General features: G+C 46.4%; 1 protein-coding gene across 22 annotated transcripts; it reads left to right on the top strand.

Annotated features, from left to right (window-relative positions):
- The first annotated feature begins 28544 nt into the window (after positions 1-28544).
- TPM1 (tropomyosin 1) lies at positions 28545-56146 on the top strand. 22 transcript variants are annotated; one of them, XM_027569428.1, is made up of 10 exons: positions 28545-28809; positions 29867-29992; positions 41774-41907; positions 44197-44314; positions 45609-45679; positions 45936-46011; positions 46987-47049; positions 47340-47409; positions 48829-48907; positions 50342-50537. In XM_027569428.1, the coding sequence occupies exons 1-10, from the start codon at positions 28696-28698 to the stop codon at positions 50343-50345; spliced, it is 855 nt and encodes a 284-aa protein (XP_027425229.1). In that variant the 5' UTR covers positions 28545-28695; the 3' UTR covers positions 50346-50537. The 22 variants fall into 22 exon arrangements, with proteins under 22 accessions (XP_027425229.1, XP_027425233.1, XP_027425224.1 ...); XM_027569425.1 differs by lacking the exon at positions 45936-46011 and adding an exon at positions 46441-46516 and having other exon boundaries at positions 28568-28809; XM_027569443.2 differs by lacking the exons at positions 45936-46011; positions 48829-48907; positions 50342-50537 and adding exons at positions 29537-29662; positions 46441-46516; positions 55260-56146 and having other exon boundaries at positions 28593-28809.
- The last annotated feature ends 15307 nt before the right edge of the window (positions 56147-71453 follow it).

The following is a 71453-nucleotide window of genomic DNA, read 5'->3' on the forward strand; positions in this document are numbered from 1 at the left end:
GTGATTTTACTGTCAGAGGCTGGTTAGAAGTCTCTGAGGGCTATGTTGGGAAACCTGGTGGTGTCTTTGATGTGCAGAGTGCTGCAGAGACCTCAGCCCCCTGAGCCCCAACAAGGAAAGAAATAGGATTTGCAGAGGGCTGGGAAGCCGGAGGAATGCTGTGTCAGACAGTGTGCTTCACCAATGGCATCTGGTTTTGCATTTCGCAACCAGCTCACCTCTGCAAGGCAGCCTATGAGAAAGGCTTTCTCAGCCTCTAAGGGGCCTGTGAGAGCACCACAGTCCTGCTCTGGACCACCTTCCCTGCCCCCATCATCATGAAGGAACAATCTCCCCTCTGTTGGGGTGCCCTGCCCACACTCACACCCCTATCACCAGGTATCCAAATCCCAACCCATTCCAGAAGGGCTGCCTTCAAGAGGTGAGGTGGACTTGAGGCCAGGAGGCCCAGGTTTGAGGCTCAGCTTTGGGCAACTCTGGAAAAGCCACTTCACCTCTCTAGGCTTAGTACCTCATCTGTACAACAAAAATACGAATACCTGCCCTGCACCACATATGACCACCCAAATGTCCAAATGAAATCATGTAGCTTCCAGAGCTCTACAAACTATGAAGAGCCTTGTACTAAGGCCAAGCATCATGGTGAGTTGGGTAAAGTGCCAAGAAGGGCTGGAGCAGCGAAGGAGCTGGAGGTGTGTGCAAGGGGGTGATTCCAGTGAAGGACTGTGGAATCTAGGACAGAAAGAAAAGGAAATGAAGCCAGGAGGACACTGATGGGTAGAGAAAGAACTGGGTCCAGTAGGTCTGGGTTCACGATGAGGACAAAGAATTGTTGTAGGAAGGCCAGAGGAAGCTGGAAGGACAGGAAATGATGGCCAGAGAGTGAGATGCTGAGTCTGGGATTTGGGAGGTTATGGTGTTGGGAAGGGAGTGGGCAGCTGAGCTATGAAAGTGTTCTTGGCAACAAGGTCCAGATTGGGATCCTAGAAAAAATCATCCTCAGGGATGATGAAGGCCCAGGAATGATGAGAGAGTTGGGGTGGAAGGGGCGTCTAGGAGTCCAGGAGCCAAGGTGGTTGGTTATTGGGTAGGTTGACCAGGAGAACTGGAGAACATCAGGGAAGGGGAGGAAGCTGAATGGTGTGAGTCTAAAGGAGCAGGGGCTTTCGCAAGATGAAGGGGAGCATAGGAGTGGCTTGGGGAATCAGGAAGATTTCAGACTGACACCCCGACTCTGAGGAAGGTGTAGGGTAATAGCAGCCCCCACCTGAGAGGACAACAGGCTGAGAGAAGGGAATGTTCCAGAAAAAAAGGCAAGGGGTACAGAGGATTTCCTGTCATGGAGCAATGAGAAGATGAGGGGGAACAAGCCAGGGACCCAGGCCAGTGAGATGAATAGAGTGGTGTGGGGATGGAGTCTGGGGGCCAGTGGGTACAGGAAGAGGCCTAGGCTCCTGGCTGAGGCTGAGGGGAATGGGGTTGGATAGGATGGATGTGATCCCTATGGTCACAGGGCGGGGCGGGCGGGCGGTGAGGACCTGAAGCTGAGGGCTTCCCACAGTGGCTTGGCCACAGCACGGGTCTGGGCAGACCAGCCTTGACTGAGCAGTTACCCAAGGGCACGTCCATGGACCTCGCATGGTGGGTGTGGGGTCTTCAGACAACTGCTCCAGTGGTTTGACGATGGCCCCACAGCCTGGAGGGGTGGCCCGACCGGGGACTAGGTGAGTTCTGAGGTTCAGCCCGCCTCTGCCACTCGGTGACTCATGCTTCATGAGTTGTCCCAAGGACGGGCCCCAACTCTGGACTTGAGACTGTTGTCATTGCTCAGTTTCTAATTTCAGCTAGTGCAAGTGCCTTGACCCCAAAATGCTGAGAAAGGAAGTGGGTATCCCGGCCTTCCCCAGAGGACTGAGCATAGCCGCCCAAAGCCCATCCCACAGGGAATCAGGAGGGGTCTGGACTGATGGAGAGGAGGGAACATACAGAAGCCCCTCGTTCACAGGGCTCACAGGGGACTGTGGAATCAGAGATCTTAAAGCTAACGGTGATAATGCTATTTCTGCTGCAAATAATGGCCACTACTACTTATTGGGCACCTTCTGTATGCTAGGCATATTACATGGCCTGGCTCATTTATTCCTCATCCCAGCTTAGGGAGGTGGTATTCTCATCCTTGCTCTTACAGATGAGAAAATGGAGGTCCACAGAGATGTGGCACTGGCTAAGTGGTGGGGACTTAACCCCCACACCACATTGACCTGACTGCAAAAGACTTTCTTATCCAGGGATGAGAAAATTGCAGCTCCATCATGGGACACGTGGCCCATCCTAGGACACTCAGAAGGCCAGGGGCAGAGCAGGACTGACACTCAGGTCTCCTGACTGCCATTCCACAGTTCTCTCCATCCCACCGTGCAGAGACCACTTAGAGTATCCATCTTTTTCCCTTGCCAAAGGACATTTTCCACCATGCACAAGTACTCTTATGTGAGGTGAGATGTGTGGTATCCAGCCTCCAAGAGAGCTCACAATGAATCTCGCCTTTAGGTATTCACCCTGTGTGTAGTCCCTCCCTGCCTACTGGGTAGCTAATAGGATGTTATAGAAATGACCGTGTGCTTTCTCTCAGGGAAGCCAGCCACCATGTTGTGGGGACGCTCAAGCAACCTACGGAAAGGCCCATGTGGGGTAGAAGTGAAGGCACGTGTCAACAACCAGCCCTGACTTGGTAGCCATGTGAGTGAGCCACCTTGAAACCACATCATCATCCAGACCCAGCCAAGCCTTCAGGTACTGCAGCCCCAACATCTTGACCTCATGGAAGACCCTAAGCCAGAACCCATGTCTGGTATTTTCACCGTAAGCATCTTCACTGCAAGCATGTTTGCCGCATAACTAATTAGCCGTAAGGCAATTTTAACATAAAAGATAAAAACACAAAAAACAAGCGAGGGACATTCATTAAAAAGGACATAATGAAACATGAAAAGTGAATGACAAGATTTTTAAAACTTCAGTGTGAAATGTAAAATATTTGAATACATCTAAAATGTGTATAGATTCACAGCAATTCTGTACCCAAAAAAAAAGGTTTTATATTGTGGATTTTATCTAAGCACTTGTCTTCATTGTCTTTCATTAAAAGAGATATTATACATCTTGTTTTCTTGTTGATTCATCTCCTTGTTCAGCACACACTCTTTTTTTTTTTTTTTTTGCTAAAATTTCTGTCTTCATTAAGAGAGGTATCAGTTTCCAAATACTAGGATGTATATTTGTCACTGAGCTTTGAGTTGCTTCGTGAAAGCCTCCCACTCTGGTGAGCTTGTCTGTTCACGTCTGTCACATGTTTATTGACAGACATCCTAAAGTTCCATGGGAAATGTAGGTTCAAAGTTCTGGGCCACTGTATAAACCATGATGAGGGCTGAGATTTACATAATATAAAAACAGGACTACTGTCGTCATTGGGGAAATGAAACCAACTGTCCACCAGTGATGAAACCAACAAACTGTCAAAACAAACTGTCAACCAGTTTTTTTTTTCTTCTACAGCAAAGTTGCCTTACCACCAACGAGCTGGAAGGCGAAAATGCTTGTGGCTTACAGAGAAATTGCCTAGAACTGCCCGAACAACCACGCTAAGCCATTCCTAGATTCCTGCCCTACAGAAACTGTGAGAGATAATAATTGTTTACTGCTTTGAGGCATCACACTTTGGGGTAATTGTTAAACAGCAACAGGTAACTAACACAGGCGGGCAGACCTTTATTGGCTCACGTGTCAGGATTTGGTGAGATTCTCCTTGACATTTCTACTCTCTGTGTTGCAAAGTCCTTCATCTTGAGAGAGGTAGACAGAAGCCCTGGTGCCTCCCTGTCCTCTGTAGAGCTGGGAACAGAGACTGGACAACCATGTCTGCCTCTCTGGCTCTCAGCTGTGCTAGCCAACAATGCTTTGACCATTTCTACCAGGGGTCAGCAAAGCGTTCCTTAAAAGGCCAGAGAGAAAGTATTTTAGGGCTTGCAGGCCACACAGGATATTTGCTACAACTGCTCAACTCTGCCATTGTAGCACAAAAACAGCAGTCAACAATATACACAAGCAATTGGGTATTTTCTAATAAAGCTTTATTTATAAAAACTGGTGAGTGATCCATGGGCCATGGTGTGCCAATCCCTAGTTTACACAGAGGGAACAATACACGAAGGTCTTTGGTCAGGCAGGCTTATGGGGCTGGAAGGACACTACCCACAGAGGGAAGGCCATTCCTCAACTGCCTTACCCTGGGCCCCACGAATGCCTTACCCTTGTCCCAGGAGGCCACGTACATTTGGCATCTCTTACAAACACAACTACCTATGAAAAACACGGGAGCTCTCGGTTTGCTGAGAATCTGGGAACTTGTCACGGCTATTACTGAGTAAGTGTCCATACCTGCTGGTAGGTCCATTTCAGCCCCGATAAAGATTGGTTATTGCTTTCATACATATCACCTTCTTTCTTTCTCCCCTCTAATTATTGTTGTGTAGCAAATTACCCCCAACTCAATGGCTCACTCATGTAGCTAGCATGAGGCCGCTTGAATGTCCTCACAACATGGCAACTGGCTCACTCCACAGCCACCTATGCTAGAGACCAAGGAAGAAGCTGTAGTACCTCCATGACCACGCTCTGGAAGTCACATCTTGTCATATCTACTGATTCTATTGCTCCCACAGGTCAGCCCTGATTCAATGGGGGAAGAACTATAAAAGAGTAAGAATACCAGGAGGCAAGGATCGTCGGGGGCCATCTTGGAGGCTGGGTAGAGTAAGTGGGTCCTGAGGTTAACGCCACACTGGGGGTGGTCACTACAAAAGCTCACCCACTTAAGTTTGGTTGTCGCGTGACGGGGGGCAGATAGAAGGGACATGATCACCTGTTGAAATATGTATAAGTGACTTGTATTTTTAGGCCCTGTCTTGAGGCACCAAGTTTCAGGTACCAGTGGTTGTGGGTTTTAGCTACATTTGACCACACATTTTCCTTGGGGTTCCAATACCACCATCCTTGATGATCTGCCATTTCTAGGAATCTGCAGTAAATGTTTATCTTTCTGTTTTGGCTTCCCAGCATCCAAATACTTTCCTAGAGAAATTTCCCATGTGGGAGTCTTCGTAGGGTCAGGTTCCTGCCTGGCTCTTCAGCCTTTCTGTCGGTACCTGATTTACCCTATGACTCTCCACTAAACCTCTTTGCTGTTTGTTTGTTTATTTATTTTTTATTATGTTATGTTAGTCACCATACAGTACATCATTAGTTTTTGATGTAGTGTTCCATGATTCATTGTTTGCATATAACACCCAGTGCTCCGTGCAGTACGTGCCCTACTTAGTACCCATCACCGGGCTCACCCATCCCCCCACCCCCACCTCTCTTAAACCCATAGTCTCTCGTGGTTCGTCTCCCCCTCTGACTTCTCCCCCTTCATTTTTCCCTTCCTTCTCCTAATGTCCTCCATGCTATTCTTTACGATCCACAAATAAGTGAAACCATATGATAATTGTCTTTCTCTGCTTGACTTATTTCACTTAGCGTAATCTCCTCCAGTTCCATCCATGTTGATGTGAGTGTTGGGTATTCATCCTTTCTGATGGCTGAGTAATATTCCATTGTATATATGGACCACATCTTCTTTATCCATTCGTCTGTTGAAGGGCATCTCGGCTCCTTCCACAGTTTGGCCATTGTAGACATTGCTGCTATGAACATTGGGGTGCGTGTGCCCCTTCTTTTCACTACATCTGTATCTTTGCGGTAAATACCCAGGAGTGAAATTGCTGGGTCATAGGGTAGCTCTATTTTTAACTTTTTGAGGAACCTCCACACTGTTTTCCAGAGTGGCTGTACCAACTTGCATTCCCACCAACAGAGTAAGAGGGTTCCCCTTCCTCCACATCCTCTCCAACATTTGTTGTTTCTTGCCTTGTCAATTTTTGCCATTCTAACTGGTGTAAGGTGGTATCTCAATGTGGTTTTGATTTGAATTTCCCTGATGGCTAATGATGTTGAGCATTTTTTCATATGTCTGTTAGCCATTCACATGTCTTCTTTGGAGAAGTGTCTGTTCATGTCTTCTGCCCATTTTTTTGACTTGATTATTTGTTTTTTGGGTGTTGAGTTTGAACTACACTCAGAGGAAGTTCACTTGGGGCCAAAGCCACTACATCTCTGCTGCTGTTGTGGAAACAGTTGCCAAGGTAGAACATCCACTTCAGAGTCGGACAGACCTAGGTTCCAGCCCCAGCCCTGCCGCTTTCTGCAGTAAGTTAATTTCCAACAAATTATTTAACATCTCCGAACTGGAGTTGCTTCTCCTGTAAGATGAAGAAGTTAACTTTTATCTTGCAAGACTGCTATGAGGATCAGCACATAGCACTGTGCCTGACACCTAGCTGGTACTTAATGACTGCTCTTATATGACAAATGGCAATGCTAATGATGACGACAATGGTGGACATGGGTGGTGGTTCCTCCTTATGTGGCCCCTTTCAGGGTTTTGTGAAGTGGCAAAGTTACTCCCATCTGATGACAGGTTTTTCAGGTGACCTTGAACGGCTTGGTCTCTCAGTAATAATTGCTCTTTAGAACTCTCAAAGCTGGCCCTACTTGTGAAGTTGAATAGACTCGTCTAACAAGGAACTTGCTAAAGCACTCCACCCACCCACCCAGAGATTAATCCAGAGCATGATCAAGAGACAACCTCCCCCAACCCCCAATCTGCAATGCTTTGCAAATGGGGCTCTTTGTGGCCTGCCCTGAGATCCTAGAGCATCCAAGATGGGCTACTTCACACTCTATTGTGGTCTTTACAGTGTGGTCCTAGGTCAACCAGAACTTTGGCCTGGGCCCCCGACCAGCTGTATAACCTTGTGGCTGCTAGAGATGCATATTAGATAGAAAGCCACATTCTGAGATGCTCTGCATCTTTGAGCGAAGGGGAGTCACCTTTCCCAAGGATTATCCCAAGCCTAGGGTGTTCATGAGAAGCGATTTGCAGGTCTCATCCCAGGCCACTCTAAAAATTAACAATCTCATAGCAGTCTGAGCAAGAATCTGACACCTCTCCTCTGCCTCTACCCCAAGTCCTGGTGATTGGGTGGTGCCACCTACGCTGGCTATGTGGGCACCAAAGCTAAGTGGGCAACTGTAAGGTCAGGGAATCATCCTAACATGGCAAGAAACCTCACTTGTCCTCAGACTCCCTCCTAGAACATCCCAGTCAACTCTATGGGGCCCCTCCTTTGCCCTCCAAAGCATTAATTGGACACTTAGGACATACATTTACTACATTAACAGCTGACTAGTACCCCATTTTCTTTCCCCAGAGTATAAGTTGCTGGGAACAGAGAGCCTTCTTACACTCTTCCTGTCCCCTGCACACCCGGCATAGCACCTGGAGATGAATCAGAGCTTAGAAATATTTCAGTGGCTGCTCCATTGAGGGCATAGAGCTCAGGCTGCAGACCCTGCCGCCCACGGCCCCAAAGGGTAAATACTGTGGTGAGTGGAATGATGGGAAGCCAAGACCTCTCTCAGGGCAAGTCAGCTGACGGGAATACGCCAGCCCACCGTGGCCTGTGCGTTTTTCCAGGTTTCAGAGACAGGACGTATCCTGTGCCTGACCAGCAGGACATGACCATCCCTGAAACAGCTGAGCCCCAACAAGTGTGCTGCTCCAAAAGTTGGTGCTAGCCCGCCTGCGATGTCAGGCCTGCCGGAGCAAGGTCTCAGGTTACACCCCCTCTCCAGCTCCTCAGCTTTGGATGGGAGCTGCCTTAGGACAGGGCCATCATCACCACCCCATTAGTGCAGGAAATATTTGCCAGAGAGCGTCACCGTCCAGGAGGAGAAAGACAACTGAAGATCTACATTTCATTTGTTCCAGTACTGTTTTAGCTTAGATAGATTCCTTAATCCTCCCTCCTTCCCAGTCGGCTCAAAGACCTGCAGACTTTCCACACACTCCATGTCCCTTTTAAGATTAGAAATTGACCCAATAATGTCTCCTTGCAATATCCTTGCAAACGCGTGCCCCAGTATGCACTGCCTGGTGTGTTTGCAGGTCAGCACTGGGAGGCAGGACAAGGAGATGGTTTGGTTTGGATTAAGAGTGGGAATAGCTGCAACAGCTAACATTGTACTAAATATTTGACAAATACTGTAGCCTTAGAACCGCCATAGGAGGTGGGAATGCCACTTAGCCCCATTTTTAGATGACTAAACAGCAGCTTAGGGGCATTAAGAAACTTCTGAAGTCACCCAACTGGGAAGTGGTGAGACCAGAATTCAGATTCAAGTATGTCTGGCACCAAAGCACAAGCCCTTGACACTCACAGTCCACTTCAGTCCACATGCCTATGATATACGGGTGGCTACGCCACACGCAGGAAACATGGGGACGATCAAGATACCAACTTGATCCCCACATTTTCAACCTAGCCAGGAAAACAAATTTTAACATATTTTTAAATTCTTTATTACAATGTGATATTTGTAATAATACACAAATACATATAGGAGTGGTTCAAAGGCTGGTAATTCATCCTGTCTATAAGGGAAGAGGAGAGATTAGGGAAAGCTTCACCAAAGGACACTCCAAAAAGTGGAACTTTCTTTATCTATGGTTCAGCTTCCTTTCTACTTTGAACGTGTAATCTTTAGCCAGCATTCGTCCACACCGGCATCCCTCAACTGCACCATCCATCATCTGGGCAAGACCCAGGCAAAAGGGGCCCCTTCTCTGAGCCCTTGCTTTCCTGGGTCTCATATATCACTGATGCAGGATATGTTCATGTCTGAAAGAACACAAGAGTGCTTCTGTCACTCAGGGTCCCGAGCTCTGCATGGCCATGGCACAGCCCATAACCTAAAACATCCACTCTCATGAGTAACGCCATTCAAGCCTCAGGGAAACACTTCTCCACATCTTTTGCCTTGGGTCTAAGAATCAAAAGGAAAATGTGCCCAAATGCCAGGGTTTGTGACTTGTGCTGAGGCCAGCATTGGAGATGGACTCCTCCCTTCAGAGGGTGGGCAAGGTTTGAGCAGTGGATGCATAGATAAGAGTAAAGGCAAATTAATTATTATATTCTTCCTCTCTGATATGAACACAACAGATTCGTGCACAGTGAAATATCTTTTCCTAGTAGTGCTATTTCTTCTATATTCTAATGTGTGGTTCTAAAGACACTCAAAAGTTAATGGAGTATTCACAACAGTTACGCATGATAGCTGGAGAGAATTTTGCATTAGTGAACAAATCATACTTCAAATTTGTATATTTGCAGACCCACCCATAATATACTGGAAGCCTGATACTAATTCTTTATGTTGACCACAGGCAGACACTGAAAGCTAAAATTATAAATAGTTTTATTTTTACAAAAGTACTTTTAAAGATTTAACTATGTTTTCAAAAGGTTATATAACAATTTTTATCTAAATGTTGATTTTTCTAAGTTGATATGAATTTATTATCAGTTATACTTTGTCTTTTAATTTCAATAGATTGTTTTGCATATTTATTTGCATAAATATTTAGTCACTTGAAAACATCAGATGGGTTCACTCCCCATTCCAGGCGCACTGTCTTATCTCCCATGGAATCCTTCCCGGGCCAGCAAAGAGTGAGTTGGCCAGTGTGGTCTCATCATCAGCCCTGGTTCAGCAGGAAGCATGTAAAAGGTTCCCTGGCTAAGGCAGGAGAGGTTTCAGTTGCAAGCTTAGTTTGGTTGCTGCTATATATACTACTCAGTTTCTCACTCTGTCTTGCTTTGACCTTGAACTTCTAACTGTCTCCTGGTACCTAATTATTCACCTGGCTTCCTGGTCTACCTCTACTGATAGCTTCAGCCACTGTCCTCCTGAGCTAGGTCCTCATCAATCTGCTTTGGTGATCACAATCCCTGCTCCCTTCCCAGCAAGTACCCCCTGACATCCATTGGCCTGACCTGATGCAGTTCACTGATACTAACACATCCTTTAAAGATAAGGTCTCTTTTTCTCCCCCAAGAATATTCGGAGAATGGGCTTCTTCATCACTCATTTCATGTAAATCATTTTACAAACTATCCTGATTCTTGTCTCACCTTGCCCCCCTTTCAGGGTGAGTCATATAAATCACTGAACCTAGAAAGGAGAGCAGCCCATTCATCACACTCTTTTTATAATTGGGGAAACTGAGGTACAAAGACAGGAAATGACTTGCCCATGATCACACATCAAGAAACTGAGACTAGCAGTTCTCCAGTCTCCTTGCCTGGCATCCATTCTCTTGTTCCACGCCACATTTTTGGGTAAGTGTGTGGCATTCCAACAGCACCCCCACCCCACCCCAGTAAGTCTCCCTGTGACATCCCAAAGGATAGTTATTGTGAATTGTGGGAGCCAGGAATTTGATGGTGAGTGCGTGAAGGAAAAGCAAGAGAGGTCATTTCGTAAATGACATAATGGCAGTCTCCAAAGTTGAGCTGCAGGTATTCTGCCACCCTGAGAGTCTGCATGCCTGCCTGGAGACTAAACATTTTCACAGTTCCTTTGGCCCAAGGGTTATTTTCTTGTTGGAAAAAAATGGAAAATCCTCCTTACAGATGGCAAGAAAAATAACTTCAGCTGAACTAATCCAGAGACAAAGATTCTTCTGAAACTGGAGAAGGATAGGGGAGTGAGGAGGAGCAAATATTTACTTTAACTACATACAGAATGTTTCCTCTGGGTTTCTTTTTATTTGCTCAGGCCCAGGAACCCCCAACTAGCTCATTAGAAAGAAGATGGGTCGCATAGGTCATAGGAAGAGCTGGGTGGTTCTAAGCCTGCAGGAGCCCAGGCTCACAGGGGTTCCTTGTCTGGCCAAGACTGTTAGGAGCTGCACCACATAGACCTTGGCTGAGAAGAAGACTATCTTTCAGGGGAAACCTCCCTTCACCCAGACGAGCCCCTCCCTAAAGATGGGATTGTCACCAGTCTAAGACCCTATTTGTTACTTATCTTCAAAATGTACTTCTTCTTAACAAAAAAACTGCCTTTGACACTGAAAAATTCAGTTGTTACAAGGTACTGCTTGATATCAGAATAATTTATGTCCATTTCATTGAATTCATAATCTATTAATTTCTTATCTGATTTTCTCTCAGTTATTTAGCTAAAGAAAAACTAGTTTCTTTAAGGAAAAAAATCCCAGTTTTAGTATCTATATTTTAAATATCACATCTATGAGACAGACCTGAAGAGAAAAAATGTAACTGTTGGGAAACACTGAAAATATCAATAACTTCAGGTATCATGGAAGAGAGATTTCTCCCGTGAGATGGAGGAAATCTGCGGCACCTGGCACCTGTTCTGAGAGCCCTTAATGCTTTTACCGCACATCTGTAGCTGCATTGTCGGGTGACTGAGAATGTTAACAGGGGGTGACCATCTTCTAGAACTTGTGTCACAAAGAGACAGTTTTCACTTGCCAAAATGTTTGGAAATGACCCGGAAGCGTCCATGCAAGTGACCGGCCTAAGTGTCACCAGCTTCACAGTAAATCCACCCTGTCAACCAGAAAAGGGGGTTGGCCCAGCCTCCCAAGGGTCATTTCACCTCTACCTCAAGATACCTACCTCACAGCCCATGCGCCTGGGCAAAGCCTGGTAAACAGGGGTCACATCCTGATTGTGTATATGAGTGGAGCATGGGGGGAAGAGCAACAGACTCAGGACCATGTCCCATCTGATTGGATGATACTTTATATATCTGAAATAAAAGTGTATTAACAATACCATTAATACTTCTATAAAATAGTATTAATAATACTAGCCTTACCTGTCTCTCAGTGGTGAGGATCAAATTGTGTAAGATCTGGAAAAGTACTTTATAAACTACAAAGCACTTCCTGAAAGTGTATATATTGTTCATGCAATCATGTGTTCACTAAATGTTTATTGAGTATCTCCTATAAGCTAGGCTCTACTCCAGCACCAGAGATAAAGCATTTAACAAATATTATTATCTTTTTAATATATAAAATTGATTCTCTTTCTGGTCTTTAAGCTGAATGGTTCTTTGATGTGATGATCAGTCTCCAAGATGGCCCCCAATGATCCTTGCCTCTGTTATGGGATGTTGTCCCAACCACATTGAATCTGACCTATGTGACCAGTGGAATATGGTAGAAGTGACAGTCTGTGACTTCCGAGGTTAGGTCATAAAATAAACTACTGCTTCCTCCTTGGTCTCTTAGATGACTTGCTCTGGAGGAAGCCAGCCACCATGTCATACGGACATTTATGGAGCCATGGAGAGGCTTGTGGGAATAAATGTGGTGTTCTCTTAGAATCTAGCACCAAAATTTGGAAGTAAATTTTTAGCACCAGACAAGCCTTCAGATAACTGCAGTCCAATTGACATCTTAGCTACAAGCTGATGAGATCTTAGCTACAAGCTGATGAGTTAGCAAACCACAGTTACCCAGCTAGACCACTTCTTAACATCTGACCCTTAGAAAATGTGACAGATAAGCCATTATATTCTTGTTTTAAGCCATTGTATTTTGAGGTAATTGTTATGCAGCACCATCTAATACATTCATCAAATAATTCTTCTAAAAGGGTAAACGAAGAGAATTCCACATTTGATCTTGTATCACTACAAACTGGTATTTGTTGCCTCTCAATTGTCATTTGTTTGAGGAACCTTGTTCACATAGCACCACCCATGTAGCCTGAGCCTGTGTTGCATAAAGAATTATTTGTTGGCTGCTGAATTACTGATTTTAGAACTGCTGAGCACAACTATGGCTTATAGGGCAGGGGATAGATCACACAAGAGAGATGGTTGGCCAAGACAGGTCCACCAAGGCAGGGAAGGTGTTCAGGATAGTCTTGGTGATAAGTAATCCTGGAAGTCCAGAGAGGTGGGCTGGCCTAAGGGTAGTTTGAGGGTAACCAGAGGACATCCTGGTGGCTCATCAGAACACAACACTCAGGCAGATCCAGGCTGGAGAGTCTGGATTAAAGGGAGGAAAGTATTGGGCAAGTATAATTTGAAGGAAGAGCAAAGGACAGGTACAAAGACTCCAGGCCAAGACTTCAGACCAAGACTTTGAGGTGGGGTATGGGAGGCTAGATAGCGGAACCCAGTCAGAGACTTAGGGAATGAAGGTAGAAATGGTAAGCCAGTCAGAAGCCCACACCTGGAGCTCAGGTCCAGGTAGAGCTGACGAGTGTGGCAAGGTTACAAAAGGAACAGCTGCCAAGCTGACACAGTACTGATCCACAGAACTACAGCTCCAGATCCCTGCCCTTCTCCCTATCTAAGATCTATCTTGATCCCAGAATGTAGTACAGTGTTCAGAGGAGACGGTTAAAGAGGCTCCTGTCAGGTGAAGTGAAGAGAGAAGAGTAGGCAGACATCAGATTCATCTGCAGTTTGGGAGAGGTCTCTGACTGATGTATATTCCTAGATCTCTTTCCTCAGAGTAGAGACAGTCAAGGAGACATAAAGCAAACCATGAGTTGAAATGCTTATTTCAACCTCTGATCCTCCATCAAAACTGTTTGGGTTTTGTTGTTGTTATTATTGTTACTGGTTGGTGGACAAGTGGATTCTTAGGCTTTCTCTGTGTTTCCTTCTCCCTGGTCACTTTGGGATGGAGGGTCAGGTAGATAGATGGATTCAAACATTTAGAGAGCAGAGTGTAGGCAGCAAGCTGGCTAAGAAAAGCACGTAGGCATGAAGGTGAGTTCCATAGATTCTCAAGGGACTAGAGTGAATGTTCAGCTTCTGGCCCCCGAGGATCTGCACTCTCTTCTGGGGAATGAACCAGCTACTGAGTGTCATGGGCACCCTAGCACACCATCTCCCTTCACAGATCTGGTCCTGACTTCAGCCCAGCTTCTTCCCCTAACTCTCCCTCACCTGTCTGCTCCTTCTCCTCTTCTACCTTTTGGATTTAACCTCAGCCACCTTTTGGATTTAACCTCAGCCACCTTTTGGATTTAACACCTGTTATGGTACCCTTGGTTTTGGCTTTGACTTCCTCCCACTATGATTCCTCATCCTCAACCTGACAAAGCATCCTTGAGCTGCTGCCCTAAGGAACACCCTTCCCCCCTCACCTGGCACTTGGACCTTCTTAGCCAGACCATCTTGCCTTCCCGCTAGTAGAGCTCCCACCATATTCACTTTGCTTATTTCATCCTCTGATCCTCCATCAAAACCGGCTCCTAAGTCTGAATTCACCATGATTTGGGATAGGGGGCTGTAATACAGTCCTTCCATATCAAAATCAAAGGGGAAGCTGTCTCTCTTTAACCATACCTTCACGGTTTTCCCTTTTGTAGACCCTGGACTTCTGGAGCAATAGACAATGTCCCCAAAACAATGAAAATCTAGTGATGACACCAGATTGTGAGACTCTGGTGGGGAACCAAGGCAGGAAACTTCACTGACAAAAGAAGGACTGAGTGCAGGAGCTCTGGAGATAGGCAAATGGAAACAAAATGCAGAGTAGTCAAAGTAAGGTCCTCACTTCCCCAAATATCCTTGCTTTCTCCTAACGCTGGATACTCTAACCACAAATATCACAATGTGAGATGACAAGCTCAAATCCAAATTCCCTCCTAACACTGCAGAGACTACCTGTGGTTTTGTAGCATCTCCTAGTTTTTCAAATATATCAAAGACATAAATTTTCCAGGCACTAATCCCAAAAGTAAACTCTCCAAAAAAAAGTTTATCACCCAAAGATTATGCAGATTGATGCTGAGCTCTTCCATGTCAACCTCTGCCGTCTCTCACCCTCAACACACAATGTTCAGGTCCAGGAGAGTTTTTCTATAGCAATTTCTCTACACGACGTTCACCATTGTTAGCTTAACTGACATGAATTTTTGTTCCTTGCTTGAGCTATAAGAATTGTTACTACTTAAACGTTTCTGAATTCCATCAAATCAGGTTCCAGTTCCCGATTAAGCCAACCTCAGTGCCAAGTCCCATGTCGGTCATATTTTGTGGCTCCCTTGCCCCTTCCCCAGGGCTTTCATGACCCATGAGAAAATAGAAGCAAGTCCTCTAGTTGTGGTCTAGCATGGTCAGTTAGGATCCCTGGCCCAAGCTTGTAGGATCCATTCAAAGGAGGGCCACACCACAAACATATCCATGACCACCATGCCAAGCTCAGCCTTGGGACAGAAGCCAAAGCTCCCTAGGTATGGCGTTTGCGCCATGGTCCTTAAGCATCCACCAGCCCATTCTGGTTCCTGTCACCCTCAGGAATGAAGGTCTCCCATCCTCTTCGCCACCCAAGCCCCAAGCCTGATCCCGTCTCCTCAAGGACAATCAAGCCTTCCTCCTAGCTGGGTCTATATCTTCCCAAAAAGCCCCAAGGCTTGATGCTTTTCCTCTTGATCTTTCAATTACACACACAAAAAGCTGTCCCTTACCAGCCCTCCACCCCATACCCCAGGACAAGTTGTGCAGGACTCAAGAACAGGAAGGCTGGTACCCTACACAGTGAGGCTCAGGGGTTGGCGGGATTAACTCTGTTCTGCTGATGAGCCTGTAGCAACAGAAAGGACAAGACCCTCATTTTCCAATAACTTGATGGTTAATTTATCATCACCTTTCATGTTCTTGATTCTAAAATAATCTATCTCTTTAAAGAAGAAGATCCAGTGTAATAGGACTCACCCATGACCAGGCACACAACAGGGGGCTCAATGCAACTTTACCTATGAGGATTGAAAGATTGTGTGAAGTCCACCTTGCTTTTTTCAGCTCGCTGAGACCAGACTCATTCCAATTTCAAGAACGAAGGTAAGACTCCAGAAAAACTACACCCAGGGACTGGCTTAGTAAATATACCTTACTAAGAATTTGTCTATTTTGTTTGTTGAAACAATTTGTTGTGTGTTTGTCAGGCACTGAGGAAGATTAAAAGAAGATGACATGGCCCCTACCCCCAAAGACTGTGATCTTCTAATTGGGAAGGTATGTACCCATGAGAAGGATGAAGCTTAATAATTGTAGAAAATAACAATGCAAGTAAGGTCACAAGACAAATTCACACATCTCATTGGTTTCTTGCAGCAATCTTGAGTAGTGTGTTATGACCTCCCATTTTGTAGATGAGGAAACTGAGACTCAGAAAAGGGATCCTGTCCTCCCATAAACCACACTTCTGGTGGTGGAAACTAACATGGGACCAGAGAAGCTGTTACAGCCCCCGCCACCCCCACCCCCTGCTAGCTTGCTCCCCATTCGCCCGCCCTGACCTGTAAACGTCCCAGCACATATACACACAACCTGCCTCTACCTTATGGTGCAACTGACTCTGCAACAATCTATAAAAGTTTTATTATTCCTTCTTCTAGAAAGTTGCTGGATCTCCCCAGCACTTGTAAATAATATGGTGCTGCATCCCTGCCCCCAACTTGTCCCTAACTGCAGGCACCCAGAGAAGCTGAAGAAACACGGTCAGGGGATTCTGAGATCACAGACCTCCACCTATAGTTTGATGACACTGCTGAGGTCCAGGAGAGTTTTTCTACAGCAATTTCTCTACACGACGTTCACCATTGTTAGCTTAACTGACATGAATTTTTGTTCCTTGCTTGAGCTATAAGAGTTGTTACTACTGAAATGTTTCTGAATTCCATCCAATCAGGTTCCAGTTCCCGATTAAGCCAACCTCAGTGCCAAGTCCCATGTCGGTCATATTTTGTGGCTCCCTTGCCCCTTCCCCAGGGCTTTCATGACCCATGAGAAAATAGAAGCAAGTCCTCTAGTTGAGGTCTAGCATGGTCAGTTAGGATCCCTGGCCCAAGCTTGTAGGATCCATTCAAAGGAAGGCTGCTCCACAAACATATCCATGACCACCATGCCAAGCTCAGCCTTGGGACAGAAGCCATCTGCTACCACCTGTCAGAAAGAATATTCCCGTGATTTCTCCTCCTCCCCAGGCTCAAGCTCATGTCCTGCCCACTGACAAGAACTCAGTCTAATGGGTTAGCCTGGTGATGGGCATTAAAGAGGGCACGTTCTGCGTGGAGCACTGGGTGTTATGCACAAACAATGAATCATGGAACACTACATCAAAAACTAATGATGTAATATATGGTGATTAACATAACAATAAAAAATTTAAAGGAAAAAAAAAAGAACTCAGTCTAGATATTACCTTCCCCTTCGATCCTTCCTCAGTTTCCTCCATCTGTATATGAGCTAACCAGTCTCTGAAACCCCAGAGTTTCACCTGGATCATTTGAAGGCATGCTTCACCATCTGCTGCTTCTTACAGTCATTTGTGGATCTGCCTTAGGGGATTGAAGTCAGAGCTATGAATCTGTGTCCCACCTCTGCCACATATGACCAGTGCACAATCGGGAAACTGAGCTAAAAGAAGTTCATCTGTAAAATGGGGTTTCTTGAGGATGAAATGAGATCATCAGGAGGAAAGCATTTTGTAAATGATAATAGGCTTTACTTGTGTGCTTAACCACTCTCTGCCCCAGCTTGCACATTCATAAAAATGAGGAGTAGGAATAGTGTCTCCCTCTTGGATTTGCAGCAAGGATTAAATGGGCTCACATCTGTAAAGCAAACTGAGCACAGTTCCCTGCCTCCATCTCTGTTCCACACATGACATGATCAGAGCTGGAACCATAGACCCAGCATAGACCACCTCACTCTGACCACGAGGTTATGCAGGATTCAGGACACCTTTGCAAACACTCCTCCACATGGGTGACTTTTGGCATCTAGGCAGGAATTCCGATGCTCTGCAATAATAATCATCATCATAAACAGTTGGTGGTCCCTGCATCTAGGAAATTAGTTTTTAGGGGCCAGGTCTGGCTGTGATAGAAGACTCCCCCCCCACTCCCCCATCTCCACCCCAAACCAAGGAGAGACTGCAGAGCATGTGTGTCTATAAAACCACAGCTGATTCTCAGAGCAAGAAGAAAGGGCCGCCATCCTGAGTGGCTGGCCACCGCATCAGAGCCAGAAAGTCTCCCTCAGGAGTTCGGACAGCCTTGGTCCTCCATGAGTACTGTTATCTCTGAAGTGCTTCAGTTCAAATTTGATAAAGAAAATGAGTAAGTCAGTTTAGACTTTGGGTCAAGGATCTGTATATGAGAAGGAAAAGAAATCAAGACTATCAGAGCTGGAAGGAGCCGGTTTGGACCATGGTCCTTGCTGAGAACCTCCAAGCCAAGCCCCTCCCCCTTCCTCAGCAGCACTCCCTCTTTTCAGGGGAGGGGGTGGCCCACAGTCCTTTAGCACCCTGTGTCCCTAACCCTCTAGCCACCGTTGATATGACCAAGAGTGGGCCAAGCCAGGCCAGTCAGCTACTCGTCCTGGAATTCTGGAGTTGGAAATCAGATACACTGGTAAGTTTCCAAGGGGGACCCTCACCAAGGGAGACTCACTTCCATGGATAGAACACAGAGTGGGAGCCAGACAAGAGAGCAGAGTATGGGGAACTTGCACCTCATTCTAGAGAGAAACAACTCGGGGAGGTGGCCCTGTGTGAGGAAGATTGCAAAAATCACGCACCAAAGACACTGAGCTTCTTTTGCCTCATTGTTTTAGTTAATTAACACAGTGTCTTGCATGTAGTTGCTGCTGAATAAAAGTTTGCTGACACTTGAATTAATCATCAAAAACAGGTGGAAATCTACTCACAGTGTAGATTTTGGGGAGAAACAAATAGACACTGAGCTGCTCAAAATCAGGAGCCAGATTTATATGAAGTTCAAAACCAGGAAACAATCAGGATAGTGGTTACCTTTAGAGAGAGAGTATATGGAAGGAGCACAGGGGCTTTTGGAATGTTCTGATTCCTAATCTGGATGCTGGTTACACAGGTCTGTTGAGTTTGTGAGAATTCAGTGAGCTGTATGATTATGATATATGCACATCTCAGTATGTATGGTACATGTCAATAAAAAATTTAAAAAAATAAAACAAATAAGGGTCAGGTCTTGACTTGCCCCCAGAGCCTACCTGATACAGTTCTGGCAGAACTTCAAGGAGCCACCTCCCTAGCATTTCATACAAGTGATATCTGGTTAAAATGACTAACCTAAGTGGTCTGGAAGGAAATAGGAATCAGAAGTCCAAGTCACAGAAGAGCAGTCTTGTTCTGAGAAGAGTTTGGGGTGGAGAAGAGATCATTGCTAAAAAGTCAACCCCAAATGGTGTGATAACAGTATGTTTGGGCTAATGTTTTATACACAGACCAACAAACACACATAGGTGTGTGAGCATATATGTTCACATGCCTTGGGCCTTTTGATAAATTCAAAATAATTATAAAAGTAGTACTTATTGAATCTTATAATTACTTGTCTTATTACTCAGTGGAAGTCCTAAGCTCGGTGCTTGGGGGGAGAGGGATAGTACTTAAGGAGCGTTCCTGCTAGGAGAGGCATTAAGACAAGTACACAAATAGCCCACGATTGTGAAATAGGAAACATGCAGAATATGATGAGTAACCTAATAGGCAATTTAGAATTATAAGCACTGTCTCTTTCCAAAACTGTTCCTTGGGGAGGCCTCATATTTACATATAAAGCATTGTTGCTGCTGGTTAAAGGAGCTTTTTAACATTTATTGATTTATCATTATTATAAAAAACATACTTGTTTTTTGCTTTTTTTAAGTAATCTCTACCCACAACATGGGGCTCGACTTCACGACCCTGAGATCAAGAGTGACGTGCTCTATCAACTAAGCCAGGCAGGCACCCCCACATTCATTTTTTAAACTTTGGAAAGTACAGAAAGTATTTCAGAAATGTCTCATAATCCCATCATCCAAGAAACTATAGTCAATAGTGTGCATATGTTCTTTTATTTGAATCTTTTCCAGAAGTATTTTTGAGCTCCACGTTTGGCGCCTCTATTCCCTTAGGCTCTGTAGCACATTCTTTTGACTTTGTCTAGTGAGACAGATCTTGACCCTTTGAAGGTAGCTTGCATTTTGGAAACATCCGTAAGTCATCAAGAACCAGGTGCGGCAAATTTGATGTGATCAAGCCGAGGGCATGTTGCTTTGGGTCCAAACACAAGATGATAGAATAATGAAACTAATTTTATTGGGGGGCTTGTAAAATAGTACTAACGGGAGTTCCAGTGAATTGCTTGAAATTTGAGTTTGCCACAAGCAGCGACTTCGAAATAAAAGATCTTGAGGAAGGTCAGAATGCTGGGTTGTTCATTTTTAATTTCTGGTGCCCAGTGTTATGCCTGACAAATAACAGGCACTTAAAAACAGTTGTGTGCCCTGAAGGAGATCGACCACTTTAGTTTTTAATTGATTGTTAATTGCTGTGTGGCTTCGGCTAGCATTCCTTCCTCTAAGACACTCAGGCAATTACAAACCCTCCAGAATTTTCCATAATATACTCAAGAATATATATATTTTGAAAGAACGGTAAAGGGAAAATAAGAGATTGTTAACACTTTAATTATATAATCCATAAAAATATTCCACTTATAAAAATGAAACCTTAAATATATGGCTATACTTTTGACCACCATTTTCAATCCTGTCCCCCCCAACTCCTCAGAGGAAATGAATTCAGTTAACAGATTGATGGGCAACTTTCCAATTATTCTATGTTTGTATATGTCCCCATATATATTATACATATATATTATATAAAGTATACCTATCATTTTTTACTAAATTGTATCACTGTATGTATGATTCACTGCTTACATTTTTCAGCCAAATAACTTAAAACTGACCACTTTACAGGGGACAAAACCCATTTAAATATTTAAGTTCTGGTTCATTTCCTTTGGAAATAAGCTCCTGACTTCATAACCAAGCCTTCCATGGCATTTGGGAGAATTTAGAGGAGGCTGAGACGTCAGCAGATGCACATAAGAACTTCCCCACGGGCTAGCCCTAGAATTTATCAGCACAGTCCTGCACATATGACAGGCCCTGAGGAATGTGGTGGATAACATGGGCTAATGTCAAACTCCAGGATTAGAGACCTCCTACGACTTTCTCATTGTCCTTCATGACCCATGATGCATCTGTCCTCCACAAACTTATCAGGCTCCTTGAGAACATATTTCTATTTCCAGCTTGCACCATCTTCAAGGGATAATGAATTCAATGAGTTATATCTGCAATGAGAAAGATGTTTGCATCCCCATCATCATCATCTGACATAGAGCATTGACTGGACTTTGTCTCTCATCTTCACATATTTTCATGGATATCAAAAGAGGATTTTGCTTCAGGGAAATATGTGTTGAGAGCCTCTTGTTGCCTCTGTCTGGCATAAACGGTAGAGACAAAAAAACTGAAGATGGGAGCCAAGAGTAGAATCATTATAACTAAACTGGCTGCCGTCGAGGTAGACAGATCCAGTGGTTTTCTCCAACCTCTTCCCAAGGCAGAAGTCACACATCTCGGCCAGGATCTGTAACAGCCCCACAGTTTGGGAGAGGAACAAGAAAAGGAACAGAGCTAGAAATGATCTGGCTCTTGCAAGAAAAGCCTCCCTTGGGTGGTATTTTAGGACATTAGCTCAGGCTGCCTTGTCCTCAGTCATCTTGCTAGCATTTAAGTAGCCCCTTGGGTTACAGATCACGGCAGGTGCTGGGAAGGAAAGAAGGCCATGCTAAAAATAACCAGCCTCTTCTGGAACCCTGCCTCTAGCCGGGAACTCCTTCCTCAAGCAGCAGCACCTCAGAAAAAGAAGAGTCTCCTCCACCTCGAGCAGTCAGAAAGGTCTGGTTCTTTCCTCCAGTGAAGTTATTGAGGTGGAAATGGTCCTCTGGAGAACATACACTCAAAGAAGCATTTCTACTGAGGAATAGCAATTTCTATTAAATCAGGAAAACGGGCTCTCTTAAGGAGAAACCAGGGCCCCAAGCAGAAAGTGCTTGGGGAGAAGGATTTTGCTAGTCAGCCAAGAAAGGGTCTTTACAAAAACACCGAAGTTCACTGCTTCTTTTCAGTCACCTGGGCCTACCTGTAGGCCTCCAAACCAAATAATCTGAACTGAAAATTAAGCTGTTGGCCGTTGAGTATGGCAAAGTCGCAGGAACAAAAGTTTTAGAGATCCCAAGTTGGAGCATGCCGAACACAGCCGCCTTCCGAGAGCCTGGAGGAGTGGCAGCTAGATGTCAGCTAGAGCGGGGGGCTCTGGTTTGCCCACCTCCACAGGCCCTTTTGCATTCGATTTCATGGTATGCAGGGTAAGAGTGGAGTTCTGTCCGCCACTCCGGAAGCTGCAAAGGTCACTTTCACATATGTTCCTGTTAAGGACATCAGTGGAAACTTGAGAACCAAGTATAAAAATATAAAAATGAACAGGTGGCATCCAATACGAAAAGAATGCGGGTTTTGCTGGGAAGTGATGATTAAAACCATTCCAAAGCTGAAATGTGGCCCCTGAGGCTGGCTCAAGTCTCTCGACTGCAAAGTCTGTGAACGCTTTCATTCAGCACAGCTGGAGTCTTGAGGAAGCACTAGCTGCTATCCTGACCACATATTATGTCTTCGTTTCCCCCCAAACATACTCCTTGGATTGATTGGTGGCTCGTTCCTTTGCCAATCCATGAGTTTTGAGAAAAGCAGGTGTAGATTTCTAGCCATCACCCCGAACTCTCCCCTGAAGCTACTAAGAGCAAATTTAATGTGCCTGCCTTTCTCTCTTCATGAAGATGTCCTTCCTGTCCCATCTTCAGCCATCAGTGTGAGAAGAGAGAAAGGTCTCCTCAGCCCAGGTTCTCCCGACAGGCCAGGGTGGGGTGTAGGGGCCAGGGCCGCAGTACAGAGCTGGGCCCATACAAGACAACACACCCTTTCAGTCCCAGCCTGACTACTGTCCCCTGTCAACCATGTTCATATGTAGAAATGACCTCTGGTGGCCCTCTGTTCTCTCCTCTTCACCTTGTAATGTGTTGTGGGCTGGGGCAGGGTTAATGGAAAGAGCACCATTGCTTGGAACTGGGATATCTATGTTCTTGTCCCTGCACTGCCACCTCCCAGCTCAGTGATCCTGCACTGCCCTTGATATTCTAATCTGTAGAGTGGGAATAATAGCCCTCATCCTGATGCTGTCATAAGCTGCAAGGAGGAGATAATAAACATGAATACACTGTACATACAGACGTTCTTGAGGCTGCTAAATTCCACAAGTCAGGCTTGAGTAATCCTTCGCATAGTTGGTGCTGTTGTAAGAAAAGAAGATGTAAGGCAGGAAAAGCCATAGGCCTTTTTTTGTACCGGGAGAACCATCTTGCCTGTGCAAACCGTCCACGTAGCACCCGCACTTGGGGGCCTCTCCGCAGCGTCAGGACCAGCCGTGAGTCACTCAACAATGAAGGAAGGAAGCATCCACGGGGCCTAAAGACTTTTCTCAGCACTCCGAACCCTTCCTGGAAGCAGAGCCTATTTTCCTTGGGTCCTTGGTAGCGGTGGCATCCCAAGCCCATGAGAAAGAAAACTCCCCTGTGGATGAGGAGGACACGCTGTATCTTGTTCCATGAGACAATGAGCCATGAGCATAATAACATGCTGCATTCCAAAACCCAGTAGAAGAAGCAATTGTCTCTCGATTTAATTATAGATTCTTCACTTTCCCTTAATTGCTTGAGTCAACACTGTTGATTCTGGGGCAGTCACCATACGCAGAGCTATTGCTATGAAACAAGGTGTGACTATCAGGTAATGAGGTTTTGATTTTTGCTTTATGTTTTTAGACAAACAAACCCTCATGTACATATTCAAGTAAGTGTTCCTGTTAAAGGTATCCCCGGTAGCAAGCTTTGCTTATGTTAACTCTCTTTTCTAACCAAATATTGGGAAATGTAGTGTGGCAAGTAGGGGTGCTCTTATGGGGGTAAAGGAACAGTCTATTTAATATTAAAGCTCTGATATAAAATATAAAACCTGAGATACATGATCCTTATAGCTATAGGGGGCCCAGACAGCATTTGGGACAATGGTCGTAACACTGTTGGAAATACACAAATAAATGACCCCCAGAGAGAGGGTTTTATCTGCAACATACATATTTTCCTGGAGAAAAGGATCCATGTCTCTTATCCACCTTCCCTGACCTCATAAACTCAGGTTAAATGCCTTGCACACCAAAGGTGTTCAATAAATATTTGAGGGACGTTTGTCCTACCCTATCAAAATACTTATATTTATTCTTCAGAAAATAAACCATGGAGTCTGTATTTTCAATGGAAATAAATCTTTCGCGCCTAGTTTTGTTATCTTTCCTTCCCGGTACTGTTTCTCCTACTTATTCGTATGAATAACAGCTAATAAACTGTCATTCAGCAAACATTTATTGAGAAATGACTGATACCAAGCCCTGGAGAAATCTGGAAATTCCACGGACGTTCTTAGTGTCCATACAGAAGCTCGGGGCCAAAGGTGTTGTGCAGCCTTCTACACCAGCATGATTTGGTCAGCTTTTTACTTTCAAAGAACACAGACTTTCTCATGTCACCCCAGGAAAGAAAGAGAGTTATTACAAGGACCCTTGGAACTGAAATATGATCACATTCTCCCAGTCTCTTTCTCTCCATGGTCTTTCTGTTTATCTTGATAAGTCTGTTCCATTCCTTCTCCATAACCCAATTTCTCTGCTTCCTCATAACTTAGAGGATGCATGGCCTATTGCAGTGTATTAGTCAAGGAAAGCTAGTTATGCTTCAGTAACCCCCGACCTCAGTGGCCTAAAATAGCAAAGGTTTATATCTCACTCTGGCTACATGTCCACCAAGGGTTAGTTGGGGAGAGGGGGAATTCCTCTTATCATAGCTACTTGGGAACCCAGAATGACAGAGCAGTGACAGTCTTGAAAAAGGAACATGAGGAGGCATGTGCTCTTAAAGTGTCCACCATATGTCACTCCTGCTCACATTTCCTTGGCCAAAACAAATCATTACCACAACTAACTTAGCTGGGTGGGGATGTGTAATCCTACCAAGACCCTGATTGGAGAGAAAGCCCAAATATGCATAAATAGCCTTAATCACCCTCATTGAGACATCTCTAGCCCAAGACTGCAAACCCCTTTTGGTTTCAGCAGCCACAGCTAATGATTCACATTTTCCATGTTCCTTCATTCAAAGTGCAGTGAGAGAGAAGCTGAGTATCCCAGTCCCTCTGTCTGACAGGCTGCAACTTAGGTCCCTGGTTAGCCTATGGATCTGTCCTTGAGTCATGGCCAATCAGCTGGGAACAGGGATATACACTGTAGCATGTGGCTGTCCAGCCCAGCCCTTTTGATCCTCTCCAGCCACCAGGAGACCTGTCCAGTACGGAAGAAATTGTTTGAGTTAAGTCATGATGTTTGCTTGTCCTAGCTCTTGATGACACAGAGGTCATGGATGTGCAGTCCATCAAGCTGGGTGGGGTCTGGCTGTCAGGCTGTTTATGGAGCAAACTCTCAACAGTGATGAAATGGAAATTACTGAGCCCAGGGACCTGCTATGTTAACCCATCAGTCTAGGGATAATGATGTGGTACTATGGGATTTTTAAAAAATTGGCTCTATGTAGCTCTATTTCCACACTTGGACACCCCAGTCTTCCTCCTCTGCACGTAGACTTAGGTGGGAGGTGCAGGAGGGGAACAGAAGTGATTGGCTTCAACCCACACAAGAAGACCTGAATATGTGAACCCCGAAATTCAAGTCCCATATGCCCCCCATCTACCTTTCCAGGCTCATGTCCCAGTTCACCCTCCAAATAAACCTACTGTCCAACCACTGTCAAACATTCCTTGTTTTTCTCTCGGCTCATACAATACCCTTCTCTTTAACTGCTACCCTTCCTCTAAAATCACTTTGTTTTTTTTTTTAAGATTTTATTTATTTATTTGAGAGAGAGCGCAAAAGAGCACAAGCAGGGGGAGCGGCAGACAGAGGGAGAGGGAGAAGCAGGCTCCCCGCTGAGCAAGGAGCCCAATACGGGGCTTGATCCCAGGACCCTGAGATCATGACCCGAGCCAAAGGCAGATGCCTAACCGGCTGAGCCATCCAGGCACCCCTCTAAAATCAGTTAAAAAACTACCACTTTAGGGGCACCTGGGTGGCTCGGTTAAGTGTCTGCCTTCGGCTCGGGTCATGATCCTGGGATCCTGGGATCAAGCCCCGCATTGGGCTCTCTGCTCAGCGGGGAGCCTGCTTCTCCTTCTCCCTGTGCCTGCCTCTCTGCCTACTTATGCTCTCTCTGTCAAATAAATAAAATCTTTAGAATAGACAAAATAAAATAATTTAAAAAATGAAAACCACCACTTCTCAGAAAAGTTTTTTTCTGTCTGCTATGACCTGTGGTCATTTCTAGGACTTCCTCCTCTGAATTCTTCTACCCCGGCTCATGCTGAACACCTGGAAGGCATGAACATGTCTTACTCATTTTGGAATCCCAGAGCTTAGTGCCTGCCTAGTATATAGGAGGTGCTCACCAACAGTGTGTTTAATGAATTATCTGTAGCACCAGACATTTTGGGAAACTTTAACGAGATCCTCTGCTCTATTAGGCACAGTGGAGGAAAGTCAGTAATATATGATCTCTCCAGAAGTTTCCTTAGTTTGGTTGCTTGGTTTCATAGATGAGAAAATTGAGTCCCAGAGAGGAGAAATGATTTGCCGTCTGCCACCCAAACAGCCACTATCGACCGAGCACTTGGCTATGTGCTAGACAAATGCTTTTCACTCTTTATCTCATTTTCATCTTGTGACAACGCTAAGAAGGGAGACTTTTTACACCTACTTTTACAGAAGAGAAAACGGGGGCTTAAAGGGGTTGTAACCTGGCTAAGGCCACATTGCAAGGAGGTGGCCAGGCCAGGTTTGGATTCTGCAGTCTAACTCCTGAGTCCCTACTCTTGCTTGCCCCCTGTGCTGAGCTCCAAGCTAGGGAGTCAGCTCCCTGTGGTCCATGCATCCGTCTATTGCCCAGAGGCCTTCAACCTTTTCTGTGCTCCAGAGGCTGGGTTGACATAGGGTGATTACAGGGTCTTGGTGAATTTCTGTGCCAGGCGGCTCCTATGCACACAGGTCTAATGTTCTGACCACTAATTCAGGGTATTTTTTCCCACCTGGGCAGTTGGGTTAGTGGAAGAAACCTGACAAAATCCTGGAGAGGAATTTGATCATTCTCTGAAGGACTTACAAGTCGTTTGGCCTGCCTAATCTGCTCAGAAACCGTCTGGGGAATATTCGGTATCCATGTAGTACAGGTTGTGAATTACTCTGCGGAGACTGTTAACAAGACCTTCACCAACTCTGCCTCGGCCAGTGTCAGACAGGGCCCTAGGACAGCCCCCTTTCTTCCCCATCCACCAAAGCTCTGAAAAGAATAGGGTTTTCTCTCTTGGGGGCTGGGAGGAGTGAGAGATGGAAGGGAAACCCTCCTGCCTCCAAGCAGAGCTCACTATACACAGCTGGACCTGATCCCTCCTCGGGGCTATGGCTGTGGATACAATGACTTAGCTGGGATAAGTCAGCATTTTGGCAACCTGGTATCTGAGCACCTAAACATGGAAAAAGGCCGACTCCCTAAAATCAGTGCAAGAATAATGACAAAGAGTTAGATCTGGAGGCACCTCAGGGATCATCTACCCCCTGGATTTAAAAAGACACTGAAGCTAAGTTACTTGTCAAGGTCACACATCTGCTGGTGATAGAGATTGAAGACCATGGTGCCTGAGTCTAAGCTCAAAGTTCTTTCTCAAACTCCCACCCACCCACCTACACACCAACACACACAGCCTACCCTTTGCCATACCACCACACACAGGCACATGCACAACTAAGCCAACTAGGTCCTGTGTCCCTAAAGTCTTTGACTGTCCCTCCCCTGGGGAGAAAGGCACTCAGAAGACAGATTCCCAGACATCCTGACCCGCACCAGCAGGAAAGTCTCAGGAGGAGTCCCCACGTCTTCCTCTCAACTCTCCCTTCCCTCCTCCAGAGAGGGAGCACCCAGATGACACCTGGCAAGCTGAGAGCTGCGGGGGAAGCACACGGGGCGGGTGCGGGGAACGCGCCGGGCTGGGACCAGGCGCGGCGGCTGCTGGGGGCCCCCCTGGGCGGGATGCTGAGAGCGCGGGGTTCTGGCGGCTCCCCCGGGCGACGCGCACCCACTACCTGCCCCGCTCCCCCGGCCTTCTGGGGCTCGGGAAGGCCCGGCTGGGCACCCTGACGGCCGGGCGCGGGCCCCGGGAGGAGGGGGCGCGGAGGGCACAGGGCAGAGGTCAGCGCCTCGGCCCGGCTGGGCCCTAGCGAGGCCCCGGCGCCCAGTCCCTGGCGCGCAGGTTTGGAAACAGGGCGGCCTCACCCGGCCGCCGCCTCGGCGGCTCCGGTCCCCATATATAGTCATATCCACCGTCAACTGGGAGGCCGGCAGGCGGCAGCGAATGGGCGCGCGGCCCCCGCGGGAAGGAGCGGGGAGGGGGCAGGGGGCGGAGGGAGGGGGGAAAGGGGGCAGGAGAAAAAAGCTTTTCCAAAAAAGTATTGGCTGTCTCGAGGAATGCGGTCGCCCCCTTGGGAAAGTACATATCTGGGAGCAGCAGGCGGCTCCGCGCTCGCACTCCGGCTCGGCCGCCCCACCGCGCGCTCGCCTCGCCGCTCCCGCCGCAGCCCCAGGGCCCCTCGCCGCCGCCACCATGGACGCCATCAAGAAGAAGATGCAGATGCTCAAGCTCGACAAGGAGAACGCCTTGGATCGAGCCGAGCAGGCGGAAGCCGATAAGAAGGCGGCGGAGGACAGAAGCAAGCAGGTCTGCACCTCCCCGGCCCTGCGCCCGCCCGGGTGCCCCCGAGCCCTGGGCGCCTGGCACCCCTTCCCGGCCGCTCACTCCGAGGACGGGGGCGAGCCGCCCCCCACTCCTGGGCCACCAGGGTCGCGCAACTGAGAAGGGAGAGGGGAAGAGCAAGGCTCGGGCTTATTCTAACTTTTTGGTCTCGTCTGGGGACCTTTATTTTCCTCCTCTGCTTCCCAGAGTCCGCGAAGTCAACTCAAGTCCTAGAGGCACTTGATTCTCAGGATCGGGGATCAATGTTGTATCCAGGGGGGGGATGGATGAGGGGAATCGAGTCCAGAAAGTGTTACCCATTCTTCTGGACTTTTGACTGGAAAGAATACAACCGGGACAGAGACTGGGCGCGGGGGGCGGGTGGTCTTGAAGTTTTTTCCTAAGAACAAAGATGGGACAGAATAGAGAGTACGGCCCGAAGGTCAGGGAGACAGGGGCGTTTTTCTGCACCCCCAGTTGTGGACTTGAGCCCGCTGAGGCCTCGTCCCGCGGGAGTTGGGGGTGCAGGGTGGGCCACAGTGCGGTTCCAGCTTCGGGAGAGAAGAGGTTACTTAGAGACCCTTGAACCCCAAGTCGGCGGCGCCCCAAGCCGAGGGGCTCCAGCCAACCAGGCGCTCGTGTGTTGTGTGTGTGTCTAACACCCGGTCCGTGCCGGCCGCCCGCGCCCGCCCGCCGCTGCCCCACCCCCCAGCTCGAGGAGGACATCGCGGCGAAGGAGAACCTGCTGCGGGCGTCGGAGGACGAGCGGGACCGGGTGCTGGAGGAGCTGCACAAGGCGGAGGACAGCCTCCTGGCCGCGGATGAGGCCGCCGCCAAGGTACCCGGGGCGCGCGGCGTGGCGCGGCGCACGAATGGCTAACTCTGTCTCTCTCTTTCTCTCTCCCTCCCTGTCTTGCCCTCTCTCTCTCTCCCGCTGTCCCTGTCCTTCTGGTTCTGTGCACCCACACCCCTCCCCTGCGGGATCACGCTGCCTGCTGCACCCCACCCCCACCCCTCCCCGTCCCCCACGGCCAACTCCCAGCTGGAAGATGAGCTGGTGTCGCTGCAAAAGAAACTCAAGGGCACCGAAGATGAACTGGACAAATACTCCGAGGCTCTCAAAGATGCCCAGGAGAAGTTGGAGCTGGCGGAGAAAAAGGCCACAGACGTAAGTGCACGCACACACTACCTCCCTCACCTCCTGCCCGGTGGCCACTCTGCGGTCACCACAGTGGCCAAGGAGCAATGGAGGAGGGCCACCTCCTCCTGCTGGACACCCGCACACAGCCCTGACATGGCCCAGAGCACTGGATGCTGCCTCCGACTTCTATTGCACACATTCATTTATATTTCATCCACTCCTCTTTTTCTCCTTCTTTACCCCACTCCTGGGGGTGGAGGTGGGCGGGTGAAAAGCTGGGAGTGGAGTGGCTGAAATTGGATGCTGGAGGTGAACCTTGCCTCCCTGGTGGCAGAAAACCTCTGAGGTGTCATCACCAAGGTTTGTGCAAACAGAATGCCTGGTTTTCTTTACTTTCCTTTGCCGCCTTAGGTGGGTGGGAATGCCTGGTTTTCCATGGTGAGTCTAATCAGGGTACAGAGGACCTGGCCTCTAAATTGAAGCAATGGCATGGTGCTACTTTTACTTATTAGGCTGAGTTTGATGTTGGAGTGCAGAGACCCCTGAGGCTTCCTTTCTCACTAGGGAAGCCTTAATCCAGCCCTTAAGATCTGCCTGGGAAGATGATACTTGCTTGGGTCTGCAGTCTGACAGCACTAGATCCTGAAAGTACCCTGGGAGTTATATATAGCTCAGTGCTTTATATGGTATAGTGAGCTAACTGCCCCCTGCCCCTCCTGCTTGCCCCACCCCCACCTGTCAGCCTTCTGACAACCACCACATAGTTTCAGGGGTGATGCACATACTGCAAAAACTCTACCAGCACTTTGTCCACTGCACTTTGGAATCTTTTTCGCTGAAGAGCCTGTCTCTTCTGCCCCATAAGTCAAGCCAAGCATTAGATTTCCAAAGGAACGACTTCTTTTCATACTGTTGGATTCCATTGTAGAAGCTCATTAAGGCTAGAGGCCCAATTAGGAAAGAATTCCTTGGGACGTTAGTAACAATTCCAAGAATGTATGAGCACCGGGGAAAGCTGTGCCCAGAAGCTGAACTACCAAGCACAAAGGCAGAATTTCTTGTATGAGAGTAAAATGCAAATTGCTGGAGGGTCTTGGGTCTTGAAACCAGTAAAGGCTTTTTGTGGCTTGAAAGGCTTAAAATGTAATCTCCAAGCATGCTTTGTAAATGAGAAATCCAGACATAGGACATTTAGAATAGACAAAAGTATTTCAATGACCATCAAGATTATTGGAAAGGGGTTCAGAGAAGCACTGACTTAGCTAAAACATTAAAGTTACAAACTACCTGGCTTTAGAAAAAGAGCCAAAAAACACACATAACTCGGCGCCTGCTTTGTATAATGTAGATCAGATGTCTGCTCCGTATAAGGTTAAATGGAGGATGTCTGTCTCCCCCAAATTCTCCAGCAGGACGTTTATTTAGCTTTTTCAAAAGAGCCGCTGATAGATCAAGGAGAGATATTCCTTATAAGGAAAAGAATGCAGAGAATTTGAAAATAGCCCAGTAAGACTGAAGGCAAGAGAAGGAGAAAAAAGCTACTACAATTCTTAAAGGGAAAAAAGATCGTAATTATTAACTATGTAGTGCTATCATGTCCTTACGGAAAAGTCTCGTTTAAGGGAATGCTGGAATGAGGTGGGGCAGAAGTGGAAATGAGGATATTTAAAGCCACCTTGGGGGGGCGTGGTTAGCAGGGGAGGGAAATTTTCGAAACTGTTTTGGTTCTTTTTTTTCCTGCTGGAAAACTGTCCCTAATATGGTACTTTTCTTTTTTTTTCTTCTTTCTTTTTTTTTTTGTAGTATATTGATCGTCTTCCCTTTTAAGACATTTTAGGTTGTTTGGAACCTGTAGGGATGTTGAAGAACATTTGTGAAGAAATGCTATATTTAAAGTGATTCCTAACTAGTAAAAATAGCCAAGACTTAAGGAGAAAGAGACTGATATCACTAGAGAAAGAGGGAGGTAGGTCAGCTTCCTGAGGTAGCTTCATACTACATTTGGAATGAGGATACTTTACTGTCATTACTCACCAGTGTAAAAACATTTTCATTTTTTCCTACTACTAAAAACGTTTTTCTACTTATTTACCAACATACTTTACATATCTTATTCCAGAAGGAGGGGGTCTTTCTAGCTTGAAAGATTGTAATTCACAAGGTAGCACCTTGGTGGTTTTGGTGTGAAATTTTTGGTGTTCCACCTAAATGAGCCTGAAGGGGATCAAAGGTTCCATTTTCTCTCTGGCCCCCCAACTCCTTCCCCAATAATTGTGATGTATCTAATATTTGCAGTATGTGAGTCTTTATTCCTTGTAGGTTTTTGCTTCCTAAATCAGTAATTCCCCACCTTACGTAAACAGAATCTCCTAGGGAGGTTTTAAAAGCCCTAATCCAGGCTGCACCCCAGGTCAATTAAATCAGAATCTATGGGAGTGGAACCCACGCATTAGTATTTTTTAAATGTGCAGCCAAGGTTGAGAACTGCCCTAAACTCTTGTATAATGACATCAGCATGAAAATGAACTCACCTGAAACTATCTTTCCCAGGTGTTTGAAAAGCAGGACATTAAGTCATTAGTTGGCTGCCTAGAGCACTTGAGAGCACTTGCAAGTGTCGGGCAGTTTCCCTGGCTCCTCCTGGAGGCCCCCAGACGCCCCCTTCCTCCACCTTCAAAGTTGGAGGCCCACAGTCTGTACTCCTCTAGGGGAGGAGTTTGTAACCTTCCTCCTGACCAGATGAACTGTGTGGAAACAAAGCCAGAGGCTCCACCTACAGGACGTGAGGGCACATGCTGAGGTTTGTGAGAGTCTTAGCAGAGACTGAGACAAAGTCCAAAGAAAATGAGTGGGGGAAAGCAAAGGAGGAGGGTCGTTGTTAGGGCTTTGGAGGAGGGGGGTGTCAAGTATATTTTTTATCCTTCATTATTCCCACACTTAAACACATCAGAAATTGACTTGAAGGGCCTCCTGTGAGAAAGGTGAGGAAGAGAGCCGTGAGACTTAAAAGGCATTTAAAAATCAGCCCAGTGGGAGAATTGGCAGAGGACGGTTCCCAGAGATTGGGTTTTCAACCAGCTGTAGCCAGAGGCTCTCATAGGGTTCTGTAGCCTTCACGGCTGTGCCTTTTTAAAGGCATCTCAGTCCAGCCCAGAATTGGTCGGATTCCAGAAGATCTCTGAGGCTGATCTAAAACCAGAGAAGTTTGTAAGTATAAGGGACCCTCGAAATGATTGTTTTTATGGAAAGGAAAATGAGCCCCAAAGAGGCTCCGGGCCCTGAGAACACAGCTGGTTATGCGCCCCCGCCTGACTCTTAAGACAGTGCCTGCATCTGTATCACTAAAGCGATCATTTAACTATGTACAATGTATTGTGCTAAGTGCTTTGTATGATTTCATAATCCTTGCCACAGCCCCATGAGGAAAGTAGTACCATTAACCCCACTTTTATAGATGAAGCCCAGAAAAGTCCAGTTATTTGACCAAAGTCAACAGCCAGGAGAGATCTAGGAGCCGGATTCTAACCTAGGAAGGCTGCATTTAGAAGGAGGTTTAATCACAATGCAATATGTTAGTGGCTTCCACTTCGCGAGTTTGGTGAGGGAGGAAGGTTGTTGTGGTTAGGCCCTTGCGTGCTGGGGTTCTTTAGGTCCCTCTGGGGACACATTCTGGCCCCAAACCCCTCGTTCAGCTTCTCTCCCTCCCCGGCTTGGGAATCCAGAACTCCGGAGTGCGGTGCTTCCGCCGCCAGTAGGCGGCACCGTCGCCCTTAACAGCCAGGTCCGTTACCCTGGGTCAACGTGGAGCCAGGGAGGGGCGCTGGGAGTCCAAGTAAAATCCCTGGCACGCTGGCCTGCCACCCGGCCGTGCCCAGCTCTCCAGGTGTCCCCCAGCGCGCCCACCGCCTCCACCCGCCTGGATGCCACGAGCATGCGCAGTATCTCCCCGGTTTGCAAATTCCCGGGGACCGCGGCGCGCGCCCCGCCCCGCCCCGCCCGCTGTGCCCGCCCCCGGCGCTCGCGCACCCGCCTGCGGTTCGCCTGCGCCGCCCGGGAGACCACCACTTCCGGGCTAGTCCTGGGCCGCTGGGGGCGCCGCCGTTGCGCGGCGCGGCGCGGCGCGGCGCGGCCTGGGCGGGGCGGCTGGGCGCTCAGGAGTGCGGCAGTGGCGGCCGGAGCGCAGCAGCCGGCCTCTCCCACCGCAGCCCGCCGCCGCCGCCGCCGCCCCGAGCGATGGCTGGAAGCAGCTCGCTGGAGGCAGTGCGGAGGAAAATCCGGAGCCTGCAGGAGCAGGCGGACGCCGCGGAGGAGCGCGCGGGCAGCCTGCAGCGCGAGCTGGACTACGAGAGGAAGCTGAGGGAGACCGTAAGGGACCCACCCATCGCCCACCCACCCCCACCCAGAGGCGCCTCCGCCGCCCTCGGGCCCATTGCGAGGTGCAGAGCCCTCCAGAGCCCACCTTCCCCTGCCCCCACGCCTCCGGGCGTGCACCTGGCGCACCTGGGGCAGCTGGCGTCTGGTTCTAGGGAGCGGCCCTGCCTGTTCTTTTCAGTCCTTTCCATCTTAGCTGGTTTAAAGTAAAAGCTCCGAGGGGAAGCAGGAGTGGTGTTGAGAAGGTTCTGGAAGCAGCACTTTCCCAGAAAGGGCTCTATTTGGGGGTTTTTTGCATTCGGCCCGGGTGTCTTGGGTCCCCCGGGATGTGCACTTTGCGCTGCTAGCCTTATTTACTCGAAGGGTGGGGAGGGAAGAGGGAAATCCGTTCCTTTGGAAAGGGGCGCTGACAGGGCAAGTCTGGGGTACTGCCAGACTTTAGGGCCTGGGAATGCTAAACTCCACCGTCCCCATTGACCATTGGTTTTCTGGAAGCCTGTTTCTTTGTGGTGGTTGAGACGTTGACAGCGCCAGGTTCTGACTCAATAGTAAGAGACCCGTTCACCGTTCCCTTTGTATTAACCATCTCTCCTCCCTAGTGGTCTTATACAGACATTCCTTTGTTACCGAGTATTGAAAAAAGTTGGCTAATATCCACAATGACTGGGTGTGTTCTCTTGCTGGCTTCCCCCTCCCCCATGTTGAATGTAATACCTGGTAGCTTCCTTCCTTTCTCCTAAGGCAAATGTATCCAACAGACAGGAAGAGGATTTCAGAGGTAGTTCAGGCATTTACTATTTGTTGGTTTTTGAGTGTGTGTTTTAAATCAGGATACTAAAACACCTTGGGAATTTAATGACAAGCATAATATGGTGTCCAGCTGTGCTTAATATGGACCCATTCTGAGTTGAATAAATCCTATTGGTTAGGTGTTGATAATGGCAATATGGCTGGCTGCAGAAACTTCAAGACCTGTTTTGCATAAAATGCATAGAAGCAAATGGGTTTTCTTAGGAGGAAGCCCTAACTAGAGGAAATTTGAGATAAAATACAGACGGGAATCAGGAAATTAATAAGCAAAAGATAATTTTCTTCAGTACCAGTCAGCAGAGACTGCATAGATGTGTCTGAATTTGACAGGGCAATAAATTGATTCCAATTCCCTCTCTGGCTAGCCGCTGTCCTTGAACCATTTAAAACTAATAGAACATGATGGATAAGAATGAGAACTCTGGACCCAGACTGCCAGGATTTGAATTCTGGCTTCCGCTACTTCCTACCTTTGAGACCCTGGGCAAATTAACTTCTCAGTGTCTCAGATCCCTAACTTTAAAATGTGGATAATACTAACACGTGCCTATTGAGGTGGCGAAGGGAATTAAGTATGTGTAAAGAAGTTACAGGGGTGTTTGGCACAGCAGAGGGAGTGCTAAGTGTCAGCTGGTATTAAAACTGCACAGCACTTGGCTTTGCTCATTGCCCCTTTGCCTTCAGTTCACCACCTATCAGAGGGTCTTTAAAAATGGCCTGCTCGTTTCACTACATCTGAAACCACTCCATATAAATGCTTTTAATCAATTTTTTTTTTCTTTTGGAACTTGGAGAGAGGACATGGGCAGACTGGAGAAGCTGTTTGGTTGAAGTGATGTCAGTGGCAGAAGTCAGTAGGACTCCCCTCACCCTCCTAAGAAAGGGAATATGTGGTCCTATCCAGGAGCGCCTTGTGATTGAGGTTAGAAGCAGAAGATTAATTTCATGAAGGGCACGTTGTTACTCTTACACTCCTCTTCTCTTTTGTGCATCGTTTTCATGACAGTAGCCTTCCTGTGCCTGTCAGCTAAAGACGATGTTTTCATTCTTTTCAAAGTGTTGTATTTAAAGGGGTTTAATTGGTTCCGTTTTTTGTTTTCGTGTTTTTTTTTTTAAGTAATTTGAAAAACTCTATCCAGGTGACCCGAGACAGAACCTTTTTAAGATAGCGGTTTGAGGACTGAATCAAACCATTGAAGAGACCGTTTCAGATTGAGAGTTGTTTTTGACTTCTGCAACTGGAACTGAGAGCTTATTGAAGGTGGCCTCTTGGTAGTTGTCAGAGCTGTGAGTTAAGCTTAGTCAGTTTATCTTGGCAGCAAGAATACAGGTTTAGTGACAGAATCCTGAGCCACTGCAAAAAATATTTGGAGAGTTGGCCCTAAATTCTGATTCTCAAAAGTTTGGACATGCTATAGTTAATTGGCCCAATTATGTCAGCACTTACCTTGGAAAAATTGGCTATTGCTTATTTCCTACTGGTTTGTTTTTCCAAGGTGTGTGGGCCCTTCAGACTGTTGGAATGAGGATACTTTGCCTGATATAATGATTGACTCTGGGTCTTGTGACCCACTAGGGTTTTGTATGTTTTTTGTCATCCTCAAAGGAAAAAGTAGCAAGAAGGAGCCAGTCTTTCCCCCTTTCTGGGTGGTATCCCCCAAACAAGGAGACTTAAAGTTATAGCCTATAGGTTCTTAACTGGTAATTTTATTAAATCGTGGGAAATAACCAATTTGCAAAACTCTCCTGCCCTGTCCCACTTTTGAGTTGGTAAATATCTCTGAAACCAGGAGGCTCGAGAGTGTGCTTTGTGCTCACATTGGCGCCCCCAGTTCCTGGCAGTAACTGGAATATACACTCATGATTTCTGTTTTCATATGTAGGCAAGGCAAGGGCACTACAATGCCCTGTTCATGTCCGTTCTCCCTCATTATACAAATATGCCTCATAAATTACAGGCTTTGGCACAGATAGAGGAGGTTGTGTTTATCTGTTATCCATGGGAGTGCCCCTTAATGTCATCAGTGGTTTTTTTCCCCCTTTCCTTACCATATAAGGGCAGAAGTTTAACTTGGCTGTAGTCACTTGGTCTTACACAGCAAGTTGGGTGAAACCTCTGTGTAACTACAGTTTGCGTGAAATAAAAATGCCCGACCTTTGATCATCCCATGTTCCACTGTGGTTCAGGCAGGGCTTTGAAAACATATTCCAGAGGATCACTTTTTAGGCTATCATGTTATTTTCCTACAAGTATTTTTTTCTTATTAGTATTAACTAGAATACTTTTTTTTAAACAAACATCATTGCTATTTTTTTTTTAGTTGTATTGGCCAAGACATCTGGATTTCATGAAAATGTAGGCCTCATAAAAGTTTTCTTTCAAATCAGATTTGAAGTAATATTTTGCTGTATTGTGGTGGCCATACCCTTGATTTCCGTGTGGTGCCGTGTTGGGTGGGGGGCAGTGGTGTGCCTGCCCTTGTTTTCTGTGTAGGTAACTAGTACCTTTGGTTTGGGTGAGGGGACAGGGCAGGCGCAACTGCAAAGTACCTGGTGGTTAACAACAGATCTGCAGGAAGATAATTGGTAGCCTTTGCTAATATAGCAGTCTCTTTTCTGAAGAGCTCATTACATGCTGGGACACAATAGCACTTTTGAAATAAAAGAAACCAGCATCCCAAATTGAAAGACTCTACCAGCAGTGTCAACACATGGGCCCGTTGTTAGAAGAAGCTAACCCAGCACACAAAGGGTGATTTCCATGCCTGGAGATAATCTGCGTCTGGGGTCTAGACCCTTCCCAAAAGCCTTGTTACTTATATGTGCTTTTAAAATAACAGATACTCATTTGGCTGTGGGCTTGTACTGGCAGAGGCAGTTGCAGGTTAAATCTTAAGTAGACTGCCCAGGTTCTGTGATGAAAGGAGCCTTAGAGAATACCTAAATAAACCTCAGAACTTAGAAAACACCACAAATAAAAGCTAGTGAAGGTGAGAGGGGCCTTTTGAACAGGGCAAAATCCCAAATACACACATACACGTATGCATGCACGCGCACACACACACGCATGTGCAACTAAAAATAAGAGAAAGAAGTGCTCTTAATTCATTTGTGGAATTAAACTTAATTTGAATTCTGGGGACCCAAACAGCATTGTGACTACACCAGTATGGTAGGGCCTGAGAAGCCAGTGAGAGTCCAGGTTTTTCCCAGGGAAAGCTTTCATGGGGATAGACTTACCCCAGACACTGCTCTCAGGTCCCCACTGGAGCCTACAGGCACCTGTGCCTGCCTGGGAAACCTCAGGGGCAGCAGGTATTGGCTTCCCGGCTTGAGAGCAAATGCTCTGTGTCCATACGGGAGGGGTCACCCATGAGTGCTATGTGATGAAGTTTTGTTTTGTTTTAAGATTTTATTTATTTTTTGACAGAGACAGCGAGAGAGGGAACACAGGCAGGGGGAGTGGGAGAGGGAGAAGCAGGCTCCCCGCCGAGCAGGGAGCCCAACGCGGGGCTCAATCCCAGGACCCTGGGACCATGACCTGAGCCGAAGGCAGACGCTTAACGACTGAGCCACCCAAGCGCCCCTGTGATGAGGTTTTTGATGTAATACCACACCGTATTTCAGAAAGGACTGAGAGGACTTGTTTAGTGGATGATATTCAGTACAGTAACTCTTCTAGCCCTGGTTGGCCTCTGTCACGGAAGCCTTTCTTTTGTGTGTTAGGGGAGGCTGTAGAGGACCTCCCACTCTGACATAGGAAGAGAGAAAGCGCCGGAGATCCCTGGAGGCCATGAGAAGTGACAGAGCCCACACACGAGGACCCAGGCAACTGGGGCTTTAGTCTTGTCTCCCACTGATGGCCTGAGCAAAGTCAGCCGTCTGGATCAAAGATCCCTCTCCTTTCTTTTGAACGGAGAGCTCAAAGAGTGGTTCCCACAGGATTAGCCAGCTTCTGTGGATGGTGGGGCGGGGAAGGTGCAGGAATGGAACAGGTTGCTTATTTATATTGCAGATGCCTGCCCTCCCTTCTGACCTCCCTCCTGAATCAGAATCTCTAGGAATGGAGCCTAGAACTTTGCATTATTAACGCGCACCTCCTAGTGGATTCTGACACTCAGCCAGTTGTGGGAACTGCTGAACGATGCCTAGGGACTCTTCCAGCTAAACAGATGAGACCCCATTTTGTGACCCACCTACATGTCTGCTCTCTGTGTGCGAACAGTCCTAGCTCCTAGAGTGGACCTCCATTCCCAGTTGTGGCTTGGGTGCCCTATATGAAACCCTGCATGAGGCCCTATAGGACACAACCCATAATGTCAGGAAGTCTTATGTTTCTATAACATGCCCCCAGGGAAAGAGTTAGTGACATTTATAAAACAGGGCCTAGAACTAAAGGAGGGAATAGTTAGAGTGAGAGGCAGTAAGAGGGAAGATACAGATTGATGTGGTGGACCTCTCAGGTAGGGAGCTCTTGTGTACAGAGGCAGGAACGAGCATGGGGTACGGTCTCCTTATTCTCTGGTGCCTCAGCCACATGAGGACCTAGACTGCCCTGTCACCCAGAAGGTCCTTTCCTTAGAGCAGAAACAGTCTTCTTTCTGTGAGTAGGAAGTTCTCAAGATTGGGGCCCAGATGAAACACAAAGCAGAAACTTAGAATGTGGTGGCTACAAGAAAACATTTGGAAAATCTTGTTGACATTTCTCTGGCCATAGCGCCTGTAACAAAGATATTTGCCTTCATATTAAAAGAAATAATAAAGAAGGCGGGGAGAAAAATACTTTTGAGTACATGACATAGACAATCTACTATGGTATTTTTGTTTTTGCTGTTCATTTTTGTTTTCAACTTTGCAACTTGCTTGCTAATCTCCCCCCCCACCCCCCCACCCCGTTCATAAAGGGAATAGAATTTTACTGGAAATGGAAAATACAGAAAAGTGAACAAAGCAGACCTGACCCAGAGTATACCCTAAATGTACCAATTTTTTAAAAATAGAGCTAAAAAGACAGTTCCTTATATGTAAGAAATGTATTGTCCCTATTACCCTCACCTCTCCTCTAGAAAAAACCATACTCACCAGCTGGTCAGACTTAGCAGAACCCAGTAAGGATATACCTTGTAGGCCAATGTGGTTATAAACTGTCCTCCTCAGATCCGTTTCCCTTTTCCCCTATTCCCTGACTCCGTCAGCCAATTATTATTACATAATTAATTTTTGATGAGATAAAAGTGTATTTGAATTTTTTATAGAGTCCTTCACCATGGTTGGAGATGCCCTAATCACCTCTTTTCCAGACAAAACTTGGCATTTAAAATTTTACAAATCCTGATGAGCAAAGAGCTGGATGTTCTCATATTCATTTCATTCAAGGCCATAATCACAGCCTCTCTCTAACTACATGTGCCTATCAAACTGTGTTCGTCATGGGTCCATGAGCTAAGAAAGTTGCTTTGTTTAAATTAGGTTGATTTTACTTGTTTTATTCAGTAGACATTTACTGAGCCCATATTGTGTGCAGAGAACTGTGACTCCCTACATATAAGAGGCTTCCTATTGAGTAAAGAAGACAGGAATATAGAAGGAAATCACATGGGTGCCTAAGTATGTATGTATTGTAATTTTTAGAAAATTCTCAAAGTGCCCTGAAAACCTTATCACCCCATGATAAGCACATATTCAAAGTGGATGCGGATGAGGAAATGGTACCTGATTAGTAAGTGCTTGCTGACTTCCATGCATAGTATTTAAACAGACCCTAATGCAGTGTATATGAGGGACCATCACAGTCTTACAAGTGTTCTGAGGCTCATAGTAGCCAGCGCTTGTCATAGTAGGTAATCATTGCATCCCCAAAAAAGAAACATCTTAATTCAGATACAGATACCAATAAAAGTAGTCTCTATACTGCTTTTCTTCTAAGGAGTTTGAAACTTTTCTTGTAGTAACCTTGTAAGAAATGCCAGTAAGCTTATCTCAAAAATACATGGGAAATTTGTCTTGGCCCTGCTCCAGCATGACCAAGTTCTGCAGGGGTCACTGAGAAGAGGGTGGGGGAAGGGCGGTCACTGGATTTCGTTGCATCTGTATGGTGTATATCTTAGAACAGCTGAATTTTTAAACATTTTAGTTCCTTTATAAGACTCCTTTGAGCAAGTGGCCAGGAGAAAGGAGAATGCAGACCCCTGAGTCTGGTTTCTGGCTGTCCTGCTCTTGTCTTGTGCGACCGAGCCTGGGTAAGTCTCGCCTCTGTCCAGCCCTCGTGCCCCGGTGAGTGAGGTGGCTGTCCTGAAGCGCTCCTTGGGCAGTCAGGTAGGGCCAGTGTGGAGTTCTGTGGAAGAAAGGAACCCAGCGAGAGAGCACTTGCTCACAGTCCCTCTGGCTGCTGAAAATGGTGCGTGTAGACTTGTAAACACATAAGTGTGTGCGTTCACTGTATCAAATCAATGGAGCCACGCCTCCGAGAACTCCAGAGTGGACCGGGGCATGTGGTGCACCTGGAGGTAGCTCCCCACAGGGCCAGGCTTCCTGTCTGAAATCGGTGTTTCAGGCTCCGCCACTTCCTGAAGGCACTGCCCTCGCTTTCTCTCCTGGTCTGAAGCACCTTTCACTCTCTCTGCCTAGGCTGAAGCCGACGTAGCTTCTCTGAACAGACGCATCCAGCTGGTTGAGGAAGAGTTGGATCGTGCCCAAGAGCGACTGGCAACAGCTTTGCAGAAGCTGGAGGAGGCTGAGAAGGCCGCGGACGAGAGCGAGAGGTGAGCGCACCTCTCCCAGCCCACCTTTCCACACCAGCCTCTCCTCTGGGTGTGACGGGGGGCTTCCCTGATCTTTGGGGCTTAAGAGTTTTAGAGTCCCTTGGTGGGATCATTTCCTCAGTCGATCCCAGGTATAACTTTACTAGGTTTGTTCGTTTAACATGAGTGGGACACCTGTGTGCCAAGCGCTATTCTAAACCCCAAGGTTACAAAGAAGAGAAAGATCCTATTCCTGCTGTCATAGAGCTCACCGTCCAGCAAAGGAGAGGGACATTAAAATGAGATATTCTAGGGATGCCTATCGGTTCCTTCATTCCTGCTGACCACAGAGCAGTTAGGCATTTTTTAAAAGATAAACTTTATTTTAAAATATGCAAAGGGGGGGCGCCTGGGTGGCTCAGTTGGTTAAGCGACTGCCTTCGGCTCAGGTCATGATCCTGGAGTCCCGGGATCGAGTCCCACATCGGGCTCCCTGCTCAGCAGAGAGTCTGCTTCTCCTTCTCACCCTCCTCCCTCTCATGCTCTCTATCTCTCATTCTCTCTCAAATAAATAAATAAAATCTTTAAAAAAAAAAAAAAAATGCAAAGGGGACTGGGCCTATCAGTTGTCAAATAACTCAAAAAATAAGTGGAAAAGGAAGCACAGATGAAACAGAAATATGATCTGTGAAAGTAATTGTTTTGGACTTAGTAACACTGATAAGACACTCATGCACATCAATACAGTCGGATACTTGTGTATTCTGAGCCCGCTCCCTGTAACCTGGCTCTACCTGACTGACTTCTCTAAGATTCAGCGTTGTGGTAGTAAAGGAAAACCACGGCCATATAGCCCAGCACAACTCCATGTGTTCTAGAAGGCATTTTCTCGTGTGCTCTGCCTCTCAAGCTCGTGTATTCATATTGCACAGAAGCATTATTCCAGGAACAACTCCACGAGACTAAAGAGAGTTCTCCTGCTGGAGGGTTGAGAGAGTAGTGTGGTGGCTCAGAACGCTGGGAGTGCGGATCCGTGCTGTGACCCGGGCAGGTGAATGCAGCCAATCACTCTTTCCATTTCTCCCTCTTGGATAGAAGTGAGTTTCTGCTCCCTGCCACCAGGGATAAAGAGTCATTTCAGACGAAGATTCAAGAAGCTTTTAAGCTAAAGTTTCCAGCTCATTATTCACTGTTGCTTATTGTTTCTTCCCTAACCAAGAGTTTTGGAATTCCTCAGGATGACTCATCATCTCTTACAGTACACACATACCAGTGGTTTTGTGGCTGATTGTTCCTGAAATATACTTGTTAGTGAACCTAAAAGGCAATCTGGCAATGTTAGACTTGGTGGTAAAAAGGAATTTGGAGGTCGTTTACCCCAGGCCCCTCATTTTACAAATGAGAAAACAAGGGCTTAGCAGTTGATGAGGCCTGCCCAGAGTCTCACAGCGAATTGATGGCCAAGCCAAGACTCGAATCTCAGTCTTCTAATATATACCGTAGCACTTCATCAAAAAATAGTGGCTTATTTATCTGAACTGTCTGCTTAGATTTTGCTAAATGAATCCCATTTTAACATGACTTTATCCATAAAACTGTAATATATCACAGAACAATTAACATTTTCCAAAATTTAACACCGTGGGATCCAAACGTACATATCAGCATAGACATTGGTATCAGTCCGTTTCTCAACACCTCTAGTATGAAAGTATTCTATTAAAGGCAAAATTCATAGTTTCTTATCTAAAGTATTAGGTTGACCCTTAGGAAATTGCCATTTTTACAGGTCTGATGTCATCAAGTATCAGCAATTTCATATGGTTCAATCTGATACTTATATTTGTAGCTAATGGGCTAAGAATAGCTACCTGCTTTATAGGAAGAAATACATGAGGACAAATTTGTTTTTGTTATAACTTTGGTCCATTTTCAAGCTGAAGCTTCCCACCAGGAGAAGGAAAAAATCCCATTATTTATATAGCAAGTAAAGTATGTTGGCTTTTCCTGTTTCCATGCCTCGCAGTTTCAAACAGCATCCTGACATGGTACCTTTCATTTAACATTAGATCCCTGGACAGTTTCACCATTATTGAAAGTGAGGGTTCATTCACAATAAACAGAGAAGTGTGTGGCTTTTTCTGTCTTCAGCTCTGGAAACTCTTGCTTCATGGTTTGGAAAGTAAAAGCAGCTCTATGCTCTATTTGGGTCTGTCAGTTATACCAAGCTTCACAAACCAGTGCAGTGCAGTGTGGGTTTACGTTGGTTTCCTCTAAACCTTGGGTCTTCCTGCTCGTCTTTCTTTTCAGAGGCATGAAAGTCATTGAAAGTCGAGCCCAAAAGGATGAGGAGAAAATGGAAATTCAGGAGATCCAACTGAAAGAGGCCAAGCACATTGCTGAAGATGCCGACCGCAAGTATGAAGAGGTCAGATCTTGGGGCCCAAAGCCTCACGGACTTCCCAGCAGTGGCCTCGGTGGGGGCCAGGAGCAGTGCTTACAGCCTTGTGTTCTTTAGTGAAACGATCTGCTTTGTTGGTGGAAATGGGTGGTTTTGAGAAGGCAGAGTTCCTCTGTCTCCAGAAAACAGTTCTGATTTGATCCTGCTAAGGGATCCCAGGCTTTATCATGAAGCCAGTCCATAGCACTGAGAAGGACTGAAGCTTCCCCCATGATCCCCCACCTTGGCCACCCCCAGACCAGGACAAAGACCTCTGGCCAGGAGAAGGGAGAGTTGGGCCTCTTGTCCCTTGTAGAAAGAGCCTCTCGTATTGTCACCGTGCAGGCCACTCTTCGGTGTGATTCGCCTAACACCACCCCGTTCGCACAGCATAGAGACACAGTCCATGCACTGAAGGCCGTGTAGAGTCAAGAGGCCCTTTTCAGTCCATCCTCTCTTCAAGATGGTAGAATCCCACTGTCAAGAGAGGTTCACCAGTGAATCAGCTTCTGGTCATGTCCCCATGAGAACGACCTCCTATGATAACAAAGCTAATATGACTTGTTTTAGTTTTCCCTTAATGTATCATGGCTATCTTGAAATGGTATTGACACTACTTTTTTCCATCATCATCATCATTATTACGACCACCCCATTATTCTTAGTACTATTACTCTCCTTGAAACGCTCCGAGGACCCCTTCTTCCCCCAGGTTCTTTCCCCCACTGAACACCGACTTGACTTCATTAGTCACCTTACCAGCCCATCCCATGTTAGCTTCTGCTGCTGTTCTGGTGTTATTTTTAACCTCCTCCACAAAGACGAGGTTGAGGTACAGAGCTCTAAATTGACAGAGTTCTAAGGAGTATTTTCAGTGTTTTTTGGCAGCCCCTACCTTTACAGCATCAAATGCAGCATGTCTCAGCATGCTGCTATTTTTGAGATTGTGAATTTTATCTCTCTCCCTCCTTCCACACTTTGGCTGGCTGCTGTGTAATTATATGGACTTCACCTGGGTCAGACTTAAAATGAGACTGCCTACTCATAACCAACCATTCTGGTCTTTGTGAGCAGAAGCCTCTGGTCTACTCTCCATCGGCCCTCCTGGTAGAGGGTGGCTTCTCTCCAGCCCACGAGAAAAAGGGCCATCTGATTTGTCCGTAAGAACGTCTAGGGGCTGGTGGATCCAGTACCCGCCTCCATACCCTGCCCCCTTACTTAACGCTTGCCAGCCCCATGGTGTGTGTGTGTGTGTGTGTGTGTTGTGTTTGTCGTGCTGCAGGTGGCCCGTAAGCTGGTCATCATCGAGAGTGACCTGGAACGCGCGGAGGAGCGGGCTGAGCTCTCAGAAAGGTAGGCGGGCCCGGTGCCGGTGTCCTGTGTGTGGGGTGCTCCAGAGCAGTGACTAAACAGCATGACCTTCTGGCAGCTGCACATTTACCTGTTTCAGCTCCGGGCTCCTCCTGCGCTCATCTGCCATGGATGAGCTGCGAGTATGGAACACGGAGGACTTGTGTGGGGTGTCTGTATGAATGCGTGTATCACTGCATGCCTTCCCTGCACACTGATTTTGAGAATGGCCTTGTGCATTTCCTGTGTCCACTAACAGCCAAGTTCGACAGCTGGAAGAACAATTAAGAATAATGGATCAGACCTTGAAAGCATTAATGGCTGCAGAGGATAAGGTACTGATGGCTCATGTGTGGTTTTAGGTTTAACTGCAACCCAGACGTCTTTCAGCTTCCAGTGTCTACTGGTTCGTTTGGTATAACGACACCCTCTGCTGTCTTCTATCTTGCTTTAAATGCTTTCTTTGGGTCCTTTATACTCCTTTGTTTTTCCTTCATAAATGCTCTTTGGTGCAGCCAAAAAAGAAGCCAAATTATCACACTTCAGAATTGTTGGATTTTGTCACCCTGCCTTGGTGCTGTTGCAAGGTTGGGGGCAGTGTCCTTGGCAAAATGGAGCATTTTAATACCTGACGATTTGGCTACTTTAAGGCAGCCCTTTGTTCTCTAGGACTCAGTTCTCACTTTTTCCCCTCCCTCTCCTTTTTCTCTCCTCCTTCCTTGGGCTTGTCTCCCACCCTTTCTGCCTCTGATCGAAAACGTTAGCAAATGTGCCGAGCTTGAAGAAGAATTGAAAACTGTGACGAACAACTTGAAGTCACTGGAGGCTCAGGCTGAGAAGGTAGGCCAGGAGCACGGTGTGGGGGAGAGGCGTCTTGTAGGAGCTGCTCAAAAAGCACGCACTCTTTCTCGTCTGAGGCCCCGCCGATGAAAGCAGGAGTCCCTTAGGCATTTTATTTAGCAAATGGCATCATTGTGAGGTGATTTCTTGATGTTTATTGGATAACAGATTCTTTTTTTTTTTCTTTTACTAGAGAACATATTTTATGTTGAGTAGGTGAGTCCGTCGGCAACAATTCAATTTAAACCAAGCGCCACGTGGCCGAGTTATCTTGTTCTTGTGCCATGTAACACGATAGGGCAAGAGAACAGAGAACGTACTGTAGCGTGCCATTTGGTATCAGAGGCTCCAGTACCTCCTCTAGGAGATCCTCAGCATCTGTTGGCTGGGCTGGCACTTTCTTTGTATTTGAAGACCTGAGGTTAGGGTGAGCTGTAGCCTGACATCTGGAATGCTCTTTCTCATTACAGTACTCTCAGAAGGAAGACAAATACGAGGAAGAGATCAAGGTCCTTTCTGACAAGCTGAAGGAGGTAATACTCTGAGTGTTTTAGATGAAGCCAACTGGATTTTAACTGAGTCCCGTTTTTATGGAGCTGGTTAGGGCTGCTTCGTCTCAAAAGTATGGTGAGCCCAGTCAGGAATATTCAAAGGTGGTCCTGGAGTTAATGTGCTGTGTTGGTGACGGACTGACAGGCCCTCCGTTCCACACCCATTTTGTGGGTGCTGTGCTTGACTTTCATTCTCTAGTTCTCCCTATATTTGTAGCTACTAGTGATGTAAAACTTCCCAATTCTGACTGAAATAAATGGCATCCTTACAGGCCGAGACTCGGGCTGAGTTTGCGGAGAGGTCAGTAACTAAGTTGGAGAAAAGCATTGATGACTTAGAAGGTAAGATCTTAAGTTTTATTTTTTAGTTAGTTCTTATGGTTGACTACTGACCTCACAAAGCAGTTTTCCAATCCAAATGCATCCTCCTTGATACACTTCTTTGCTCTTGCACATTCTTCCTGTCTGCCCTTTGGGGTTTTCATTCTGTGGCTCCTAAACTCTTGAACCTGAGTCCTCTGCTCACCAGATGACTGCTAGCCACTAGACGAGGCCCGTCTCTCTGTAACGGCAGATGCCATCCGGCTTGACTTCACACTCTGAGAAGTGTGGCGGGTTTATTTGTCATTGTGGGTGAGGTGGTTGTAGGTGAGAGCGACTAGCGTATTTTCTACTCAGTGATACCTCCTAATTGTCAGAGTGGCATGGATTTGTTTTTAGACAAAACTCATCTTCCAAGTAAGAATCCAATGTAAGGGTTGGGTTTAAGCCCTTCATATCTTGGCAAGTGCTCCACATTCTGAAAGGGGTGTGGGGGTAATAGGACACTGTTGTTTGAGATTATATTTAAGCCTTTCTCCCCTCAGGTGTGTAGGTTTTGTTTTAGTAACACCCACCTTTGTCTCACAGAAATCCTAAATGTTGAACTCTGAGGCGTGTGGAGGGTCAGCTATGAAAAAGAACAGACAGGGAAATATTTAAAATGGACAAGGAAGGCAGAAGGGGCTGGTGAAGGCACTGGACGTTGGTGCTGATGAATACCAAGCTGGTGGGGAAGAGAGGGTGACAGATGGTTGCAAAACAATCTGCCGGAGTGCAGCAAAGAATGAAACCCTCCTCATTACAGAGACTAAACTGGAGACTTGGCACAGTACCACCCTAAACGTGTGGCTCCCCTCGCTTCTCAGGCCCCCCAGGCCAGGAGCAGGGTAGCTTAGCAACTCACAGGGCACTCAGAAACCAGTATTCCAGGAGGCTAGTTTGGCCAGGAAGTCAGTGGTTGGAAGGCGGAGCCAGATCAGGATGACAGACCAGAGACACAAATTGTTCTTCCAAAACACTGCCCTTGGATATTTTCCCCACTGTTTATAGTCGCAGGTGGCTGACTGCTCCAGTGCCATGAAAATGGAGCTATAGATGGGAGAGGTGTGCTGTCACCTACCCAGCGGACAGCCTTCTGTGGTTTCATTTAGGGTTTAACATGGTTTACTGCTCTACCAGCCATATTTGTGATGATTTTCATATTGGGTCTTTCTTGTTTTATTTTCTAATGGCTTTTGTTCTTTTTGTTTTTGTTTCAATTCATTTAAAAACAAAACGCACGCCTCCTGCATTGGCCACCTGCTGCGATACCACTTCCTTCATGCACTGCCCCTTTCTTGCTGCTGTGTCGGGATGGCGTCCGCGCCACCCTTGCTCACCCTCCATCTCTTGATCACTCTCCATGCCCTTGCACCTCTGCCTTCCACTTCCTGGTCATAGACGAGCTGTACGCTCAGAAACTGAAGTACAAAGCCATCAGCGAGGAGCTGGACCACGCTCTCAACGATATGACTTCCATGTAAATGTCATCCACCCTGCCTGCTCACATCCGTGCCCTCATGCTAATACGATAAACTCACCACTGCTCCCTTCTGTACTTCCAGAAGCTCCATCTTCACACCTTTCTGTTTACTCTCTTTGCATCACCTAGGATAGTTTGGTTTTGTTCACATTCTACTAATATAAAAGCCAAGCAGATTAAGTCTCTCTGTACAAATCATTTTCCTTTCAGAATCTGTTTCTTTCACAATCTCTGAGCTAGATTGTTCCCACCAAGCAGTGAACTGAAATATGAAGGACTTGAGAGCTACCCTTTTAGGAAATCAAACTAGGCTCAAGTAAAATTGAAGGCCATGCCATCGTGCACAAACTTCGCCAGAAATATCCAAAAAATTGGTATCCTGAGATTCAGTTAAATACAATATGACCATTTTTGTAAAAGATCTATAAATTTAAGGAACCCTAAAGTTCCTTAAGTCCAGTTATTGATGATCTGAGAGGAAATTGATCTGGTACAGCCTAAGAAATGGTGCTGTGAGAGATCATCTCTTCCTCGCTTTTAAGAATTCTGGAGAGAAATGGTTCATCTGAATACCAGAGCCTTTAATTTTCTGTGTTTAGATAAAAGGAATTGAAATATTCACAACGAACACCACAACTGGTGTCAAAGAATTGGGAAATAAAACCCTGATTGCCCAGTATGAGTTCGGGAGTTAATGCCCACTTTTAACTGCATGAGGCAGTGAGAGTTGGAGTAGATCCCTTGTTCTCATGAGAGTTTTGAGCATATACAACTAATCCGCATATTACTAACTAAACCTAAGCATCACACTTTTCTGCCTCTTTAAATTCTAACCTGGAGCTTTCCACAGAGGGTTCCCTTCGTTCTAATAATATGGCACTGAATTCCATGTAAGCTGGAAATTTGCAGACCCACCTATGCAGGGAAATGGTAGCCTGAAGGGTGTGGCCTGTCCCTGCCGCCTCACAGGTTCTAGAATCTCCACATCACCATGAGATGCATTGACTGTCCCCATGGAAAGTAAAGAGAATTCCATGCTCCTTTCCCTCATTTGTAAATGCGGGATGAATCAGAATCGCTGTCTCTAAGGTCTTTTCCAGTGCTAAAATGTGGTGATTCTAAAGGGAAAACTCGTGACATTGTGTACGATTAACTATTCTGAAAGGTGGGTTAGCTTAAAGTCTGTTTTTAAACTCTTGTTCTTGGGTCTTCTTCGCAATGGCCCGTCGCCCGGAGGGGCGTATGCTGGCCTTGGGTCCCAACGCTGGCGGGTGAGGATGGGCATCCTCCTGCAGGTGCAGCTGGCAGCGGGTTTTGCATGTCTGCTTCTGGTCTGTGTGTCAGGTGCTGCTCTCCTCTGTTAGTTTGATTTTCCTTTTTTCCATTGTGCCACTTTGTTTTCCTTTTCTCCCACCTTTTCTCCTCATGCAGATAAGTTTCTTTGCCTCACTTCTCCCGAGACCCCTTCATCAAGCTGGCTGTCCCACCTCTCTGAGCTCTGCAGTTTGTCTCTTCTCCAGCTGACCTGGCTCGTTCCTTTAGCCTCCTGCCTCAGGGCCAGGCACACTGCTTTCCATTGTACAGAAGCTCTTCATTTCAGTGTCAAATAAACACTGTGCAAGCTGTTTCTGTTTGCTCTTCTCTTTACTTATTTATTGACATTTTTTGTTTCAACACTGAATAAAACTACAAATCTACTTCACATATATGAGGGTTAGTTTTTGGCTGCTCCCCCCCCCATGCTGAACATTAAAAGTTTCTAAAGCAGTAGTTCCATACGGAACTTTTAAAAAATACTCATGCGTGGGTCCCTCTCAGAGTTTTGGTTTGTAAAGTTTAGAGTGAGGCCTGGGCATCTCGGTGGGGGTGGGGGGGTTTGTTTTGTGTTTTTGAGAGGGTGATGGTTCTGGTATATAATCCTCATTGAGAACATCCGCACAGGGGACATTGCTTGCTGAAGTGAGAAGATGTGCCTTGAACAGTGTCTTCCTCTGCCAGAGGTTTGGTGTGGGATGTGGTGAGCCCCCTGTGCGGATGCTGAGGTGGCCCTGCTTGCTGGGACATGACTAACTAGCGGCCCACACTGCCAAGAATTCACATACCGGGATCTCAAAAAATTACTTGTGTCCTGACGGTGGTAGTTGAGGTTATTGTAGGTCATCCTTTTACAGGCCAAAGAACCATTAAAGCTTGTTAAAAGTATATTCGTTACTCAGCCACCTTCATTTTGATCATGAAATGACATCTTAAGTTTGTTGTTTTTTTTTTTAAGATTTTATTTATTTATTGGAGAGAGAGCAAGAGCACGAGCTGTGGGGAGGGGCAGAGAGAGAAGCAGGCTCCTTGCTCTGCAGGGAGCCCAACTCAGGGCTCGATCCCAGGACCCCAGGATCATGACCTAAGCTGAAGGCAGACGCTTAACTCACTAAGCCACCGAGGCACCCCTTAGTTTTCTAAATATGATAACATTTAAGTCAAGGTTCATTTTTGTGCCCTTAAGGACATCACGTATTTTTTAGGAGGGTTTGTATGTACATAATCTTTGTAATATCCTTTATTTGTAGGCATTTTTAAAGATAGCCGTTGGAGTTTATTCTTTTTTTTTTTTTCTTTTCCCTAAAAGCGAAGTTAGTAGAAATTGTTCAGAATAGAGTTATATTTTATTTAGGCTTTACTGGTTCACTTCAAAAATAGCAGCTAAGTGATTTTCAAAGAGAAACACATTTCAAAATTAGAACTTTAAAATGATATGGACTTTTGTTTCTTAATTCCCAGCATTTCTGCATCCTCAACAGTCTGGCTCTATTTCTCCTGTGCTTTAAATGTGGGTGATTTTCATCTGTTTTTGTTAGTCTGAGAGAGTTGATATATACCACTATACTCAAATAAATTTAGACAAACTGAAAATAATGTCATTCACTCTACAAAGACTTCAGAGCAGAAGAAGAATAGTCTTTAAGAGGACAATAAATTAAAGTATTTTAATAGTGTTATAGTAGGCTCTCTAAAATTTAGAATCTGGAGTCACTGTCTTTCCCTTGAGGGTGTAGACTTCTATAATTTCATGGATTTTTTTCCTCCCTAAGCCTCATTGGGTCTGCTTTTGACTATAATTCCTATCCTTTTTTTTTTTTTTTTAATTCCTAGTGACAGTGGGCCCTTCTCTGAGCGACCCTGTTTCCTGCTATAGACAAAATGAGGAGTCTAAAAGTTCTGAGCAGATGTGCCGTTAATTCTGGAGGCACATTTTTTTTTTCTTTTTTGGAAACCCTTCCAGAGACTTTCACACTTTCTCTGTAAGAACGTTCTCCAAGGGAAATGGGAAACTAACGGTTTAGGAAGGCAAATCTAGACGAGCCCCAGAAGGTATGGGTTCACAAGAGGATCAATAGCGACTTGATTCTGTCCAGAAATTGTCAGGGCCCAGGTTTCTAGTTCAGAAGGCCAAACCATAGCTGTTGCTACTGCAAGAACCTAGTAGGATCAAACAGAAAGCACTGCTGAATCTGGGCCCTAGAGGTTCCAGATGTCTGGGAGGTAGGACAGGAGGGGAAAACCCTTCCAAATGTGTAACTGTTTCTGGTCCCTGCCCTCAGGCCCCCCGGGCAGACAAGCTCCATGGCAGCTGCAGTGGAGCAGGTCCAAAGGGGGGGGTGTGGTAGGAACATCTGTCATTTTAGCTGAGTTCACATCGACTCTCTGGGTTCTCCAGGGTTTCCCTAAAGTTCTTTCATTCCAGTTTGGCTGGACATGGACTCAGCAAACTGAGACATCCTGCCTGCCCATGGCGATCACCCCACATGCGGTAATGGGAATGTGCCAGTGGGGTTTAGCTTTGCAACCCCAGAGCCACATCCCTTACACAAGACACTGTGGAAGGCAGTGGAGATGTGAAGAGATGAGCCGGAAGTGTTCTTTGCCCCTGATGAGCTGGCCGCCTTGCTGGAAGGTAGAGGAGTGAGGCGTGTCTGAACTCACAGATGGTGTACACTTGGAGCTACATGGAGAAGGTGACATTTGACTAGTGTTTTGAATATCCAGAGAATGTGGATGAGCAAAGAGGACAAGGTAGCAGATACTTCAAGCTAGAAAGCCTAGTGCATATGGCATCTTCCCCCCATCTCCTACCACTTAAAGAGAGGGAGCTGAAATAAGACTTGATTAATTTCCTGACACACCTGGGGGCCGGAGGCTGGATGGTTGCATTCTCCCCAGGGGTAGGATTGTCAGCTTTTCAAGATAAGTAAGTAGAATTTCTGGGTCCAGGTTGTCACTGTCATTCGAACCAGTTGTATATCCTCCTGCTTTTCATGGTAAGTGCCAGCTTCTTGTCATTTTGGCGGCATCCCCTGGGCCGTCAGATACAGCCTGACACCTGTGGTTGGCCTCCCTGCCATGTGAGCAGATTGTATGCCCTTGTGTAAAATTGACATTGCACTGCTCTCCCTGTGGATGTTTGAGATCTTGTTCACTCTCTACACCTCCATCTCGCACCATGCATGAATGCCATTCTCTTCAAGAAGTAAGCAAATGAATTTTAAGTCTGTTTCGTGTGGAGATGAGTGCTTGTTGGTTTTGCTGTTTGAATAGAGTAACACCCTGTATGGTGGTGACTGGGGGAGGGACAGGGAGCTTAGTTCTGTGTTTCAAGGACTGTAAACGCAGCAGCCACTGGGGGCCCCCTCTCGGTACTTCCTGAAAGGAAAGCCAGCCCCGGTAGTGCAGATGAAAGGGGTTCTGGGAAGAGGTGGGCAAAATGGGCAGGTTGAGGTTTCACTGTAAGTTCTCCACTATGACGCTCGGGCTGTTGCCAGAAACTGCATGTGGCTCATTCACACAGTGGTTTTAGTAAGGTGCAGGAGGAACATCTCCCCTCTCTTGTCTCTCTCCCTCGCCCCTGTCACTCCCTTTCCCTCCGCGGCCACCGAGAGAAAAATTCTGGCTCTTCCTAAGTCTGCCAGGCCTTTACTGCCCACCCTGCCTGGGCGCGGGACAGCTGACCACCGGGGAAGGGTGAGCTGCTCGGCAGGTGACCCGAGGTATCTCTGTGTGCTGTCTGTTAACTCCTTTACCAAGTCTGGCTAACCTCTCTTCCTTCTGCCTCCTCTCTTCTGCTAACCTGCTTGCTGACCTGTCCAGACCAACTCTACCAGCAACTTGAGCAAAACCGCCGCCTAACTAACCAACTAAAGCTGGCCCTGAATGAGGATTAAACTTAAGTGGGAAAGAGCTTGGGCTGAATTCTAGGAATGGAGGCCATGGGCAGGAAATCTAAGACTGCCATACCTTCAACTAATAGGGCTGACAACACTTGCTTTCTGCAGAATTGTACATGGAAGGGATTAGCTGAAAAGCTGGCTTCACCTGCATTTTCCTCTTATATCTGGAATAATTAAGTTATCTTTAAACCCCGAAACTGCTTTTGTGGTAAAATTACGTATATGTATATGGATTAAATATTTATAACAATTCAGCAATCGCAGGTCCTCTTGTTTGAACTGATTCTATTTCCTACAGAGAACTGAGTCCTGCTTTAAGTTAGAAAGCCAAAGCAGAGGAGTAACTATACACACATATATATATTATATATGGGATCCAATATATAATATGTATACACACATAGCTATTACGTATTCATATTCCTAACTTCATAATATCTGGTATAGTGTTTGATTAAGTGTACCTATGCTTGGGCAAAATAGCTTTTGAAAACAGAAGCTCATGTCAGAAGTCCCTGATTGTCTGAAAGGTATGCTTTTATTCCGTCTTGTGGTGGTGTTGGAACCTGGTGAGAATGTCATGCTAATAATAAATAGAACACTATAAGAATAGTAAGAGAATGTCCTACTGAAGTGTGCATGAAATATGTTGATACTCATTTTTTTTTAATGAGCAGCAGAAATAAATCGTTTTAAAAGTTGTCAGAAAACCTACTTATGTCATCTTTGTCTTCTGTGAGATTGTGTTACAACACAGCTCCTAGACCTTTACCTGCCTGTAAGTCAGAAATGTCTGCTGTATTAACTGCAGTGCTGCAGGTACCCGTCCCTGTCCCCACGGCGTACGGCCCGTGGACCTCCGCCAAGCCCCACCGGCGCTTTATTCTGAGTGGACCCTTGGTGAAGGTTCAGCCGACCGCTCTGTGAGAGCCTGCTGTGCCTGTAGTTCCTTTGGGTCAAAGACGTCTTCCCCCTTTGTGGGTCCTTGTCTGGAAATGAGTAATACCTCACCAGCATGCCTGTCCTAATCATCTCATCTTTGTGACTTATGTTTGCCTGCCTAAATGTACAAACCGCCGCTGTGTCCAAAGTGCAGCTATTCATGACTTAATTTTCTAATCCCACCACAGAGAAAGTGGCTCATGCCAAAGAAGAAAACCTTAGTATGCATCAGATGCTGGATCAGACTTTACTGGAGTTAAACAACATGTGAAAACCTCCTTAGCTGCGACCACATTCTTTCATGTTGTTTTGTTGTTTTATTTTGTTTTGTTTTGTTTTGTTTGGAAACACCGTGCTTACCATAAAACCCCTTAAACGCATTTTTATTTACTTTTACACTGTCACAGAAAAACAGCCACGAAATACCAGCTAGGTCAGGGGATGGGGAAGACACACACACACATACACACACACACACACACGCGCGCGCGCGCGTGAGCCCATGGCAGGGCCGTAATGACTTAAATGTGCCATTTCCCAGGTTGCCGTTGCCACACTTCATAAAGAGTTTTGCAACCCAGTGTACTCAGCCAGTCCAGGAATCCTCACTAAAGCAGAAAGATTTCCACTCAAAGTGCCAACGATGTATTCAACAGGCAGATTAATGATGAAAACGCAATCAGGCGTGGATTGGTGCTACTTTAAACAAAAAGTCCCACTGTGGTCTTTCGTTCAATATTGTACAATTTAGAATTCTGTCCAACACTAATTTATTTTGTCTTGAGTTTTACTATGAGATGAGTCTGGGTCCTGTATGCCTGAATTCACTAAAGCCAAGGGTTTGTAAGGCACGCTGCTCTTGTAAGACTTTTATCTCCTTCTCGTTGGCACACTTGTGGCTCATTACAACTTGTAGGATAGCATTCGATGTGGATTTCCACTCTCCATTTCTCCATGTTAAAGATTTAGGCACTACGTACAATTGGTAAAGAAACATTTTCTTAAGAGTTATAACTATATGTAAACATTGTATAATGGTATGGAATAAAATGCACATTGTAGGACATTTTCTAAATTTGGTGGTCCTGTCATTTGTACCTTTTTACTTTGTGAACTCCGGATGGTGTGGTTGACCTACCTTCCCTCATGGATGGTTTCTTAAAACAGTATCCCAGAGATCGGGGGAAGCTGGGTTTTGTGTGTCATCCTCCCCCCATCACTCCAGGCGGCATCCCTTAGGTCTGTTACAGTTACAACCCAGCAGGAAAGACCCTTTCCAAAAGCCTTTCTCCATGTTATGGGCGCCCGTCTGCACACACACACAGGTTTTTGCAGGGGTTGTACTGTTTGGGGGATTCTCCCTCGAGTCTTAGCTAAGTCTTTAGCCCACACACATCAGATCGTGAGTGAATGCACCAAGCAAGCTCTTGTCCCCCAGCCATGTGACTCTACTTAAAAGTATTGCTCTATAGGGTCTCTGTGATGTTCTGCTTTTGCACTCCTGCTGAGTTCTGAATTCCCGCACATCTTCATTCTCTCCGACTTGGAAACTGAAAATACCACTGGTCACTCTTGAAGACTTGAAGCAAACAAAAGGAGATTATAAACAAAATCAGTTGGCCAAACTTGGGCCGCAGGGCGAAAAAGGATGTTCTCTTGAAAAGTGAACGCAGTAGACTGGAAATAAACGAAAACTCATTTGGATGACAGATAATGTTTTCACTAAAAAGGATTAAATATATCTGTAGGTATTCTTCCAAGCCCTCTGATCAGGCATTTTTCTCTCCACAGAAAGGAAGGGCGTGGAAGGCAAAGAACCCAAAAAGAAGCCTGGAGGCCAGGCTTGCGGGTTCCCACTTCTAAAACACGGTCCCCTTTCTCGAGGCAAAGAAACGCTCTGGGTCTCCCCTTGTCTTCAGCACCCCTAGGCTCCCTGCTGCCTGTCCTCAGCTAGACCAAGAGTGCCTCTCTGCCTCATTGTAGTCACAGAAGCCTTGAACCCAGCACCCTTTGACTTTGGGAGCCAGGTCTGGCTTCACCTTCACTAGCTGCCTAGCCCATCAAGTCCCTCAATCTGAGATTCTTCATCTATGAAATGGGGACGAGATTAGCACGTAGCTCCCAGGGTATTACCACGGGACTGGAATGTATCACCCATGTCATAAAGCACAGCACCTGGGACATGCTTGATAACCATCAACTGCCTCTGTCCTCATGCCACGTGTGCTCCAGAGACCACCACGAAGGGCCTTCAGCAAGCCTTCACCACCTGACTCGGTGGAGCTAGGCCAACACCTCGCCCCCCATGACGATGTTTAGTAATACTGTTCTCAGAGACCATACGCCAGAACCTGTCAGAAGTGCCTCACGGGGGTTCTCTCAGCTTCCCGTCAGTCCCCGTTTCATTAACACGGAGACCGAGGCTTTGACAGTCCATGAAACGACTCAGTCCTGTGGCTCCCGGGGAGTGGGGTCGGGCGTCAGGTTTCAGACCCGCGCGGATCCTCATGTGTTTCAGATGTTGTGCAGCAGAAGAAAAGCCACTGCTAGATGCAGCTAGAACCAGATGAGGCGGCAAACACGGTTGGGGGAGGAGACAGGGAAGATGTAGGTGGAATCAGCTTCGGGGCTGCCGTGACCACTAGTGAGTGGTTTACCGCCTAACTTCCTCCCTGGGCTCCAGGGGCCCAGGGAAATCACGAGTTAATGAAGCATCAGGCCAATTCCAAGAATTCTTCCCTGATCTTTCTGATAACAGGGAACACCCTGTCTCCACGTGGCACACACCTGGGTCTGTTCCAATGTGATAATCTGAACATGCCGCCCCTGCCAGGTCAGGAGGAAGATAAGGGCTCTTCCAAGTGGGAGCACCGAGGCTGGAACCTGATACAGTCGTCATTTAGAAAACCATGAAGTACAGAGAAATAGTTCAAGATTCATACCCTAAATTCCATTAGCAGGCCCAGATTTCAGAATAAGCAGGTGGAGAAGTTGCCGTGTTCAGGGTAAAACACTGTGACTCTCCACAGAGAAAGGGTACAAGTAAGGAATCCTCATCTCCCCAGAATGTTTAAATTTATAATGAGAGTTCCATAATCTGTTGCTGAGGGAAAAAAGAAAAACACTTTCTGGATACATTCTTAACTTTTTGAGACTGGCATTGAGGAGAACAATTCCCCTCCTTATTGCTCCGGGAGAGGTCATTAGCAGAAAGAAAATCTAGTTTTTATGTATGCTGGTATGTATTCTCCAGAGTGTAATATTTTGGTTATTTGGAGAGAATTTGGTTATTCTCCAGGAAAAATATTTTTTCCTGGAGAAAAAAAAAATGTCTTTTTACTTGAACAAGTATTTGAGTGTATGTTAACCATTTTTTCCAACTTGTCAACACTATTTGTAGATGTGATTTTGTTTCAAAATCTGCAGTCAAATCTACATACAGAAGGGAAAAAAAAATCTGAATTCTCCAATCAAAACAAAAACTCTGGGGGGTTCAGGGAGCCATCGTTTCCCAAATTGGAGACAGGGGTTTGGGAAAAAATTAGAAATGTCAGGCAGTGCAAGAAGTGTTCCTTCCATTATATATACTTTTTGACGTTGAGAGTTTTCAGAGCTACATTCCTCTAACAGATGTCATAAATTTTGTGTGTCAAACAATGAATGAAGCTATGCTGAGGGTTCACTAACATGAATGCAACTTTTGCCAAGTTTTTGACAAATGGGCATCGACCTAGAGGATAAGACTGGTTCCTGCTGCCTGAGACAGTTTTCTTTCCATCTGTTTCCAAGGCCATGGAGAACAAGAGTCAAGGCCTTATCAGGGCCTGCCAAGGCTGATGCCCTCACTGAAATGCTGATTCAGAGCCCAACTGGAAGGAGGCTTTTAATCAAGGCCTAGAGAGTTTCGATGGCTTGCTCAAGGTCATTCAGCTAGTGGAGTTTAGCTCTCCTGCAGGACCTGGAAAGCAGAGGGGCAAGCTCTGAAACCTGCTCCACCACTCACCGTGACCTCGGTTCATTGTACCATTTTGAGCAGCAGTTTCTTCAGCCTTGAGAGAGAGGGTTTGCCTCTTCACATATTCTGCACTTCTCACAAGCCTGGGAACTAAACCAAGTGGTGTGTGTTGATGCTCCTACCACCTCCAGGCCCTTTTCTGCTCCTCAGCCTGAGCCTTTTCCCCCCTCCCTGGGGGATCCTTAGGGAGACTGAAAGTAACTCTGTTCCTTTTGAGGTGAAAAATCTCCAGGACCATTCCCCCTGGAGGCCATCCGTGGCATGGCCTCCATACCACATATAAAAGCCATTCAGAATACGGTCATTGATGGGACAAATGGCCAAGACACAAACGCTCAAGTAACACTTCCAGAGTCGTTACCAACAGTGCACAGAAGGTAAAGAATGTTTCAAAGCAATAGATTCAAATTCCTTTTTTAAGCAAAACCCTGGCCTTTGAAAATAAGTTTCTATTGCTGCGTTCTCGAACTGCATTTGGACATGCTAGAGAGTGAAGCGGACAGTAGGAATACACGAATACTGCCCAGGGGCCCTGAAGCAGATGTGAACGAAGGCAGGCAGCCCTGGTTCAATCTTGAGCAGCCACAGGGCAGGACAACTGCAGAACCCATGTCTCCAGAGGAAAGCTAGTGATGGCCAAGCAAGCCCTTTGTGTGTGTGGCCCAGGATTGTTCTGTCTCCCAAGGGGCCTCCTGGGCCTGGGCCTGGCTGGTCCAAGGCTCCTCTGGGCGGATGCTGCAGGACCAGGGGGGGAGGGGGGGGAGGGAGGGGGGTAAAAGGAAAGCACACTTCATGATGGTGAGTCCTGATCTGTTTTCAACTTTGGAATGCTAGATGCTCAGGAATTGGAATTCTTGTTCCTTAGACTCAGATTGGATATTACACTCCCAGGGACACGCAGTAGGATGGTATAGGCCTTTGGCCTTCCAATGAGCTAGGTTTTGATGGGCTGACCACATTCTGCCTCAGCACCCCCACCCTGCACTCTGTCCCACTTCCTCCATGAAAACCATTTTTCACACTAAAACAATTTGCCAATAACTACTTGAATCATGCTGTGGTTCTAGGACACTGTTATCTAAAGCAAGCCCTGTCACTATCCCAAAAGGGTTTAGTACTGGTGCTAAAAGCCCAGAGAGTATGTTAGAAGTGTGAGCCAGCCCCCAGGGCAATAGGGTTTTTTCATTTTTGCTCTTAAGGGACTGCTACATATTGTATCTCAGAACCCAGACGGGAAGTGATGAATTACTGATTTATTCTGCTTGAAGACTGCCATTCCCATGATTTGTCTTCCTCCTGTGTTCTCACAAAGTACTCCTTTCCAGAATACTCCAGAATTATCTGCCTTAGCACCTTCCCGAGAAATTAAAGAGGAACAAGTTGGAATAACTTGTCTAGGAATAGGAATATAATAAATGTAAAGAAAATGTGCCTAAGGGAAGTGCTTCTAGACTCAAATCCTGGCAAACCCGGTCACATCTCTTCATCCTTGAAAGCTACTGTCTGTTTCTGGGCTTGTGATCTCCCCTCTCCAGCTACCATTTTTTTTACTACCCTATAATCGCTTGTTCTGCTCACTTTCTCTTAAACACAGAAAGGAATCCCATATTGTCTTCTAGTAGCTAGAGAATAGATGGAGATTAAGATTATACATGACTTGGCCTCTGGGACTAAGAAACTCTACTTCCACTTAAGAAGCATGCACATCATTTTAGAAAGGAACTCTAGGTTGGGGGTTGTAGAACAATATAGAAAAAGCGTAAAACAGGCTTCTTGCCCTCAAAGTCTATAGAAGAAGCAGTGCACACACGTTTAAAAATAATAGGATGTGATTACATGGCAAATTGAGAGTAAATGATAGAGGAGTGCATTGAAAACAGGCATCATGCCTCCTTCCTGGAAGATTGTTAACCACCTAAAACTGGGCCTGCTGCGTCGTTTTCTTAGAAGTACTCCCATCACAGGCGGTTCACGACTCACCCTGACCTCTCAAACCTTAGAAACAAGACCTCCGCTCACTTACAAATGCCTTGGTTTTGCTCTTTACTCAGGCCACCAAGTGTTTTGTTCTTCACTGTAGTTTTCTTCTACCTGACTTTAATTGAAAAATTCTCCCTTCTTCCCCACCATCCTATTCTTTGTCTTATGCTATTTAATTTGTTTTAAATGAATCTTTGGTTTTGTTCTTACCATACCTTTGCTTTTATCCTAGAGCATCTCTCAATCTTTAGAGCAAACAGTAGAGTATAAATAAATTAGTACATAGACTCTTAGAGACTATAAACTCAGCATTCTATGCCAGTAGGGAAATTTGCAGGGATTTCTGGAAAAGCAAATGGATGAGAGATGCCAGGAACACTCCCTTCTTCCGTGGGAAGATCCTCCTTCCCACGGCACTCTTTCTTGTAGTCCTTAGAGAAGACAGTGACCTGATCTGCTGGTCTTCAACCTTCCTAACAGGTTAGGGGCCCTGGGTGTCTCCAGATAATTCATTTTCCAGCTTTCATGGAAAGATGAAAAGTGAGGTGGGGCATGAGAGAACATTGAGTTTCACTACCGTATTGGTAAGAACTGCTGGGGGTCGGGAGCGCTTCTTTTGCTTTTCTAGTTTGGGTTCCTACTCAAAAAGGTAAGTGCTAGGGATCAATATGGTGTAATTAAATTTGAGTGACAAAGACTCTAACCCAAAGAATTGATCCCAATTTGTATAACAGCAGTGGATGTGTATTATGTATTTAAAGGAACATGTAAATTTCATGCAGCAATTGGCAAGTTCAAATGAAAAGCTCTGCCATATTTGGATACAAGGTTGCAAGGTAAATAAGCCAGAATGTATACATAAGGTACACGCCACCATATAATTGTATACACTTTGAGTTTTTCATTTGTCACATGTTATTAACACTATAGAGAAAATCAGTAAAGTCATTCATAATCTCACCACCACTTTTAAAAGTAATTATTTTTCATATGTTTTGCCTGTATGTATATTTAGGTCTTTTTATTCAAAACTTAGTATTTTTTATCCAAAAATTTTTGCATAGGTAGCTACTTCCTATGCTGCTACGCTAGTCTTCATGTATTATTATATGGTATTGCATCTGGTTAATGTACCATAATTTGTTATTCTATTTTTGATCATTTGGAATGTTTCTGATTTTTTTTTTTTTTGCTTTCATAACTAGAACTGGTGAGATTCATTATAATTTTGGATATTTCTGACTGATGGGACATGAAAACATACACTTACAGGGGAGAAAAAAGCTATTTCTTTTTAAGTACAGGCATACCCTAAATATGCTCTAGCCAGGACCAGACAGCCCATTTGGGTTCTGAGCTTTGGGTTCTTAAAAAAGAAACAAAACAAACACTTCCCAAACTGGTTGAAATAGAAACTTTTGAGAAATCTAGCTCCACATGTGGTCTCCGTTTCTGCCCAATCTCCTCCCGCCAACAAAAACACAGAAACTTGAGCTTTGAGCAATGGTCTCACAGCAGTTACCCTGCTCCTTCCTATACCCCATGTCTAGACCCAGAACTGATAAATGTGAATAACGGGCATGGAGGCTCGGCGGCGCCGTCCAGGGCCATTCTTGCTTCAGTTTCGGGAAGCCCCTTCCTTACTGATAATGAACAGTGACGGAGGGGAGCAGCAGTAATAGAGTAACTTCAGCTGTACTACAGAGGACACAGCCTGGGACAGTGGTTACAATCCCAGGCTTGGAAGTTAGAGCAGAATTGGAAGGCCACCCGTGGCTGTGTGACTTAACTTTTCTGTCTGCAAAACGGAGGTGATACTAATAGTACCTGCACTGAGGTCATGACTATGGAAGGTAATACATGTCAAGTTGTTAGTACCGTGCCTGATACAAAAACTCCAGGATGGACAACTTCTTTTGTTGTGTTATCATCCCTGAAACACACCTGAGTCTCGAGTCCCTGCAACCAGCCCTTATAGCCACTCTCCCCAGGCTTCTAAGGAAAGCCCTTGTCCCTTCCATACTCACCCCTGTGAGGCTGCCTCAGATGCCCATCAGGACGGTTCAGGGCCAGATGGTTCAGTGGGTTCTTCCCCCTCTTAAGTTACAAGGAGGCAAGGCTTCGTGGCCCTTCAGCGCTCAAATCCAGCATTGGGAAACAAAACAGCCCCTCTCCAGTGGGGAGGAGAGGGGCCTGAGTAGACCCTCAGTGACCGAGGCATCGACCAACCATCACCATCTCTCAGGGAGTCACCTCTTCCATGGCATCCAGAAGAGAGCGCCCAGGTCCTCTGTCTCCACCAGAGCATGATGGGGGGTTCCCTCCAGGGTTTGGTTTCCTGGGGACTTCTCAATAACACTGAAAACCCAGCTCACCTAGTTGTTGATCTTACTCTCAGACACTAGAGCGTTACTTAGGGCACTTGAAAGTTTTCTTCAGATGATAAAATACCTTCATCCTCCTCTGGTGGAATCCTTCATATCTAAGGTCCTGCTTCATGGTTTCCTCTGTTGGGATGCAGTTCCTGCCTTCTGTATCTTTAGTCTTGAAAGACGGGGTTGGCAGGAGGGAGCAGGCTATCCTCATTTGGAGCAGATCCTAGATATGTGGGAGGAGGCAGGAGCACAAGCTTCTTAGCTGTGGCTTTTGTCTAGAGAGGTGGGTGTGGGGTAGGGTGCAGCGACCCACCAGCCAGCACCAGGAACTAAAGCCAAGCACCTGCTCTGTGCTTTTGGGTCTGGTTGGCCTGGGTATCTGACACTAGGGAACATCTTTCCTTTCACACCCTATTGTCTGGGGCTTCAGTTACATTCTTGACTCAGAGCCCAGGAATGGGGAGAGCAAGCACTCCAAAAATCCTTAGAGCAGTGACTCACTTAGGTTTGCAGCCTCCCTAACAATAAGGCACGCAACTGGTCTTCCAAGTGGAGGGTGTCACCACCACCTCCAAATAGCTGGGTGAGCATCTCTTGGCCTCAGCGCTGGTGTTAAGATGGGTCCTACAAGGATGGGTCCTGAGTGCATCAGCAAAAGAAGAGCACCCAAAAGAAAAGGAGATAGAATTTAATATTTTATATACCCCCCCAAAAAAGCATTGATGAAGTCATCATTGGAAAAATCTGAATGTCCTTGGTCTATTTCCACTTATTCTATAGTGATATTTTATTTCAATTTATGTGTAAATGGTGTCATAAGGGGACTGCATATCTCATCGCTGCCCACCACCAAGAGGAGCTGGGTTCCTCTGCAAGCTTCTCACTTGTGCCCTTGACTCTCCCAAGGACTCCATCCCACCTTCCCCCAACGCACACTCACACATGCCCACACCCAGAGCCATCATCATTGCCTCCACCACCACCCACATGGGACAAACGCCAACCACAGTTACAGCTTATGTGTTATGTTTCATGTGTTTTTGTGAGTCTGCAACACTGACAAAACCTGGTTCTATCCCTGGTTCTTCCCAGCGAACAACTGGGGAACTTGAGGCAAGTTACTTGGCCTCTCTGAATTTCAGTTTCCTCCTCTGTGAAAGCCTATCCTTTAGGGTTATGTTAAAGAATAAAAGGTAAAATGTGTCCAGGCCACCTGACAGGCTGTCAGTAATTAGTAGGGCTGTTAATGCCCTTTCTTCACTCCTGGCCCATCCTAAAAGGTAGATAGAACAGGTCCCTTCTCTGAGAGAACCACCACCATCCCCCACCATCCCGTGTTAGTCTGAGGGACTTTGTAGGGAAACATCACCCTTCGAAGTAGCTTCCTGAGTCTCCTGCCCCCACTACCCCAAACTTTTAAAAGGGAGGAGCTTCCCTGGAGAGAAGCTTACTCAAAGGGTGACACTGTCACCATTTTCTGAGGTCAGTGCCTATTTTTTTCTTTTAGTGTCAGCCATCAACTGGAGACCGCATGAGTGTGTCTAAGGAGCCTGGGCCAAGGATGCCTCAGGGAGCGAGCCCGTCTTGGAAGGGGAGGGCCAGCACTGCACCTTCTGGAGTTCAAGTTATGCATTTCCCACGAAGGCCCTTTCCCAGGCCCCTGTGGCCGGGAAGCCCAAGGGGACTCAGTGGCGGGACGGTAGGGGGAAAGTGTACATTAGCACTTCCCACATTTAAATGAGCACAGGAATCACCTGGAACCTTGTCCAAATGCAGGTTCTGGCTGTGGTCTGAGGCAGGCTGGAGGGTCTGTATTTCTCACCAGCTCCAGGTGATGCCAGCGCTGCTGGTGGGTGGACCACAGTTGGAAGAGCAGGGCTCAGAGGTGTGACTTGGAATGTAACATTGGCATTACTCAGAGAGACTATAGATGTCCTGTGGGTGGGGAGAAGAAACAGAAAATAACTCATTTGGCTCAGAAGTCACAGTCCAGGAAGGGAAGACATGATGCCCACACCATGCTCAGGCTCTGAGGGTGAGGCCAGCCTGGAATTCCACAAGACTATCCCATGAGAAAGAAGGAATTCCTCACCAGGAAGTTCGGGCATCTCTGGAAGGGGATATGAACACGAGGTCACCCAAACTCATCCAAGTCCGTTCCAGCCCTCCCGGGACCACAGCTGGCCTTTGGGGAAGCTAAGGCACCAGCCAGGATTAGTGTGAGGCAAGTGAGGCACCAGGTGCAAAATTTGAGGTGCTCACTCTCAAGGTCATGCAGTATTTGTGTGTGAGGCCGCCTCGACCTCTGTGCCCTTGAGGCTTCACCTGCTAAGGCAGGTGCTAGTCATGCTCCAGTTTCCCACTTTGATATTTGATCTAGGACAGCCAGCTAGACCCTCCGTGCCTCTGGTTTTCCCTCAAGAAAATAAGATAAGAACTAAGTGAAAGTAGGGAAGAAAGTCACTTACCATAACCTTCTTTGGAATTTATTTATCTTGGAAGGTCTGGCACCTAATCCAGGACCTAGAGTGAGGTAAGTGTTCAACAAATGCTTTGTTCAATGAAGGATTGGATACTATTACTAAATAGAAAGGACTTTTGATGAGCAGTTGCCCCCTGTCAAAGAGCAGGGGCTATTTTTTCATGGTCTTTGCACTTAGTGTGTTCCTAGAATATAACAGAGGTCAATAAAAGTCTGTTGAATTTGATAAAGGTGAAACCCATTCTGTGTGGAAATAAAGTTAGTACTTGTTTTACCAAGTGTCAAATGAGAGGCGCCTGGGTGGCTCAGTCGTTCAGCGTCTGCCTTCAGCTCACGTCATGGTCCCAGGGTCCTGGGATCGAGCCCCGCATCGGGCTCCCTGCTCGGCGGGAAGCCTGCTTCTCCCTCTCCCACTCCCCCTGCTTGTGTTCCTGCTCTCGCTGTCTCTCTCTGTCAAATAAATAAAATCTTAAAAAAAAAGTGTCAAATGAGAGACTTTCAAAATATTTTTCTTTATTCTTCTTGAAATTCCTGTATTAATAATTTATTCCTTTGACTTTCATTTTCCTTACCCACTTGTCTTATTTTAAAATACCAGGACCAGGGTGCCTGAGTAGCACAGTAAGTTGGGTGACTGATCTCTTGGTTTCAGCTCGGGTCATGATCTTAGGGTCGTGAGATCAAGCCCCGTGTCGGGCTCTGCACTTAGCAGGGAGTCTGCTTGAGACTCTTTCTCCCTTTCTCCCTCTGCCCCTCCCCCCCACTCTCTCTCTCTAAAAAATAAATAAAATCTTTAAAATAAAATAAGTTACCGGGATGCCTGGGTGGCTCTGTCGGTTAAGCGTGTGCCTTCGGCTCAGGTCATGATCCCAGGGTCCTGGAATCGAGCCCCACATCGGGTTCCTTGCTCAGCAGGGAGCCTGCTTCTCCCTCTCCATCTGCTGCTCCCCCTACTTGTGCTCTCTCTCTCTCTCTCTGTATCTCTGTGTCTCAAATGAATAAATAAAATCTTTAAAAAATAACAATAAATAAAAATTTTTAAAAAATACCAGAACCAGCAGTGCCTGGGTGGCTCAGTTGGTTAAAGGTCCAATTCTTGGTTTAGGCTTAGGTTGTGATCTCCAGGTCATGAGATGGGGCCCTGCTGGGCTCTATGCTCAGCAGGGAGTCGGCTTGAGATTCTCTCTCTCCCTCTGCCTCTCCCCCTCCTTGTGTGCTTGCTCTCTCTGTAATAAATAAATAAATCTCTTTTATAAATAAATAATAAAATAAAATAAAATAAAATACCAGAACCACAAGAAAAGGATCACATTAACCAAAAACAAAACTTACCCTCGTGTGTCTTTGTCCTGGGAATTTTATAAACTAGGCAAATTATCACCTATGGGCCAAATTCAACTCACCACCTGTTTTTGTACAACCTGAGAGCTAAGATTGGTTTTTAAATTTTTTAATGGTTGAAAAAAATTCAGAAGAAGAAGAAGAATAGTTCATGATATGTGAAAAGTATATGAGATTCACATTTCATTGTTTATAAAGTTTTATTGGAACGGTCATATCCATTCATTTATGTGATGTCTAGGGCTGCTTTTGTGCTACAGCTACGGAGCTGAGTAGTCATAACAGAGACTTGTGGTCCAAACGTCTAAAATATTTACTATCTGGCTTTTTACAGAAAAGGTTTGCTGACTATCTACTCTGAAGGGAGGCTCTTCTACTTATCCCATCAGCTTGTTCCAGTAGTTTTTACTAAATCACTAGATATAATCTAGTGAGGAAGTGATAATCTGTGAGATACCTAGATTCCTAGAAAGTTTTGTATGAATAGAAATCTTATGAATAAAATCATTTTTTAAAGATTTTATTTATTTATTTTAGAGAGAGAGAGAGAGAATGGGCAGAGGGAGGGGCAGAGGGAGAGGGAGAAGCTGACTCCCCACTGAGCAGGGAGCCCGATGTAGGACTCGATCCCTGAGATCATGACCCGAGCTGAAGGCAGACGCTTAACCGACTGAGCCACCCAGACCCCTAAAATCATATTTCAGAATATTTCTTATATTGCTACTTAAAGTAATTATTTTGGTTTAGAGAAATGAAAACATTCTCTCTCTGAGTTTTGGCAGTCAGGTTTGTCTGAAGCAGGCACCGCATTGTCCCAGAGGCACCTTCTCTTTATCTTTTCTCTGCTCCTAATTCTTGGGGCTCGGGCCATCGGTGCTGATGCACTCCATACTTCATCTCAGTCTCAGCTCACTGGAGGCAGACTGTTTGAATTATGATTCAAGTAAGAAAGAGACCTTTCCCAGGGGTAGAGAAGGAAGTGATTTACTCCAGGTACTCCCAACAGTATGCCTGGGGAATCATCTGTGTGCAGCCAAATGGTTTCCATACTGTAAGGAGTGTGTGTGTGTGTGTGTGTGTGTGTGTGTGTGTGTTGGGAGGCCAGGAGCTGGGGGGACGTGGGGAGGATGGGATAGGAATTCCAGAATTGGTATTTCTCCCATTGTCCCCCACCCCACCCTCAAGCTTCTCCATAAAGATGGGATTGTCATTTTGGCCCCCACATCCCTACTCTCTCCCCAAACTCCTAGTTTTGCAGCTGCTCAACTTCAAGGAAAGTGAACTTGGGTTGAGTTGGCAGCACAGGGATTTTTCAAGCCAGACATCACCTCCCAGTTAGGAGAGCTGATGAAGTTTGATCCCAGTTTGAAAGTTGTGATTTCCTCTGGTTCTCTGGAATTCTAGATTCTCCTGGATTTGCCAGAGGGGTTTGGTTGGTCTCCCCAGGATGAGCCTTGAAGCTCCATTTTTCCCTTCTTACTGTAGAGTGTCTCAGCCGAGTGCTATTTGAGAACTCACAGAGCAGTAGCAGCGTGGGAGTCTCCGAGCCCCACTCTGGACTGCTGGGGAGCAATTTAAAAGTCAGCTCCACCTTCAGGATGTGAACTGAAGGGAGTTAATGGAAAACAGCAGGCTTTCATTCTGCCTGCACCGATGAATTTTTCCATCTCCCTGTTTTCATAGTGTAACGTGTTAGATGTCATGAAATACCTGTAAGCAAAGAATCCCCAATCTCTTCCTGATGTGAAGAAACTTTGAATTTGCCCAGAATCATAAAATCAAAGTACTACCGTACTCGCAAGACTTCTGACACCAGATGTGTGGCTTTTCCACACTTCAGGCATTTCCCCGATGTTAGCCCGGGTGCCCTACAGTTCAGTTCGGTCCTAACACTCTCTACCTGGAGTTAGCATCAGATCCCACAAGTTCAGGGCTCAGTCCCACGAGACTGCCCCCACTTAAGGCACCAGTCACAAGTCCCAGGCTGTCACCTGTACTTCTCACCAACTGGCTAGAAGTCAGAGTTCCCATGATCCCCTCCTTGGCTTCAATATTTCGCTAGAGTGGCTCACAGAAATCAGGGAAACAGGTCTCACCAGTTTATTATAAAGGACATAGTAAAGATAATGAATGAAGAGGCAAATGAAGAGATGCATAGGACAAGATCCAGAAGGGTCCTGAGCCCAGGACTTTCTGTGCCTGTGGAGGGGGAGTCAGCCACCATCCCAGCATGCAGGTGTGCTCACCAACACAGAAGCTCCCCAATCCGGTATTGTTGGAATTGTTATGGAGGCTTCATCGTGTAGGCATGGTTGATGATTAACACCATTTCCAGCCCCCTGTCCTCTCCAGAGAAAGGGGGTTGAGGCTGAAAGTTCTAAGCTCCTGATTATCGTTGGTCCTTCTGATCAGATTCCACCAAGAGTCACCTCCTGGTGGTCTTTTATAGGAAACAGGGAAGGAACTGAGCCTTGTGACCCATTTGGTACCAGCTGAACCCGAAGCTTGAGCAGATATGCGGGAGTGAGAGAGCAGAAGGAGGCTAGAAAGGAGGTGAGGGACAGGCCAAAGTCTTGGGAAGGGACTTTCACAGCCTCAAACAGGGCCATCTGGTGTGCAGACCCCACTGACACAGGACCTCTGGCCGAAGAACAGTTTTCAAAGGCCTGTGAAAACATGTGAGATGAGAAAAACAAGGAATGGATCTAAAACAAGGAGAAAAGTATAAAATGGAAAGTAAAGCATTTTAATTAAACATCTCTACAACATACGGTTATGTCAAATGCATTTTTAAATTATGTATTTATAAATCCTTCATATTTGGAAATAATGGTATGGTTTGACTTTTCTCACTCCATAAAATTTCTTGTGCCTGTGTGATGACAGCTTACAACTCACAATCATATAGTAAATGGATGACTAGTAGCTACATAACTTCAAAAGCAAAATTCATTTTGATTTGTTTTTGCTATGCAAAAATGTTATATTTCATGGGAAATACGGGTATATTCTAATGTGTTTGATATGCTGTGGAATGTGAATTCCATAATTAATTGAAAGGCCTTGGGGCCTGTTACCGTCTAAAACCAGCCCTGATCACAGGCCCTGGAATTGAGGGTGCGGGCCAACTTGAACCAGATCTCTGAGGGGTAAGATGGAGGTCCCAGCTGATATCAGATAATAAATGCATTGAGTAAGCTCAAAACCTTTCCATGCAGAGTCCATCTGTACACAAGTGCTTTAAACCCTGAAGGGCTCTTCCAGTGTATGAGCTTTTAGATGGTGGGAGTGAAGCTTTCTGGAAAGCCTTACAGGTATAGTGAACTGGTAGGCCGAGTCTCTGCCAGGGCTAATGTAAGTCATGAAACAGAAAGTAAACCAGAATGAGGAGGTGATATGTTACTGCTGGGCTAGTGGCAGGGGGCCTGGGTGTGAGGCAAGGAGCGGCAGGGGGGCCTCTGGCCTGGACCGGCCGGCCTGCAGCATCACTGAGCTGTGGTAGGTCTCCTGATGGCTGCAGGAATGTCCCGTCACCCATGCAAGCTCTGAAAGCTGACACTGGTTGCTGTTTTCCCTCTGAAGGATGCCCCCCACCGCCCCCTGCCTCCTCTTCAGTCTTACGCTTGAGAAAAGAGTGCTCCCCAGCCTCCTCCCCACCCGCACCAGTTTTTTGTCTTTAGTGTTCCCAGGCTGTCTTGTCCTACCCAGCTGCATTCTGTCCTGTCCCCAGCCCACCCCAGCCAGCTTTCCTTGACGGTAGCTGGTAGACACTTGCTCCGAACACTGGCAGGCTGGCTTCAGAGCTCTGCGTGGCAGAGAGGGAGAGGCCAGACCAGGGGGACATCCGCAGCTGGGCCTCACAGGCCCGGGAGTGACTGTGGGAGAGGCCAGGCTGCTCTCCTCACCCCTCCTTCACTGGCTCTGCGCAGACAACCTCAGCCCGACGTGTCCAGGGAGGAGGCACTGGTTATGAGGCCACTGCTGTTGGTCTGCTCTTCACTGGCAGGTGACCTGCACGGGGCAGTTTAAAAGGTCTGTGGGTCTCTCTGCCACTGCCACTGGTGTCAGTGACCAGAAGGGCCAAGGCCAAAGAGCAAAGAGTGGCCTTCCTCCGGAGAGTAGACCTGGCCCTCCTTCCCCGGGGAGACCCTACTCCTTCCTCACCCACCAGTGCACTTTGCACCCTAAG

Source organism: Zalophus californianus, chromosome 6 (assembly GCF_009762305.2).
Source record: "Zalophus californianus isolate mZalCal1 chromosome 6, mZalCal1.pri.v2, whole genome shotgun sequence".
NCBI lineage: Eukaryota > Metazoa > Chordata > Mammalia > Carnivora > Otariidae > Zalophus > Zalophus californianus.

Bases quoted from the DNA above. Each gene is read 5' to 3' on its own strand.
- TPM1 (XM_027569443.2), top strand. From the start codon at position 28,696: ATGGACGCCATCAAGAAGAAGATGCAGATGCTCAAGCTCGACAAGGAG. The intron at 29,663-29,866 runs GTACCCGGGGCG...GCCAACTCCCAG, and splicing joins CGGATGAGGCCGCCGCCAAG to CTGGAAGATGAGCTGGTGTC. The intron at 47,050-47,339 runs GTAATACTCTGA...GCATCCTTACAG, and splicing joins TTTCTGACAAGCTGAAGGAG to GCCGAGACTCGGGCTGAGTT.